This window comes from Mchenga conophoros, linkage group LG18, assembly GCF_057382185.1.
Source record: "Mchenga conophoros isolate Kocher_MC1m ecotype Shallow Benthic linkage group LG18, M_conophoros_male_GT1.1, whole genome shotgun sequence".
Classification (NCBI taxonomy): domain Eukaryota; kingdom Metazoa; phylum Chordata; class Actinopteri; order Cichliformes; family Cichlidae; genus Mchenga; species Mchenga conophoros.
Window position 1 is genome coordinate 13,481,702 of NC_140543.1, and position 64,788 is coordinate 13,546,489.

Sequence of the window (64,788 nt, forward strand, 5' to 3'; positions counted from 1 at the left end):
ACCCACAAACACTCGTGGAGTGGCGACTCTGGTAAATCAAACTGTTTAGAGTGCCTCCGTGTTTTAATATCGATATGCTGATGCAAGATATTCATATTCAGATGCAAAAGGAAGAAAAATCACATGTTGCAAAATCAATAATTTCTCCCATTTTTAGTCAACAAACCAAAATCAGCCATTTGTTAATCCATATCTCGGTGTTTTCTAACTTTCCTACCTGGAGCTCAGTCCCACGCATATGTGTTTCTAATGAAGGTGGGACTAATATTCTGCTGGGATGTACAAGGCCAAACAATGCCTTTGTTCAGGTACATTTGGGTAAAGGTTATCATATGAGGAGTAAAATAGGTATCTGTGTTGGGGACATTGGTTATAGCTGTGGTTTAAATGTGCTTTGCTAACTCGTCTTTTATACATATTTATTTTAATTACATAACATTCTGCATAAAAGAGACTGAAAGTTTCTAATTTTGGGGCTCACATTTTATAATAAAATATATATAATAAAAATATAGACATTTACTGTAAGTCCTTATTATAATGTGTGTCAGTTAAACAAACAGAATGAATAAGCTATTTGGGTAATTTATTCACTGCCTACATAACTACCTATTGCAATTCGACCTTAATCAGTTTTATAATTCACATCAGCGTTGCACTCTTTAATAAATGTTAAAATACTGAACTTTAAAGTTAAAAACAACAAGGGCTCTACTTATGATTTCTGATCCCTGCTTCAACCCCAGTCCTCACAATCCTCCGCCAAACCCTGAGATATGGTACTTCTGTAAATGATTTTTCACTATTTTACTTTACATTTTTATGTCATTGTAGCTAACAAGTTTTACATGGAGCCGTAACAAAACAGCCAGAAATCAGAATCACCTTTACATTGTTTTAAGTGTTACCCTAGCAGTTGATATTAAATGTTTGAGTACCTTGACTATATGTTCAGGGTGTTATGTTTATAAGTAAGTAAGCAAGTAGGTAGAGGTTATATAAACGATGCTTTTTGGGGCAAAAAAAGAAAAATCACAGTGCAAAGTGCTCCACCGATGTCAAAATGAAAACTAGCAGTCTTCTGTGCTTTTCCTACAATCTGCCTGTTGCAAAATGCTCATTAAAGAAGCTGCAGAGTTGTTTTCGGGGCCACTTGAAATGTAAAAAACGTGACAGCGTAAAACTCAGCAGATTGGCCTGCAGACTACTCACTCAAAAAGCCACATTTTCCCTCACTTTCACCATAACAAGGGTGACTCATCACACTAAAGCACGTATGCCAATAGTATGCGCTACCGGCGGGGTGTGTAAATTCCACACCTGTCCCATCATCCTCTCCCCCTCCCTCCCCTCGGCCCTCTCCCCTTCCCTCCCCTTCCTCTTTTGTGCCTTCTCTCTTTTCACACATGCTCCCCCCCCCCCCCCCCCCCCCCCCCCCTCATTCACTCCACACCTCACACTGAACAGCTTGAGGAGCAGATAGCAGCGCTGTCTTGCTAAGAACATGCAACAACAAAGCAGAGAAGGGTTTGAACACACAGAGGGCCTCGCTCTGTCTCATCATTCTGCTTTCCACCCCCCCTGCACACAGGTAAGTTTGGATTCACATCTTTAACAGGTGCTTTTTTGAGATCAGTTGGTGCTTTGCTTTGCATGCAAGGTGCAATGGAATGATCATCCTAAGTGCATTTTTTCTTATTCTGGGAGTATTTTAGCAGAATTTGGTGCTGCAACTATTTTCTTTTCTTTTGCCTGTGCCTCTGTATCCTTCTCTTTTGCTCATTTCTACAATAACAAGTTTTAAATGCATTGCTCGGCTAACCTTTGTTGGAGATAACATTACCCTGAGTAGAAGAAATCCAGAGAACCTGATTACGATTATGTGTGAAGTTGATAGCGGAGACTTATTTTTATCCTGCTTATTTGATTCTGAGAGGGATCATCACACTTTTTCTCCACAGGAGAGGTGGAGGAGGAGGAGGAGGAGGATGTGGTGGGATGACAAAGGCTGCAGCTGCCTTTTCTTCTCCGAAAGCTGGGTGAAAATGACATAATGGCCATCGAGCTCAGGTAACTTCACTTGGACACCGATACCCTTGAAACTAAACCATCTATTGGGATGTGTTTATGAGATTTGTGCCATTGTGAGAGAGTGAAATCCAACTCATTTCGAGAGCCGAGTCCACAAGTTATTATAGGAATAATTTATAAATTTGAAAAGCTTAGCTTGGGAGGGGTTTTGTACTTTTTCTGTGCATTTACTAGGACTGAACTCGTAAATCTGAGAGGAGTTAAGAGGCAACACATTCGGACTTTTTAACTGGCAGAAAAGAGCAAAGTGTAGAGCATCAGAGCTGATGTGTGCAGGCTCCTGAGCGAGGCCACACAAACCTGAGAGTAAGTTGTTTTCCACTGAGCGGTGATGTCATGACACCGCCGTTCGAGCGGACTAACAGTTTATTCTGAAAACTGAGCCCGTGTCCCGAGGCTCAGACAAACTATATGCGTCCACACGACGAAAACAGAGCACGCTCGCCAGGGGAAAGAATAAGGTAAGAAATAAGAGAAAGCTGATATTTGGGTTTGAAGATTCTGGGGCACAAAGGCATCGTGAATGTTCACATGTTCTTCAGTAAATCTTTTTAGTTTTTCCTGCACAAAGCTGGATCATGAATGTGAGAGGCCAGCTTTTCTTCTTTTGTGGTGATATTTGATTAGTAGTAGTATGCTCAAGTACTGAGGCAGTCTTTAGTTCAGTGCTTTGGGTTTTAACATTTTCTGTGTTTCACAGGAAAAATATGTATGTATGAAAGTGTTAGACACTATAACTCACTATATGAAGCTTTTAATCTGTGACGTTAAACTGTAGCTTATCAGAGCACAGCGATTAAATAACTTGCACTTTTCATATCATGAACACAATTTACTTTTAGTCATCTGTCCCTTACTTTAGCGAGGCCTAAATACCTTTATGTGTAGAAGAGTATTTTGTTACATCGCTTCAGGGATTGAAAGCGTTATTAAAAACGCAGGTCATGAAAAGAGCTACTCATTTATTGTATTTGAAAGTGAAAATGTGCTCTAACTCTTTGGCCACCCCCTCATCTTATGTCATGTTTGTGGCCGATTAGACTGATACAGCCTGTTTTGATGAGTGAATTATGTGTTTTTTTTATAGCAAGCCCGGAGTTCTCATTTGGAATGAATCACCGCATGAAAGCAGCTGATTGTTTTCTGCAGCAGACACTATTAATCTGTGAGCTCCATTAAAGAAAAAAAATCTCCACACTATAATAAGTTGTATAAAGGTTCTTTTTCTTGCAGAATGAGCCTCACCGAGCTCAGATTTCCTGCTGCAAGCGGCACGCACCGGGCAGAGTTTTCTGAAGATGCAGAACTTAGCTCATTAGTGAGCATTACACAAAAAAGGAAATTGTTCACAGTGGCTAAGTTCAGTGTCCAACATGAAAGAATGAACTCCTGCATACCTGAGAGTCTAAGCTTTCCTCAAACTGAGAGCCGAGTGGAGAGAACGGACGCATGGGATGAACAAAAAGCGGCTGCACCGTAAAACAAAGAGGAATGCTGTAAAAGACTTTGCATTTCCAGACAAATTGGAAGGTAGTTTAGGTTCTTCTGATTTAAGGGGGGGTTTGAAGAAGAAGAAAAGGGGCAACGATAAATAACAGCAGGTTGAATCAGTGTGAATTTGCACAGCCCTAATTCTCAGAGGATTTTCAGCACTACATCTCACTTTCTGATGGGGTTATTATTCATGATTTGAGTCACAAGAATACTGGTGTGTCAAATTTGCGCTTTTCTTTTTATTATTTTTGCAGAGCTTAAAAATAGAACCACATCTTGTCAAAGTTGGTGCTTTGGGGAGTGAAATAATGAATCATTTTCCGGGGTGTGTACTCATGTGCCTACTGAACTGGATTCAGTGTGTCTTTGCAGAACTGGCTCAGTCCAGCAGGAACAAGAGTGACACCTAATGACCATCAGCATAACCAAGGATGCCATCAATATCCCCTCGAAACGATCACAACGTGGCAAAAAATGACCACAAACATGTTTATCACCACACTCGGCAGCATGATTTCAGGAGAAATGATGACATAGAGAGATTATGTGTCCTCATTCATCCATCCAGTGTGTGTGTGTGTGTGTGTGTGTGTGTGTGTGTTCCTGTCTAGCTATCTTTGTGAGGACCGAAATCTGCATTCTACTATACTTGTGAGAACCAGCAGTCACTTGTGAGGACACACAACCCGATCCTCACATTTTTGAAGGCGTTTAAAGGCATTTTTGAGGCTCAAAATTGGGTTTTAGTGTCAGGGTTACAATTAGGTTATGGTTAGGTTTATGGTAAGGGTTAGGGTTAGGCATTCATTTGCAGAGATGGGCAGTAACGCGTTACTGCGTTACTTATGACGCGTTACTGCATAAGGGATTACTATTGCAAAAACGGTAATTAGATTACCTTTACTTTCCCGTAGGAACGCTGCGTTACTGCGTTACTAAAACCGTGATTTTTTTGCATAAGCAAGTGTGACATTCATGACAACAGCTGTGTGCAGATCAACAGTGGATCATATATCGAGTACGGGAGAGAGTATGAGCGTGCAGCGTTTAAAGTGTGGAAGTACTGACCTTACTTTGAGTTTGATTCCATAAAAAGTGACAAAAACATTAGCGTCCATTAGCATTGTGCGTGGGAAGAAAACTTCTTTTTACAGCGAAAAAAACCCCCTAAATTCCCAAGCAAGCTCTGAGTGCGCTACCACGTAATGGGAAATTCACAGAGAAACTGCCGTATCCTTCCACTGACCGCTGCGGCACACCTGCACCAGGGTAAACCTCCGCCTACCCTACTCCTGCTTTACAGGTGAAAATAGAGCAAAAGGACCGCTAGTCTTTGATTTTATTTATTTTCTGCTGTGTTTTACTTGCATCTATTTGAAAGAGTGAGTGTAAACACAAAAAAAAAAAAATTATGTGCTGGAATGTGCAGAAAATAGGTTTAAATATTAAACAAATTTCTTCCAGTCAGTGAATGTTGCATATAATTAGGTTTTTGCTTGATGCATAAAGTTAAAAGATTAAAACTAATAAAACAAGTTTTAAAAAGGGACTTTTCCATTTGATTACATTTTGTATGATGGATTATGTAGAAAAAGTAGAATTGGGCTGAGACATCTATCGCTTTATCACCTATTCAGGTTGTAAATCGTGTTTTTAAAAAGTAACTAAGTAACTAAGTAATTAATTACTTTTGAAAATAAGTAATCAGTAAAGTAACGGGATTACTTTTGGGGGGAAGTAATCAGTAATTAGTTACTGATTACTTTTTTCAAGTAACTTGACCAACACTGTTCATTTGTAATGGTTAGGGTAAAGGGCCAGGGAAGGCATTATGTCAATGAGGGTCCTCACTAAGATAGCTGAACGGGGTTGTGTGTGTGTGTGTGTGTGTGTGTGTGTGTGTGTGTGTGTGTGTGTGTGTGTGTGTGTGTGTGTGTGTGTGTGTCCTAATTTGTCTCCCTGTGTGGGTAAATCTGGCTGCCTCTGCAGGGAGTCGCTACCAACAGCAGCTGATTTGTGCTGAGTAACACTTTGCGTCGCCTCTCTTCATTCCTCACACGATAATAAGCTGTCAGGGTGTCTCCAAGCGTCTTCACCAAATTGGGATACACCGGCTCCAACACCTCTGCAGTCATTATATACCTGAATGGACAGGCCCTGCGTTAGCATAAGCAAAACTGATCATCATAAGACATGCTATCGATTCTGGACGTCCTCAGTTGTTGAGGTGCCGTGTGAACAATTGCTTTTCACCTTGGGCCATCAGCCTGTGGACTCATGCATTAAAAAAATCTGCAGAGATGTGCAAAAATGAGAAGAGCCTACTCAAAAATGCAATGGAATTTCATATAGATTTTCATTAATTCACTGTAGGTGAGCACAGTGCTACTGTGAACAACAAGAGAGCATTAAAGAGGGTGTATGGTGCATTTTTTCAATTTTTTTTTAAAAGGTGGGGGCGCGCCCTTTGCTTTCTCTTTCAATGAAACTGTGGTTATAACAGCAGGGGAGTCAAATACACTGGAGCCTGTTTGAGCAGGTGACAGAAAACGTACTCCAGTTTATTTGAAGTAGTGATTCATTAACTTCTGTTTAACTGTAAAAAGTCAGATCTTATGTTTCCCCCAAGAACTTTGTGCAGACATTATTATGCATGCATTTGGATGTCACACCCTTTATTATTACACTGTTCGTACAAAGGTACAAACCTCCACAGTGGGCTTCATGATTAAACAAAGGCTGCTTCAGGTTTGTATTGATTTGCATAATAATGCACGTGTTGCTTTTTATTGCTTGTTACACGTTGAGTCTCCATATTGAGAACTATAAGCACTGTAGGGTTATTTACAAGCACACAAACGGCTTCAGCAGACCTTAAAAAAGACATGTAATTTTAAATCATCTTATATGAAACTCCTTTTGCACCCACCAAGCATTTTTTAATGTATGGATTTCAACATCTTTGCCATCCTAAACAGCAACTTTATATACGGTATAAAAGAACAAAAAACAAAGAAGGTGATTTAAAAATATAGTCTTGCTACTTCTTAATTCATAATTTTACATTTTTGTGACATAATGCAGTGTTTTGTGGTGAGTTGATGAAAGAAAACTCGCCTGAAAGCTCTCAGACAGTACTTCTGAAATTGTTCAAATATCTTTAAGACCCACACAGATGCAATCATCAGTATTTTGTAATACGGGTTGAATAAATGGACACATTTGAGGAGAGAAAACAATTTCTGGGGTGGCCTAAACCCTGTTGGTGGCAGCTAAAGCTGTTTTTGCCTTATATACACTGTGTTTCCATGTATGTTTGCTCATGTTACAATAAATCAGCGCACCTATTTCTCATTTTCACAGGAAAATATGAAGAAATGAGAGGTCACTCAAGACTTTTTCACAGTACTATATATACAAACAATAAAACACTCCTTACTCACTGCTCAGTCAGTAAAATGAAATAAAGTATCATATAAAGTTTAGCTTTTTCTAACAGGTTACTACTTCTAATGAAATATTGTGACATTATTCCTTTGACTTTTATTGTTAGGACATGGTGTGCGTTCTTCCACTTCTGCATATGTTTTTATGTCTAACTTATGCGTAAAATAGCCTGATTCAAAAGGCTAAAAAAAAATCTTTGGTTTACTACCAAACTACGGCATTAGTTCTCAAGGGACACCTAAGACATCCTTCATTTAATCAGTGACTGAGTACCACAAAGATACTCTCTATTTAAACTAGCCTAGTCAGCTAGTTTAAATAGAGACTCAAACTTAATGTCAGACATCAGCAGCCATTTACACAATCAGTAGTTCTCTTTAGCTAGATCAGACTCCCACAAACATTAGCAGCAGCAGCTTTAATTATGTCCTTTTCATCTAATTCTAATCCTATTATTGGTGTTTTCAAACATTAAAAATGTGCTTCAGAAAGTTTTTTTAAAAGAAATTTGATTTTTAAGGGCCTGAGCAGGTAAATAAGGAGCAGTGATAGGTATGTTGATGGCATAATGTAAAAAGTTTTTTGGTTTTTTTTATTTAATGTGAAAAGAATATTAAAATTATTTTAGGACTAGACACGTACAGATGGCATTAATGAAATGTGTTAGTGATTTCCTAATCCAAGTGAAAACAGAAACATTCTGTAAAAGACAATAAGGAGTGTAAATACAGTAGATATGATTGGTTACTGGTTTTAAAAATACATTTAAAAAGTGGTGTTAGTTGGTTGTAATACTCCAATTCTCCACTAGGTGGAGCTGAAACCCCACGCTCACCTGTGCACACAAATTGGGGCAATTAAAGTTCTCATTCAGTCTGTTAACGTAACTTCTTCTGTGGTTTTCTTTCTTTCTTTATTTGGTGATGCTTTTGTTTCTTTGCTGTTATTCAAAGATAAATATTTTACAGGTCAGTGACGTACGAAAACATCGACGGGCGTGTTGCTGTTCGTGTGTGTGTGTGTGTGTGTGTAGAAATGTAGGAAGTAACGTTAACCTAACTTTCGGACCAGGACGACGCGGAGACGTAAATCCTGAGTTTCTGAACGAAGTTGTGATTTCTAGGAGGAAGGACGACGCCGACCTGCTGGGAAATTATTCTGTCTTCATTTGAAAGTCTCTCTTAACAGTTTCTTGGCTCGCTTTTACTTTAACACTCAGGTGAAGGTAGTTTTTTTGTTTGTTTATTTATTCCTCCTTAAAAGTAGTGTGTTAGGAGTCGGTTAGCGCCAAACGGAGGTGCAGAGATCTTCGTCTTCCCGCAGCTCTCAGCGCCTTTTCTGCTTTTAAAAGATGAAATGAGAGGTTTTGCTCAAAAGGTGAGGCTCGTTTTGGTATTTTAATTCTTTAGTGCTGTTTACCTGTGCGGCTGTTTACTTGGGAATTTAGATGGGAATAGTGGGAACTTAAACACTGCTGTTTGTCCTTCTTTTCCTGATTTTAAGTGTGTGTGTGTGTGTGTGTGTGTGTGTGTGTGTGTGTGTGTGTGTGTGTGCGCTTACACAGCGGACCCCTGCTGAGGTTTTGGAGCAGTGAGTTATGCTGAGGACTGTCTCTGACTGTCAGGATGAGCACTACAGATGGATCTGGGGCCCTAGAGTATGATGAAGAGGCCCGTGTTGTGCAGATTTACCCCAGGGTGTCGTATGACACAGCTGCCTACTGTCCCCTGCAGATCAGTGTTGGGGACACCGTGGCGTTGGTCATCCACAATGCTGTGGTTACTCTGGACCTGGACCCCAACCAGGCATACGACCTGCTGGAGGTGAGGAAGAGCGGGGGAAAGGAGAGGCCGCTGGAGGCAGGGGACTCCCCTTTGGAGCGAGTCCTGCTGTGGCCCAGAGAGGTGCAGAAGTGGCACCCTCAGAGCAAAGGGTACTACTTCATCCTGCAGCAGCAGCAGGTCAACAATGGAGGGTGCAGAACAGAGATCTGCACAGGGGAGTGTGATGACCTCTGCAGCCTCTCCACACTGACCGAGGAGAATGTTCTGGAGGTTTTACGCCAACGCTTCTACAAGCACAAAATCTACACCTACGCCAACAAGATCCTCATCGCCATCAATCCCAATAAGTTCCTGCCTGTTTACTACAACCCCATGTACGTCAAAATGTACGAGAACCAGCCACTGGGAAAACTGAGTCCTCACATTTTTGCCATCGCCGACGTGACCTTCCGCGCTATGCTGAACAGGCAGGCTAACCAGTGTATTGTGATAACTGGTGAGAGTGGCTCAGGGAAGACTGAAAGCAGCAGTTATCTCATTCATTGCTTGACTTCACTCAGCCAGAACATGTACTCCAGCGGCCTGGAAAGGACCATCCTCGGGTCCGGGCCGGTGTTGGAGGTAGGTCACTGTTATGTGATGCTGCTCAAACCACTGATGTAAAAAAAAAAAAAAAAAAAATTCAAAATAAAAGTTGGAGCAGTCCAGAGTTTGCCCCCCCTCAAAAGAGGCAGAGGCAACAAGATACCAGAGCTTCTCACATAGCACAACATCTGATAAAAATCACCTTCGATTGTTATCATTTAGGTGTAGAAACACTGAAGAATTCACATTGTTGCCTCCTGAGTCACCAAAACAGTTCACCAAGTCGACTGATTCCAACTGCCACAAACATTTTTCACAGCGTCTCTATTACCTGTTAAATATCACTGCAAACTGAATGAGCTAAACCCACGATTGAAAAAAATCAGTTCTTGCTTTGTGACATTTGACAAAACACTCAACCTTTTCTTTAAAAGAGAGGTGATTTCCTGGTATGAGAAATTATCACTTTAGATTTTAGATCTTGCAGATAGCAGCACACCCATCTACCTCTCTGGGGTTTTTTTTTTCTTTCTTTTACTGAAAACATATTTTCAGTATTTCTACCTGTAACCCCAATTTTCTCTCTTTCTCTCCCTCTTTTTTTTCTTCACCAGCACATACTGCAAACCCCAAATAACATTTTAAGTTTTGTTGAAACATATTAGTTTTGGTTAATTTTTCGAACAGGTGTGTCAAACTTGTTTTAGTTTATGGGTCACACATTGCTTGAGCTGACGGTACAGTGGGGCAAACCAGTAAAACCACTGTAACATACACTAAATAAAAAAGATAAAAGAAGTGCAAAAAAAAGTACATTCAAAACCTCCACCTGGGCCATGGCCAAGCCCTTAGAAAGCTGCAGCTATACACCAGACATCAGACGGATTAACAGCATGGAATGTCTTAACAAATGTGGGGAAACGGTTAAATCTATACAGCTTGACACTACTTTCATTAGACTACGTTGCACTGTGGTTTGTAAACTGTAAAGTCATAAAACCTTCAGATCAATGGCATTTTTGCCATTGATGGTGGTGTAGTGGTTAGCACTGTCACCAAAGAGAGTGGCTCAGCGTGGTTTACCTGGGGTTCCTGATTCCTCTGTGTGGAGTCCGTTTCACGTGTAACTAAATGCCCGCATTCACCAAGTGTTATTTGGCACAGATTTTCACACTGGGTGCCCTTTCTAACATGTCCACGATACAGGGATTTGTGTTTTCTCCCGGTCTCAAACCAAGATTTCTTGTATATTATCCGAATGTGTTAGCTGCTACACTGTGGAGTAGGGCTGCCACACACGATTATTTTGATAGTCGACTAGTCACCCATCATTTTTGCGATTAGTCAACTAATCAGATAATGCGTAAAACATACATCTTATTGCACCAGCATGCATCTTCTCTTATATAACTATCATTAGCTTACAGTTTAAGGTATGTGCTAACTAAAAATAAAGACAAGATGATCGTTTATTAAACTTTTAATGAAATTAGCAGATTGTCTCGGTTGAGTTTAATAAAGTCAGCCAGCTACTCCTTGCTATCCAAAATGTAACAGGACGTTGGAGTAAATTCTCGATCATCTCACACTTCTGTTAAATCAGTTGTCTGTTTGACGTTTATCCTACTGCTTTCGGATCTTACAAAGCTTCAAACGACGCGTCGACTACTAAAATAATTGGTCGTCAATGATTTTGATTGATTTTGTAACCAGTTGGGAAGTGGTTCCTGGCAGTTGCAAAGTGAAATTGGAGGACAAAGGGGTGCTTCACTGAAAACTTCTGTGATTGGTTTGGTAGCTAGCAGACTATCGCAGGCACCAATAGATGTCGACTTGTCAGTTTTTGTGCTATTTGTTCAAGTTTCACCTCAGCTTGCAGCATAATCAAGCATTTGCAGGCCTGCAAGTTTGACAATTTTGGTTTTTACAGAGTGATTATGTCATCTCACTAGCAGACTAATGTTGATCATTTGATTCTGCTGCTGTGAGTGACGTGACTAAAGCAGAAAGATTGCTTCAAGCTGAGGTCTGACTTGTGCTGATATGAGTTTTCTGATAGATGAGGGTGATTTTTGTTTTCTTATCCTTTTTTAGACATGCAAATGAAATGCAGAATGTTCCAAATAGTGAAACCACTGACTAGTAACTTCCTGCAGCAGAAACCTCAGCTTAATCAAGAAAACCACAAAAAAATTCAGCTCTAAAGGAAGCTCCTGTAATCATTTACTAGTGAAAAGCTCTGAAGAGCTATTAATACCATCACATTAGAATAGGAAAACAAATGAGCTTTGCTTTTTTTGTTTGTGATCTATTTGTTTTGCAAACATGTCTCACATCAGGACATCATGACATCTCACATCAGGATTTACATGAAGCTCAAACAATTTCCCAAAATCTGAAGGCACCAGAAAGTAAAGCAAAGTCTGCCGGCTGGGAATTCCCACTTCTTTTTTTGTTTTTGTTTTTTACCCACCGCTGTAGTTTCACTGTAGTCTGTGTTGTTTCTATCACACCATCGTCATGCTACAGTGTCCGTGTAAATGAGTAACGACACATTTCCCACTTGCTTTCTGTTTCATTTGCCTGTTGCACAATTGCACAGTGCATGACAGAGAGCAGACATGAAACTAGGCCAGATGCTTTTCCTCTTTTAAACTTATCTAAGTGTGTGTTGTATTTGCTCAAGGACTGAGAGGAGTTCGCTGACTTGGTGACAGAGATTTGCTTAAATCTCTCCCAGCTACCAAAATGTGTAAGAATGCTCTGTTTGAGTTTATGTACAGGCTTTATCTCTCTGTTGGTACAGCAACTAACCTCATACAAAGGATATCATCCCACTTTGTTTCCGATTATGCACGCACACATACATTCACACACCCACATGCAAACACAATCCCAAAGGACCAGCTTTTCACTGGACAGTTGCTAAATATGGATTCTTCTTCGCTCTAAACAAGTTGAGCGAGTTTCTCCTTCCAACAGGTTGCAGCATAAATATTTTTCCTGTTAGCTGAGCTTTACCTCCTTTTATAGTGTGTTGTGCTCTGTTCCCAAAAAGCTTATGGGGAATCGCCGATTTAGCTGCGTGGTTTATTTAGTATATCTTTATTTGTGTTTACTGTGGTTTATCTGTTGTATCTGTTTCTTTATTTTTTTTAACCAGCAAAATGTTGAACAATTTTTACTGATGTCTGAGTTGTCATGCCACAGTGTTTACCACAGAAAGTCTGGCCTTGCAGCATGAAATGGGCACTCTTGTAGCAATCAGGATCAGTTGATGTTAATCTCTTTCGGGGGGGGGGGGGGTTATTGTCGTGTAGTTAAGCCACTGGGATTTCCTTGTATGCATGAGTCACGCCTCAAGACTTGTTCCTTTTTATCTAAAATCTGAAAATATTGGGCCTTCTGTTTTTTCCCTGTAACTTTCAGTGTTATCTCAACTGTTGTTGGCACGTAGTGGAAAGTACACCTAGCTTTGATCTTTCTGATGCTAGGAAACGGCTACTGACTTCAGACTATTTGCAGTCTTTAGTCCGCAGATGACGACACCTTGCATTATCCAGAAATGGTGAATGATTGATTGGGTAGGTATTGGTGATCAGGAATGAGATTGCTGAGCTCCACTGGGAGGATTTGCAGGGTGTTGTCTTGAAGGGAATGAAACAGAGTAGAGAAAAGAAACAGGAACGTGTCAGAACGTGCTTGGGCAGGCCTGCTGCTAAACATAAAGAACAAAGTATAAATCACTTTTCTCTCTCTCTGTATCCCTCTGCTCTCTAATAAAGGCACTCTTTCAATCCATGCCCCTGGTTAGTTTAATCCGTGGATCATGGATTTTCACAAGTCGACATATCGAAGGAGATTACAGATTATTTGAAGCTGTTCTCTGTCCCATTTTCCCCTTCAGCATTCCACAGTCCATTTGGCACCAGTTCCATTACTTATTTTGATTTGCAAGTCAGCAACTGCGACATTTAGGTGTTCACTGGTAAACATGAGCTAAGCCAACCATTCCTAGTGTGGGAATTGGCCCCCAAAAAAGGAGAAGTTAAATGAGCAGGATTTCAAGAGCGTTTAGATGATGTGCTTGATGTATTTTACATGATGAACGTGTCTGTCTGTCTCAGTGTTTATTTCTTTGCCCAAGTCTTGGTCTAGGACAATCAAACGTGACAAAAATGTATCTCAGGCCCCTGATGGTTATTAACTATATCAGACATTATCATGTCATTGTGTTGCCTAGCAATCACCTAGCATTATGATTATATTAGCAGCATGATAGCATTTATGTACCTATAGCAATAAAAGCACCAAACCATTTTTTTTATTGTCATGACAGTAACCTCTCACCTGTACTGTCAAAAGCCAAATCATACAAGCTTAAAGCAACATGCTAGGTGATTTTTTTTTTTTATTCTTTTACATATAACCATCCTCTACCACACTTTTCTTTTTTCTTTTTTTCTTTCTTTTTGCTTTAGTTAGTGTGATTACGTATATTAGTTTGCTAACAGAACAAATAAGTCAAACAGTACTGTATTATGCAAATGCATTAGTCAAATAAAACAAGACAGAACATTGCTGCTGTTGATATAATATTCATATTCAAATCAGCGGTGAAAGGTGTCGCAGACTGTCTGCACACAAGCTGGAGAACCACAAAATTTAATGAAAGAACAAAATAACTACTCCAAAATCGGAGGAATTTTTTGACATTAATGCCACATTTTTTTGTGTATTAGCAGCTTTATTTTTATTGTCATCAATTATAATTTCATTTCCAATTTTTTTGTTTTTAATCAGGATCTCCATCAGCTTCAGTCTAAGCTGATCTACCTGGGATCTGTACACACACCATCCAACAGCCACGGCACATAAACATGAAAGAAGCAGGTTCCTCTTACACAAGCAGCATTGAGTTTCATAGACACAACAATAAGAAATTATTTTAAAAAAAAAACACCTGCATTAGAGTCAATGCATAATCACTCTACAGACATAACGTATTCTCCAGTATAATTTCTATTTCATTATATCACTGCATGTCCCATTTACGTATTTATACTTTGCACTCATATTCACACAGCACATATACATCCTGTCTCCATCAACTGTCTTCTGTATTCAGATAACTTTAGTTACAGTTCTTGCTGGTTTTGGTAATACTGCTTTAAATTGTGAATGGGCTGATAGTCGGTCCAACAGTGAGCCGGCCCAATTTACCATGAACTTTCTTTGAAAAGGACCAGAACAGATAACACGACATGGCATTTAAAACCTGTTTCATAATCTTAGCACTGCTTGAAAAATAATAAACTATAAAATATATTAAAATTTATCACTGAAATTTTCTTCTTCTTCTTTCATGAAGAATAGAAAACAGCTTATTTTTTACATTTGCATGTCCTCAATGTGAAAAAAAAAGTTCCCCATTATAACTTCTTTCACTTCTGGTATTTCCCACTATGGTAATTGCTTTTTCTCAAGGCTAATTCATAGAGACCAACCTCACAAGCATCTACATATCTACCTGAATTAGTACCTCCATTATCTTTGGGTCTATAAAGGACCTCCATCTTTTTTCTGCATATCATGGGTTCTCTGAGTTTTGACGAGTGAGTGCACATTTCCAGCATGTGATTGAGGATGGGAGAGGAAGAATACCTGGTCTTTGTTATGTTCACAGATTGGTGGTTTACTGTGATGACTGTGATTTTTGTTCTGGTTTTCTTTACACCATCTGCGTTTGTCAGTGTTGTGATGGTTAAGTTAAAATTGTTACCCGTGTTTGAGGGAGCTGCTCGTTACACTGAGTCTTGATCCCAGTATAAAGTCTTTTTATTTATACTTTATACTGCATACCAGCTATCTTTTTGTCTCTCCACATACCTTTTATTTTTTCCCAGCTGCATCCACCAACATTATTTAGTTGCCTTTATTCTTTATGTGAAATTGATTCATCTGAAATTTAAAAGGAAATTTGATAGTCTGTCGAAATTTACATGGGTGTAATTTTGAGAACTTTTCAGTGATTTTTAAAGTTGTTCCTCCTGGCATGTGATCAGAGCCGTGTGCGTATCTGCACCGCTGCTCTGACCTGTTAGGACATGACCGTCAGCCGAGCAGATAAAGAAGGGGTGTTAGTTTAGCACCTGGGCCTGATTAGGAAAAACTATTTAATCACTACCCAAAAAAATGCAGACAATTACCTTTCTTTGAGTGTGAAGAAGCGTAATCAATTCCCGTAAACATCGCCCATTACAACAAAACCTGAACAGCCTGAGGTTCCTAAGAAAGAGCAATTGAGTCATGACTTTTTAATCTCACAGTCATCATGCTAAAAATACAGCGACACAGACAATTTATCATCCTTACTTCAGTGGCAGGGTGGTGACTTTGTCTTTAAAACAGTCAAACTGACCTAAGTGCTCTGATTTGGCTTAAATGAGCAGCCCCCAAAACTTTGCTTTCCTTTTTAGAAAGTTTTCAAATAATCTGGGGGGACAAATTGGACCGTTTGGTAGACAGAATCCATGTGCGTCTCACTCTGTCGCACATGCATGCAAGCTTTAGATGGTTGGCATGGATGAGTCAGCAGCATCTATTAAGTGACAAACAATTATGGGCCTTTATCTGAGACTTTTAATAGCGGGACTAAGAAGAGACCTGATAACCGTGACAGTGGTCATAAAATTCCTTCAAGGAAGGGAAATAAATCTTAGTTTAATTGATAACAAATATAAAAGACAAAAAGACGGTGGTATAAGAACCAGCTGATGTTGAGAATTTTAAAAGGATGCATTAATCAGCGCTTAGCTGATAGGTTTTAGTTTTTGAATAAACATTTGTGAGGTTGAGCAACAGCAGGCAGAAAATACCAGCCAACAAAGAAGGAACTGGGCCTTAAATGACAGCAAATCTCTTTTCTTTCTCTTTTTTGTTTTAGTTTTTATGAACTCATGAGCAAAACACAATTTCAATGAGCTTCTGTTCTCAGTGCTCCTGCTTGTAATAGAGATGAACAGCTGTTAGCGACCTCTCTGAGCAAAACAGGTTAAATATCTGCAGAAAACACAAAAACAGTTTATAAAGTGAAGGTGCTTTTTTGCTTTCCTTTTTGTGTTCACTCCTGATTTATAAGATGTGCACTGAAGCACAACTCATTTACACCAACTCTATCCATGTCGTTACATAAAACCGACTAATGGTAACAGTAATCTGCCATCCACAAACCTACATTTACTGTGTTTGGGTGCCAGTGTTTGTGGAAAACATGCCGATGAATTAGTCTGTTTATTTTACTGAAAACTGATGTTCTTTATGTTTTAAACAGGCCTTTGGCAACGCCAAGACCACAAAGAATAACAACTCCAGTCGCTTTGGGAAGTTCATCCAGCTCAACTACCTGGAAAGTGGTGTCATCAGAGGGTAAAGCGCCCTTTATTGTTTTTCTCATGGACCACCTCTGATTGAGTCGTGTCTCTTCAAAGTTAACCGTTTGTTTCATAGTAGTTTTTCTTCCAGTGTCACAAAAGAACAATTGCAGCTTCATGGGTTTTGTTGACGTTCTCTTCCTTTGTCTCTCGTTCAGGGCCGTTATTGAAAAGTACCTACTGGAAAAATGCCGCGTGGTGACCAGAGATAAGAGTGAGAGGTATAAATAAGACTCAAATAGAATACAAGATTCAAACGTGCAATTTTTAGAAAATCTCTTCTGGCAATAATCATGTTCACACCACTCCCCAGTTTGTACAAGAAACCTTATGTCTACCATAGCCCAATAAAAGCGCTGAGTCATTGGGAAAGTTGAAGTGAAAATTGCTTCTCCTGCAGAAACTTCCATGTGTTCTACTATCTGCTGATGGGCGCGTCCAAAGACGAGCAGGAGGAGCTACATCTTCTAAAGCCACAGGATTATCTCTACCTCAAACAGGTACCTTTGATCCACAGGCTTTACAGCAGCAGTGAGAGAGAAAGTGGAAGACCAGCTTAAATACATGCCATATATAACGTTATCAAATGCGTGAAAACCAGCGAGATATGTTTTATGGAAACAGACCTACAGGGTCTTGAAACTTCTTGGAAGTAAAGAGAAGCCTGTGAAAGCAGCTGCAGTATAATTAATAAACAGATATTCACATGAAGCTAAAAAAAAAAACTACACTTTAATTGCACTTAACACCACACATGCTTTTCCTCCAAATAATATTACTATATGGAGGACCTAAGAACGTGTCTGACATGTTTGTTACTTTTCTCACTGACTCTTTTACCCTCGTCTCCCTGTTTATAGATGTAGATTTAACTGAAATTACAGGTTAACCACCTGATAAGAGTGTCTCCTGTTTATTGCATCAACCAGGGAAAATTGATATTCCCATTTATATTTTTTTTATTTTTTAGCAGCTTTTATATTTTAATGATGGTAAACATTTGTTTTTATATGTTTTCCTTATTATAGTCATGTGACATTCATCTGTCGTGTGTCATAGCCAGCAGCCCATAACTTGAAAGGAAGGTGACTGGATTTTGTGGCAACATTGACTCATACTATGTCACCACACAATGCAACAGTAACTGCAATGCTACAAACTGGAGTAAAAGTAATCCAATTCAGTTTCATTTCTATAGCAACAACAGCAATAGCTATCTGTAGGGGCTGAAAACATGCCTTCTATGTGAGGATGAAGAGGAACCATAACCCTAAAAAGAGCCCCTGGTACACCACCAACCTGTTCATGTCTCTAATTGTTTTTCCTCTCGTGGCGACACACCCACTGAGGAACAAACGCTGGGTAATGGCGATTCTGTTTTGAGACATGTTAAGCTAGAGACACCAGCCGTAGTGAATTGTCGTTTAAGAACCAGACAGTGAAGGGACTTGAACCTGCTGGCCAACGATAAACATAAATGTTGTGTCAGTGTAGATGTGTATGTATGCTTTACCTGAGGTTGTTCATTATGCAGCTGCTGTACAGGAAATAAACATCTGTTCACGTAAAGCTGAAAAACTGCACTTTTAACTGAAACACTGCCTGTGCTTCTCCACTAAATTACATTATTAAATGCAGGACTTAAGAACAAGTCTGGCATGTTTGTTTATTTTTCACTGACTCTTTTACCATTGTCTCCCTGTTTATAGATGTAGATTTAACTAAAATTACAGTTTAACCACCTGAAAAGAGTGCTTGTACACTCAGACATGCGCAGACTGTTTTCCTTCGTGGTGATGAAAGGAAATGCTGGGCTGGCATGTAAAAGGGCATTTATTCTTCCAGGACCTGAAGCTCAGTAAAGGACCTCTCCAACAGCCAAACCCATGACATGACATTGACCAATAAGATGAAAGGAAGAAAAATCTGGTCAAAATTTGTACTTGTAACTCTAAACTTGCACACAAGCAAAGGGACTTGAGCGCAGAGTTTTACAGGTAGTTTTTTGCTTTCTGTGTGCAACCTGTGCGACCTTAACGAAAAAATTTTAAAGTTGTGTAAATATTTTTTACAAACAAAAATCTTTTTTACACGCACACAAATTCTCATCTAAAGATGCACAAACATCAAATTTTCAGATATTTTGGTTTACAAGGTTACAAAACTCAGTTCACAAATACGCATTTGATTTAGAAGTACAAATTATTTATTACCACAATTTGAGCCCATAGTGCAGCAGCTTGTATTCTGCCAGTGTATACATCTGCCACTGCTCTCGTGTTCTTTCCTCTAATAGTTCGTTCACTGTGAAGACGCGATCACTGCTGAAGTCTTGTACGTATCAGAAAAAGCGACTTTTGCTCAGTATTTCAAGTCCAACATGATCAGCTCAGTTTCACTCATGAAGACGTGCCAGTGCACAAGTATACATGGAAACAACAGCGTTACCCACTGCAATACAGACTCTATACCTGTGCATGCGCACATAAAAATCCACACAGAAAGCATTTGATCTCAGCGTTACTGAGTTAAACCAAACATACAGGTTTGTGCATTCCTCAGTTTGCATGTTCTTGCATGATGCAGTGTGTGGATTCTTATATAACTACATCCATAAACATCTGTCTTTGCTTAACATGTATTTGTGTTCTGCATGTTCCACAGGAAGACCTGCTTTTAGACGATGAGGAGAAACTTGGGCAAGAGTACAAGAGGCTCCATCAAGCTATGGAGATGGTTGGGTTCCTGCCCTCCACTAAGAAACAGTATGTATGATAATGATAGAAAGAGCTAAAATGCTACAGACTAGAATAAAAGTTATACTATACTAGTGTCAGTAACAGGTCAGAGCTTGTCCGAAAGCACCTGGCAGCCTCGGGACAAGGCATGTGCAGAAAAGCAAAAACAACATAGTTTGTATGCTGTTCAGGTTGGTTTCCCTGACAAAAAAACACCCACAGCAATTCATAGTTTGAAAAGGTGGGAAGTTTAAAAAACAAAAGTAGTAATAAAGGGTTTTATAGATTTGGTCATGATTTTTTTTTTATATATTGAAGGAGGTGCAGACTTACACATGCAGCTTGCTTTTAAGCTTTTTTTCTTTTAAGATAATGTGAAGCACTGGATGTCCCAAAAGGCAGCACTGATATATTTAGAGCAACAAAACAATGTTAAATATGCCACCAGTTCATCAGTGATGTGTGGATGAGATTGAGGGGGGGAAAAAAGTTTAAACAGTAATGTAAAAGTAATTGTGTGTCCTTTGGCTGTCTCATTTGGTCTTGGGCACAACTAGATTAACTTTGCATGGTTCACAGTTTTAAGTAATCCGTATTTAGCTCATACGTTTGTTTTGTGGGTTTTGCTGAGATGACTACATTGAAGATGTTGCCAGTGTCATTTAGAGCAATCTGAGGTTTTAAGGAACACTGACCACCTTTAATATGAACACTTAAAGTAAAAAAACCAATGAATTTTCTTCTACTTATTTAATTAAAGGGGCGGAGGCCTGGTGCCTGCCCCAAGACAGGCCCTTGGGTTTGAATCCATCTGTGTGGACTTTGCATGTTGTCTCCAGGTGCTCCAGCCTCCTCCCACAATCCATTCAGGTCTTTGGACTGTGGGAGGAAGCAGACGAGGATGAATAGACAGATTATATTACGGATACAGATTATATTGAAATTGAAATTCTGTGATATTATATGACAAAGTGGACATTTGGTTCATACATTTGATAAGATTAACTGACTGTGTTTGTGTCCAATGTGCAGCATATTTTCCATCCTCTCCGCCATCCTCCACTTGGGTAACGTCACATTCACTCAGTCAGACGACCCTCCGCGTTTGGAGGTTGGACCTCCTGAAGTCTTGTCTATACTGTCAGACCTGTTGAAGGTATGATCAGAAACAGCCGATTTAGTGTTACTGCAGTGTACTGCGTACTGCTACATTTGTAATGGTCACTTGAAAGGGTCCAGTTAAGTTCCAGAGAAAATGAAAACTAAACTGCGTCAGTGTGGTTTGTAAATAAACATGTCTCAGTCTGTAATTTTAGTGGCATTTGCAGAAGATTGAAGAAATGCCTCAATACTTATGTATTTCTTTTTATTTCCAGGTGGAAGAGGAATCACTGGTGAATACTTTGATCAAGAGAAAAATGATAACTGCCAGCTTCACCATAGCTTTACCGTACACGCTAGATGAGGTAGTTTAAATGTTAACTTGATCTTTAATTTTACAAGTCAACTTTTATTGCCTTCTTCCTACATTAACGTCACATTTTAATCATCAGCTATATAGAAGAGAGAGATGATGTCACTCAGTAGTTGGTTAGTTTCTTTTTAGGAAGCCTCAAGCCTCAGCATGTTCAGCGTCATCATCAAGATGACTAGACTCTGTGTATGGAAAAAAAAATTCCAAAATTAGTCTCCATTCTGATTCTTACATGAACCAAGATTTACAAAACAAAACAAAACTCATGAGGAAAAGTGTTGCTAAGATTATAGATCAAGGGGCTTGAGCCCTGTTTCTCTCATAGACTTTTATAGAATTAAACCCCTAAAACAGCGGTCCCCAATATTTTCATGGACCGTCCTTTAATGTGTAGCAGATAAATACAACAATACGACCAAGACAAAAACTGTGGTGTTTTGTAACTATAATAATAAACGCGAATTCAGTGTGTAATTGTGTAACTTTATTAGCAGCGTCCATAGTACCAGTTGAAAACACGCCTCAATCACATTCCATAACAAGGTATAGACACCACAACATTAGTGATTCAGCAATTCCAAGATGAGCAATCATTTGCTGTTGGTTACTATTACTGCAATTAGGGGAGGCTTTTTCCCAAACTCTGGGAACGAGCAGGCAAGTTAAAGCCGTACAGAAGAGGCATGTAAACACATCAGGGTAGAAAGGGAACACTCCCTTTTTACACTGAAAAATGAGTTTTGACACTCGTGATGCTAATATTATGTGACTGTAATGTTATGCTCCTGTGCTTTCAGGCCGTCGCAATGCGAGACTCCATGGCCCAATCTTTATACAGCGCTCTGTTTGACTGGATCATCCTTCACATCAACCATGCGACCATGAACAGACGAGACATGGAGGAGTCCATCTCAGTGAGTCGCATGATTCAATATAATAACGATATAATTGAGATGAAAAGCCTTTCCTTACTTTTCCATGTCCAAATTCATTCCTGCCAGGCTGCTTCACTTTAGATTCATTTAGTTGGTTTTTTTTATACGATTAGATTCAAATAAATCCATTAATATATGTGTGCTTTTTTTTTTTAAATGGAACAGGTCTGTGTAATATTTAGCTCATAAATTAACACTTTTGAGTATGGTGCCTTTGAATTTGTCTGCATTGCTGTTTTGTTTTTAGTGTTTGTCCATCGGTGTCCTGGATATGTTTGGCTTTGAAAACCTCCAGTCAAACAGTTTTGAGCAGCTGTGCATCAACTACGCCAACGAGACACTGCAATGTTACATCAACCACAACATCTTCAGGCTTGAGCAAGTAGGTTTATTTATACACATTTACAACAAGAAAAAGTTCTTTTCATTATTATAACTGGACACACCATACACGTGCGCTTAACTGGCAAGTTCTGAAATACGTTCTTCTTCACAGCTTTTCACGCACATATTGGCATGTTTTACAACATACACTCAATGGCCACATTTTTTTCTGTTTTTCTCTTTTCTTTACTTTCAAATCAAAGAACATTGAGCAATCAGACAACAAATTGAATATGTGCAATAAATTGAAATTTGCGGATAGTTTCATTTTACTATCATTGCAACACTGTGTTACTAACGGCATTCTTGAGCTTGGAAGACTGATTCACAGTAACACATGACATGATTGCGTAAATATGTTGTGATAAATGCCAGGAGGAGTTTGTGGAAGAGGGCATTGTCTGGAAAAACATTGAGTTCAGCAACAACAGCGACTGCGTTCAGCTGTTCGACAAGAAGTCGATCGGACTCTTCGACCTGCTGGAGAAGGAGAGCAAGTAAGTGAACTCATACTACTGTAGACCTTATTAATTTAATTTTCATCTATATATATATATTTTTTTAATTCAGTTTCCATAGTTCATTTGCTTGTTGAAATTATTTTTTTGTTACATAAAAATGTCTAATTAGTTCAGGTGTTCGTTTTACACTCTAATTAGACTGTCAAGACACAGAAAATGTTTCAGTACTTAAAGCCACCTCAGGCTGGCTGTGTAGGGAAAATAAACTATGACATGTTTTTAAAAAAAATATTGTTTGTTAGTTTTTTTTTGTTTGTTTGTTTTTTTTTTTTTACTTTCGCTAAAATGTATTTTAAAACTAGTGTGAAATCTTAGTTTAGTTTTTGTTAATATTTTGGGGGGGGTTAAAGAAACAAATAAAATTTACATTATTGAAACTATTTAATTGTTTAATTACAAGGTAATGTAGTTAAAATAGAAATTTTGTATTAATGAATAGCCTATAATGACAATTATAACTTCGGTGAGGACATACTTTATACTTTAGTTATGTATTAGCAGACGAGTTAAACTTTTTGCCTTTTGCATCAGTTCATTTGTTACCAAAAATATACTGAAATCAAAGAAGTATCCGAGAGCACAAACCTCCAGCGAGGCAGCTCACATTCTGGGCAGTTTTAATTTTATTTTGCACATATTCAGATTGTTTTGTTTCATTTTTGTTTTTCTTCACACTTTAAGAAGTTTTTAGTTCAGTAAAAACAAGTTCAGACGGGCTTTTATTTGACCTGGTGAAAGACACATTGATATACATGACATAATTCTGTGTGTAATCATTGTTTTTTTTGTTTTTTTAATGTGGCTGTAGTTCATGTGTAGCGTTCATTTAATTGTAGTAAAATTCATTCAAGTGTTCAGTAATTAATATTAATTGAAGTTTGTTTTGGTTTAAAACAGGTTGTACACGTATTCAAATGGTTATATATTTAAATGATTGTAACCTGTTACTGTAATGAGAAAAAAAATCAAGTACACTTGCATTAGAACAGACTGTAATTAATCTTTTATGAACGCTCAAATTAAAAAGGAGTTAAATAAAAATTCAGTTTGAATTATTTTTCGGGCAAATCACAGCTAATAACAGGTAGAGATGATTCAGTTCATCACAGTATACTTTCTGTATTGTCAGTCTAGTAAATATGCCAGAGCCAACTCTTCTTTTTAAAATGTAATTATTTCTCTATGTAACGTCAGTTTAAAAAAAACAAAAACCACTATGGGATGAAATGATTTTTTTTATTTATTTTTGAGGTTGCCTTTATCTCGTCTTACCATTGTTTAGTCGTACATTTATTCCATATGTCAGCGGTCCCCAACCCCCAGGAGTCGTTTGGTGCTGGGCTGCGAGAGTTGAGGCTTTCAGGTCTTCAGGGTTTTTATTGTTTTTTATCTTTTTTTTAGTGTGTTTTTATTTTTTATTTATTTATTTAATTTTTTTTGCGTTTTTTATCGTTAACTCCGTTTTCCTGGGTCTTTTCCTGGGTGTTATCAATAAATCTTCTTTTTTGGGTTATTTTTGTTGTTGTATTTATCTGCGACACCTTAAAGGCCGGTCCGTAAAAATACTGTTGGACATAAACTGGTCCGTGGCCCAAAAAAGGCTGGTGCCTTATGTGATGTATTTTTCTTTCTCACTGTGTTTCTTCAGCCTCACCGAGGCCACAGACAAGAGTCTGCTGGTAAAGATAAAGAAGCAGCATCAGGACAACCCATACTTCAAACCATCTCCACACACAGAGCCAACTTTTGTGATTCAACACTTTGCTGGGAGGGTTAAATATCACATCAAGGTGGAGTAAAATTCTTCTTCTTTTTTTTGGCTTTGCAGTAACCTTGTTTGATAAGGAAGTGTGGGGGAAAAAAACTCTTTGCAGCCAAGTAAATCATTAATTCCCTCCACAGAGAAAACTGTGGAAGCATTGTTAGTTTTTAGTGTCAGACACATGTGTAAACACTGCGAAGGCTGTGAACCACACACGGTTGTGTACTGATCATTACTATTTCTCATTCATTAGGACTTCAGAAAGAAAAACACAGAACACATGCGTCCTGATGTCATATCACTTCTACGGAGCAGTGAGCGCTCCTTCATCCATCACTTGGTTGCTTCCAGCCCGGAAGCACAGTTCAGATGGGGTGTCCTCCGAGCAGCCATCCGCATCCTCACAGTATTCAAGAACCTGGGACGTCGACGGGAAGAATTAAGTGGGTAGTTTAGTTATGGTTGACAGTTATCTAAAAAAAAAAGAGAGAGAAAAGTGAATTTCCTTTGTAGGACAACATTGGCACCTTTGTTTGACTTTCTTTCCTTAATGAGTTTGTCAGCCTTTATCAAGACAGTCGAGTTTCTTTATGTGAAATGTTTCTCATTTTTGTTATAATGTACAACTAGCTTGCTTTACTGTCGCCACAGCTGCTGCAAGACGGAAGTCTTTTAAAGAGATACTAGATAAGCGCCGGAGTACTTTGACTCAACTATCCAGGTAAATATAACACACAAGTACATGAATGGCACATATTGGGAATTGGTCTCGATGCAGACACCAACAAGATATATGTCGTTTAGCACTGGATGATGAATAAAAAGCTTAACATCCAGTGAGTTAAGTTTCACATGGTCATATAAGCAAAAAACAAAACATAACATAAGAACGGTTCTGTGCTGATAAAGTTAAAGAGGTTCTCTCATTCTTGCAGTACCAGCACGAGTCTGGATTTCTCCTTTGATCACTCTGATGAACGACCAGTTGATGTATTTGATTTTTTGGCCATGGGTCACGACCAAACCAGCCAGCCCGTCTGCTGTACTGTGCAGAAAAGGTGAGCTTGCTTTTGGTTAAACAGTTATATTATATATAACAGTTTTTCATAATCCTCTTTCTGTCTGTTTTCTGCAGGAGAACTAAAAGCGGTCGACAGAAGCAGATTATCCCAAAGGTAAAGCCTCATAACTCATGGATGTTAACTGATTCTTTATCAATAGTCTTTGATTTTGTTTTAGAGTCAGGAAGCTCACAGTTATATTTATGTTTTATCAAACAGAACCTTGTTGATTTGCGTTCTCTCCGACACATTATTGGTCTCACGGGGCACGACCTAACCAGCAAATCCATCTTCCATCCTCACCGAAAATCAAATCCTTCTACAGTAGGCTCTCAGTTCCAGGTTTGTCTTCAGCATAACATCTAAAATATCCCTGGTGTGGAAACATTTTAATACTATGTCATTCTTAACGGTGATATCCTCAAGTGACACCCTATCAGAAAGGCTTAAAAACTCTGTTGCCGTTTAAGATGAAGTACTTTAATGAAAACTTGCTCACTGTTTGTATGCTTCTTGCAGGCATCACTCACAACTCTGATGGACAGAATTGCAAAAGCCGAGCCTTTCTTCATTTTCTGTGTGCGCGCCAATGCTGAAAAGGTAATCTGTGAATCTGTGGCATCATCATTATGAAGTTTATATGTTTCACTGAATAAGAAACTTCATCATTTTTTTTTTTTTTTTGTTTATTTAAACAGAAGGAGCTGTGCTTTGATGATAAACTTGTCCTAAACCAAATCAGGTATACAGGCTTACTGCAGATAGTTCACATCCAGAAGTCTGGCTACAGTGCCAAATACACATTTGAGGTGGGCACTCGTTTTAATGTGATTCTACTTATAAATGTATATAAATAATCATCCTCAGGAAAGGAACAACTGATTCATTCATTTTCATCTTCTGATGCTGTTTTTCTCTCAATGGCAGGAATTTGTTGAGAAGTTTAGGATTTTGTTTCCACAAGGAACTGCTGCAACTCCAGCGCACATCACGGCACTGTTTGAGTGGATGGCTTTGGATAAGAAGACCTACCAAATAGGAAAAACAAAGGTAGATCACAATATCGCTTTTCAAACCAATCAGCCCCATATTAAATTGCCTCTGGTCTCCCTTTAAAAGCGTTCGTTAATAACTACAATTTCAGAATTACAATAATACATTTTAGAATTCTGACGCAAGTAAACTAATAAACACGCATAAATGTCAGAGAAGCAGGGTGTGTGTGTGCTAAAATCTAGAGAAGAGTTAACTGCACAAATGTGTCTGCATTTATTATATGTATGGCATCTTCTTATCTACTCAGGTTTTCCTTAAGGAAAAGCAACGGCAACTGCTTCAAGACACACTCAACAAAGAAGTGATGCGCCGCATCATCTCCCTGCAGCGCTGGTTCCGCACGTGCCTCATAAGGTTCCACTTTCTGCACAAAAGAGATGCTACAATGATCATACAGGTGCAGCACTTTTGTTTATGCTCACTGCTAAACAAAAACAAAAAACTCTGAGGCTGAGCCAGTAAGATTTGGGTCACTTAGGCTCTTTTTTTTTTTCTTGCTGTGCCAGTAACTGAAAATGTTCCTCAAAGTCAAAAACATACTTGATTAGGGCTAAAATAGTATTTCTGCTCTTACAGAGGAGATGGCGTCAGTTTTCTCTGACCCAAAATCGAACCGCTACATTGATGCAGGCAGCATGGAGGACGTCCATGGAGGCATCCAAACACACGGAGTGGAAGCAGGATGATGGCGGCTCCAAAGACCGGGGCGGACAGGAAAGGTACTGATGTGGCTGAAGTGCATTACAGGAGTAACAGCTCTTGTAGTTATTATTCAGATATGCCATTACTCGGATTGTGAGCATTACACTGATTGATCTCTTTGAATTGATGATGTATCCTACACTCAGTGCATTAGGCTCATTTATCTGGCGCAGAGTGCTGCATTCAAGGGCATGCAAGCAAGCAGTAGATGATTTCAGATTAATACTATAAGGAAATATGTGTTTGCTCACAAACACATGCCCTTGACAATCCAGTTTATTTTTAAAGGCATGCATTTATCAGGGTATGTACGCTGAAATGCACCATTTGAAAAATATGCTTGTCAGTGCCCTCTGGTGGCTAAATAATAGTAGGACAAAATAGGATATGTGCTAATCTGCTGTATCTGTGATAGCTTTACGGAAGCAAAATGGTCTCTGGTTTAATAATAAATTTCAGGTAAAATGAGAATTTAGCAGTTAAAAACTGTTAGGATTCATATTCATTTCACTTTTTTCTCTTATCTTTTTCTTTTTTTTTAATAACAGCTTGAGAAAAAGGGAGTTGAAGAGGCAGGAAAAAATGGAGCAGCCTGACCCAGTCAATAGTCTTGCTGTACAGCGGGACAAAGGCAATGAGAAACGTCAAGGCAAATCCCCTCCATCACTCACCAGACCCTTCTCCGTCCCTGTAGATCTAGTTTCCATTAACAATGACTCCACCAGCCACACTAAGGGAAACACACTTCAGCGCTACAAAGATTTCGGGGGATTCAAGGAGAAGGCCGATAGGTGGAAGGACAACAGACATAGTGAAGGAGATTCAGGTTCTGAAGCACTCCGGCAAAGAAATTATAGGAGAAATAAATTTCAGTAAGTTTTTCAACTTCTACAGTCAGTGGTTCTGCTAACATGGCCTCAGAAAAATGTTTTGAATACAGTCCAAGGTCCAAATTTGGGCAACCACCACAGTGCATTTTATTATTGATGTTTTTGAAGTGAAGACTTTGAGCTCACAAAGACTCAAAAGTAAAAGTTTAATAGGATGCCTGTTTCCTCATTCTTCAGTGATCAATTAAGCAGATAAGTGTTTAACTTTTTTTTTTTTTAGATTTTCACTGAAAATCTGATCGTGAGACTCAGTGAGACGATGATGTAGGTGAAGGAGGCCATTGTTAGGCTGAAAAGAAACCCACCAAGAGATTTTTGAAACTTTAGGCGTGGCCACATTAACAAATCCAATAAATTTTTAAAGAGTAGGGAGTGCAAAGCACACCAAAAGGCCCAAAATGGGAGACACGTTTTTTCCTTAGCTAAGAAAAACCTCACCCAGCAAGTCCAAAACATTCTTTAGCAGGTAGGCGTATCATTGTCAAGGTCTGCAATCAAGAGGCGCCTTCATGAATGTGAATAGGGTGAAGATGAGACAATAGCTGGGAAAATGTCTGTTACTGCAGCTTTAAAAAAAAAAAAAAAAACTTTGCTCAGAAAGTTGAAAGTCACACTAAAGAAGGAGTTCAGTTAAACAGCGAAGAGCTCAGAGAGTCCAAATCTAAATGATTCAGCAAGAAGCTTAATCCCAAAATGAATGTAGGGCGTGCGGTATGACCAAGGTTTTCTGAGTCTGTCTTTGTGGCAGCACAGTGCAAACACGTTTGAGAAAGTGATTAGCTGCATCTCCACTATGTGGTGCAGAGGATGGTCATTATCCACAGCCACAGTTATTTGGATGACCTCCGCATCACCTGACAGAGGAATCCAAACAGTGTGTGGATTCACACTAGATCCAAACACCAGCAGCAAGGACAAATTCCCTTAGTGAGTAATACGGATGCATTTCTGCAGGAAATTATTACGCAATCAACATCCCAGTCTCCCTGAAAAGTCCTGAAGTCATGGAAGGTCACACTGTGGTCCGGGAAGTGAGAGTGTGTCTTCATGAAAAGCGCATCAAACTGCACTCTTTGTTCCCTCTGCTGTTAATCGGCTCACCACAGCTGGTCCATCTTATATTCCACAAAGATCACATGCTCCCCGATGATCGTTAGACCAGCTCCAGATTTCAAATCGCAGCTGGGATTTCAGACTTTGCTCCGGGCAGTCACATCATCATTGATGATCAGGTGTTGGAAGTTCTCTGTCGTTGAGAGTGCAAAGGAAGACAAGTAGTAGGCTTTTAGATCTTGACTTTGAAAGACTGGGGGGAAACAAAAGACAGCCACTTCATTTGCTTGAATGTGAGCCAAAAAAAACAACGTTAGATGGAGATAAAGTTAGTAAAATGAACAAAAAGCACAACAGCAGCAGGTTCTGCCACTTGCTTCCAATGAATGGCGTAATAAAAGCAGAGGGTTTACACTCAGGCAAAGAAAGGCATTAAACTTGATTGGGCTCGCACAGTTCTGGAAAAGAAGACAAAAAATTTTTTTGGACAGATGAAATCACCTGAAATTATGTCAGTTTGTCCAATTACCTTTGAGCCTCTGAAAATGGGGGACTGTCTGTGATTTTGGTTTTTTGGGTTTTTTTTAAAGGCTGTAATTCCTAAACCCTGTACAATAGTACTGGTACAACCCTCGAGTTAAAGCTGCAAGTCTGCACAGTCTGCCTCAAAACTAAAAAGACAAAACTACAAAGATGATACCATTGTCCAAATAGTTATGGGTCTAACTGTATGACATGCTTTCTGTTTAAGCATCTTGAATAAGTATTTCTGCCTTAAGATCCTAAAGTATAGATTCTCATGCTATTAATAATGATTGGAAAGTGTTTTATATTTAGTCAAACAATCACTCATTGCTTTTATTTCCCTCTACAAACAGCACCAAAAAGTCCATGTCTGCAGATGAACTTTCCAAGATCAGCTCATCAGGCTCTGACAGCTCATCTTCAGTCAACGAGGTAACATCAGCTCCTGTATCAGTGATTGACCTAAAAAGTTTAATTTAACCTGTCTTTATTATTTTTGTGCTCCTATTGAGTGATTGTTAGTGTCCTTGCTGCATGTATGATAGTGTTGTAGCTTTGTGTACTGTGAGCTAATGTTACAGTGAAAAACACATGAAAGGAGGCTTCTTGTACATCAAAGGAGGTCTCGCAGACCTCGTACCTCATCACTTTCCCTGGCCCAATTAGGTCAAGGTCCGGGTCCGCAAGCGCAAGAAACACAAGCGGCGCTTAGCCTACGCCCGCAGTGGTTTGATGTGTAACTTTGCTGGCTCCAAGGAGAGCGAGTACTGGAGCTTTCCATTGCCGCCCATAAGTCCCTGTGTGGCCAGTCTGACGAGCTTGGTCAGTAGCGCCGATGTCCAGGACCTCAAATCCAAGGTTGGATATAGGGATTTTTTTGCCAACCAGATCTCTTCTCTGCATGCAACTCTTGCATGTGTATGTACCAAATGGTTGGATAGCTTGGATTGTTCTGGGACTTCTGATTTCTGCTGTGCAGGCCAGGACAGTGAAAAATGGGCTGTTGCTTTCAAGCAGAAGGGAAATATTAAAGCCCGTTTTTAAAGCTCATTTCTGATCTTTCTTGTCTTTCCGACCAAAATGAGGAGAGGGTCAGCAAGGACAGAATATTAGAATATGAAAAGAATATTATTATGTGCTCTGATGTCAGTGTGTTTGGTCACTTCTTGTCGTTATGGTTATGCAACACAAACTAACATACAGTATTTAATAGGCGGCCATTATTAAATCAGTTTTGATTTATTAACTTATCATCAAGTCTTTTTAATTGTGGACTGAAACTTCTATTAATATTTAACTATAAGGAATTGTACATATTAAAGTAACATATGTTCCCCTTGACCCTGATAATGCATATATGCAAATATGACTTGTTGATTTCCTCTTTACAGAGCCATCCTGGTCTATTAACGACTGCTTAACATTAGGGCTGCCACAAAAAGATTATTTTGTTAGTAACCGATTATTTTTGCAATTAGTCGACTAATCAGATCATCATCCATTGGACGTAAAACGTACAGCTTATTGCACCAGCATGCATGTGCTCTTATATAACTATCATTAGCTTACAGCTTGAAGTGTTTAAGGTATGTGCTAACTAAAAATAAAGACAAGATGATAGTTTATTAAACTTTTAATTTTTAAATTTGGAGTAAACTCTCTACCATCTCACACTTCTGTTTAATCGGTTTTCTGTTTGACGTTTATTCAGCTGTGTGAACAATATAACAGTAGTTATAGTATAGATTTGAATGCTCGAGGTGTAAGTGCAGCCACTCAGCCTGTACTGCATGTGTCACAAGTTAAAAGACAAAGGCAGACTATGCTTACAGGATGTGATGTTACAACACTAGTGAAATATTAATGTGTCATATTTCAAACGTATTTCTTTGTTCTAACAAAGAAAATTAAAATCATGATGAACAACAGGAGTAGTGATTACTGTAACTATATCACCAAGTAAACATCGCAACATTTTTAAACATTTTGTTGTTCAGCAGCAACAAGACTGACGGACTGTGTTTGAGGTAATATCACAAATGTCACAGATTTAATATTTGGTGTTTATTTGCTGGCTTGTCGGTAGCGGCCCTTTAAAAGCAAGTCTACCACACATCTATTCGACCAACGCCAGCTGATCTGCGATGCCAGTTAATCTGGAACACCGGCTCTAGTGAGCCTTAACCACCCGGCTAGCTATCGAGCTGGTGGGTAACAGACGTCTCCGAAAAGGTCAGGGCACTTTTGCAAATATTTGATGTCTTGATAAATTGGGCAAATATTTGAAGTTTACACAGCTACATTCTCGCCTAAAAATATCTTAAAAGTTTATTTTGTGACCCAAAAAGACACCCGACACAAATCTGGTAAAAGGGAGGACGCATTTGTCGCAGCATTTGGAGGAGTCTTTGAGTTTGGACATCCTTTGTCGCATCGCTGTTACGTAATCGACCTGCAAATGCGACTTCCGAAAGATGCAAAAGACACCTCTGAACTTGGACACAGCTAAGATACCGAAGACTGCTTCTTCTTCTTTGGCGTTTAACGGAAGCTGGTGATGGACTGTCACTATTGTGCTGCAGTTATATCATGTGCATTGGGTGTGGTTTGGTGGAGGCACTTGTAAATTTAAATGTAAGCCTTTAAGATGATATTGGCGCTTGCGCAGCAGGGGAGCACGGTTGGGGGGAAAGGAGTGACTGTCACTTTGGATCAGAACGTGATTTGTTTTGTTGTTGTTGGCTTCTTTACACAATTTGTGCTCCAGTTTTTAAAATCTTTGTGTTTCAGATAACTGATGGCTCAACGTTCTCCCTTCCAATCCACAACACCAATGAGGACAGCATAGGACATCACGACACCAGCACCCCTGATAGGTGAAGCCCTCACTCAGTTAATTTATAAAAATTCAAAATCCAACATTAACGTTCTGTGGTAATTTGATATTCTGCTACATGGAATTTATGCAGGTTGTCTTTTTTGCAGGACTTGGTCTCTCGGTAAATTCCTGAGGAAAATGGCACCCAGAATATCCCCCAGCAGTGAATCTCCAACAGATAAAGCAGGTAACCACAAGTCTGGAAATGCAGATTCAGTGTATTTATATAATGCAACACTGATGACACTTTAATGACTGACATGTAGTAAACTTTAAATGGGCTGCAGGAGATATTTAAGTCAAAAGATGTTGGATTTAGAACTGTATTTGATACGTTTTATAGCTTTAACTGTTGGATAAAGACCTCCTCCATGGCCATTCCTGCTACACCAACATAGTTTTAAAAAATGAGCATTTCATTAAAATTACAGGATTTAACCTTCAGTTAAGTCAAATCTTATTGTAATGTTATTACTAATATTGCTATCTGTCCTTTTGCTGCCAACAGTCACCTTCTCCAAGCACACTTCACATTCTAACCAAACGACAAACCAAAACAGTGCGAAATCAAATCGTAACCCCACCATTCGAATCAGCCGTGCCACACGGGGGTTGCAGTGGGACTCCTCTCTGGACCAAGAGGTTACTGACAGCAAGGAGCTACGAAACCTGGATGAGTTCCTTGGGAATCAGGTGAGATCACAACTTAAGAGGGAGAAGGAGCAGGTTTCTAACTTGAGTTTAAACCCACACGACTCTCTCATTTATACCATAAATGTGCTATTTTCAGGACTTACTTCTTAGGTAGATTATCATTGTACACATAGATGGGCAACATGAAATGGGTCCCAGTTATAGCCAGCCCAGTTATTTTACACAACTTTAAAACCAGATTTACAAGTTATTTAAAAAATGCCTTTTTTGGCACTAAATATTGTCCATATTTAGCACATTATTTCCTGTCTTCAGCTTCAATATCAGCTATCCACGTTTAGAAAAACGTCTAGTTGTTCACACTTTCCTCACCTTTGTCATCAGGTGAATGAGCTGCAAACTAGAAAGGATCTGTCGCCAGCTGAGACGATTTTTCTCACAGCCACGATGCAGTTCAGAGAGAACATCAAAGACATGTACTCTGTCCAGGTCAGTCAGTGTTTTAACTTGTTGGCTCAAATGACAGAGGAATATGGAAGGCAGCTTTTTCATGTTTTCCTTGTGAAAATCTTCATTTTTTTTTACACTTTTACTGACCAAATAGCTTGAAAATAATAATTCTGTTGGCACCCTCAGAAGCCCCAGATTCACTACAAAGATCTGATGAAAGGCTTCCATAACAAGGTGAACACGCTAGCAGGAGCCACTGAAAAGGGAGAAGTTCCAATGGTGGTAAACCTCTTCCAGTCTGTGCTGGACGGCTTCATCAGGGCCACAAAGAAACGAGCAGCGTCTGAACCTGCAAAGGTAAATTTTATTGCATTCGGTCGATCCTCAGTTGCTAAAATACTTTAAGAGTACAGCTCATTTATATGTATATTTCCCTTCTGGGTTCTAGACGTTGAAGAAGAGAAGGAAAAAGGATAAAAGTGTAAGTGAAATATCATAATTGAATTTACTTCTCGTGAATCTTGCTGAGTCTCATGAGGGATCTTGCTTTATTTCTTGTGTCTACAGCTTGACAGTCCTCTGGATCACCTGTTCAGCACATACCAGGTGAACATTATGCAGTCATGTGACTTGTGTGGCTCCTACATCTGGGGAATGGAGAAAGCCTATATGTGCAGTGGTGAGTTAAGAAAACAATTTGTATGAGCATTTCAAGAAACAATAGACAGTTCAATTTGACTGTGTTTTCCTCCTGTTTTTATTTTAGCGTGTAAGTTGATATGTCACAAGAAATGCCTGAGCAAAATCATCACGGACTGCTCGACACGGTGTGCCAGGCAGGTAGGTATTTTTCAATCAAATATCGTAGTATGAAAGAATAAGTATAAAAACGTTCCCTTTTATTGCTTGAGACTCATGTCTACTCTTCTTATCTTGTGATAGGATGGCAGTTTACCAGCCTCAGCTCACTTTGGCGTGCAGGTGTGCGCCCTCACCAGTAAAGCCAACCCCGTGCCCATAGTGATGGAGACGTTGCTGATGCACGTGGAGCTAAACGGCCTCTACACCGAAGGGATTTACCGCAAGTCGGGCTCGGCCTGCCGAGCGAAGGAGCTTCACCAGGTTCTGCAGAAAAGTAAGAAATTAATGAAAGTTGAAATGCACGAAGTTTCCAGAAAAACTATTTTACAAGAGTATAAATTCTAAAAAAAAGTCATCAAATCTCCATAACCTAATGGCAAAAAAAGCCATTTAAAATAACCTCTTTTTGAGTATAATTTTTTGTGTGTGTGTGACCTGTTTTTTACCTTCAGATCCTGAGACAGTATGTTTGGATAACTACCCGATCCACACCATCACAGGCCTGATTAAACGCTGGCTCAGAGAGCTGCCTGACCCCCTCATGACATTTTCCCTCTACCACGACTTTCTGCATGCTGTGGGTGAGGAACTGTTTAAACTTTGAGCACTTTTTTTTTTTTTCAGAAATGCCTTAATTCTCTGCAAACATCCTCTTAGACTTTGGTTCCATGTTTACATGTTAGTGTCACACAGCTTCTCCACATTTTTAATTACCTGCTCAGCCACGTCCCAAAGGTCCTCCACTTTATTGAGATCTGGAGACTGTGGAGGTCATTTAAGTACAGTGAACTAACTGTTCAAGAAACCAGATTGAGCTGATTTGAGCTTTTTGACACAAGAGCAATGACACAATGTGATCTTCGTTTGGCACAGTTGGTAACAATATGCAGGTAGGTGTGGCATTCTGAGATGCTTATCAGGGCATTTTCAGCCAGAGAACTCCTGTTCATTCGGTTTCTGATCATTCTCTGTAAACGTTGTGTAAGAAATCCCAGTAGATAAAACACTTTCTGAAATAATCAGACCAGCCTGTCTGGTACAAACTACCACACCACAAAGTCTACTTTCTTCCGCATTCTGATGCTCAGTTTGAATTTAAGCTTGTTACTTTTACCATGTCTATATGTTTAAATGCATTGACTTGCTGTCGTGCATTTGGTTAATTAGATATTTGTGTTAATAAACAGTTGAACATGTGTAACTAATAATGTGGCGTGTTATGTGTATATGTTATTGCTTAAAAAGAAACATAGCAGTTATAACTGTGTGACTATTCTGCATAATATTGACAGACACTATGTACATGTTGACTCTGTGTTTCAATGGTGACTTTAAAATTTTCAGTATTTTCAAATATAAACAAATGTGAGTGCAGATATTTAAAATTTCCCCTGTTAATTCATCCCCAGAATTACCCGAGGAAGAAGAGAGAATAAAGGCCGTGTACCAAAAGCTCGAAGAACTTCCTCCTGCTAATTTCAGCACGTTAGAGCGGCTGATCTTTCACCTTGTCAGGTAGGCAGAGTCGACTTTTCTTCAGTCATGTGGTGAAAGTCCAGTGAGATTTTGACCCGTTTGTTTCTCTCAGAGTTGCAAAGGACGAAGAGCACAATAAGATGTCACCAAGTGCACTTGCTATTGTGTTTGCCCCCTGCATCCTGCGTTCACCTGATTCTGATGACCCCCTCCTCTGTATGAAGGACGTGCCTAGGACTACACTGTGAGTGATCATATTGTGCACTACTGCAACTTTACACAGTCCTTGTTAGACACTGTATTTCTAAAATAATAATAATATTAATTGACTGTTTTGCACAGTTGTGTGGAGATCCTGATCACTGAGCAGTTCAGGCGCTACAACGAAAAGATGCAAAATATCCAGGAGCTGGAACACGCGGAGGCCATGGCTGTCAATCAACTCAGACTCAGAAGACAAGCCACGGTGAGAGGACGCTACAAAGGAAGAGCAGAACAAATGCGACACCAAACAGCGTTTGTTTAACTGCATCAGTCCGGGTGATGTTTTGCATTAAGACAGACCCTGCTAAAGAGAAAAGTAAACTATCCCAGAAACACATATTGGAACTGTCCTTTCTGGGGTTCAGTGACTGCTCCAAGCTCGAGATGCATTGTTTGTGGTCTTCCACCGCTTCCCACACAGCTTGAAATTTGGTCTCATACTTCTTGTAGGTGTCTCTTATTTCTGCCAAAGGTTCAGCTTTGTGCTCTGCTAGCTTCTCGGTTAGCGGAGCTGTGATTGTGCTAGCAAGGCTCGCCGACTCATCACGTTCTTGTTCCTCTTTCTTCCTATTTTTCGACATTTTCCAAAATAGCGGGCGCAAATGGTCCTTAGCAAACAGTTCTGAGCACAAAAAAAGTAAAGTAGGTAAATGATTAAGTAGAAGTTATAAAAGTTCGGGAGCACTAACAAATACGAGAGAGAGAGAGATAAACCCACAGATAGCTCACAATAATGCTGCTCTGGCCTCTGTGCAGGTTGTTGAACAGTCTGAGCTCAAGGTTCCACAGGAAACACAGCCTGATGAAGCGGTGAAGACCCTCCTTGAAAGGATCGAGTCCCTCAAGCAAGAAAAGTGAGCTAGTAATGTTTACTTCTAGTTGTACTCCTTTTATTCCTCTTATTTCTCTCATTTGAATGTTAATATCTTTTTTTGTTTACAGGTTGGACTTGGTCTCCAGGTTGCCTGAGCTGGATCAGGAAGAATCTGACATTGAAAACTTAGACTCCTCATCATGGTTGAGCACCGACAGCCTGGACCTACTAGGGACACTGGACTTGGAAGGTCAGTAAAGAGGTATGGTATTTTCGCCTTCCTCTGGGTGTAACAATGAGAGTTTGTCACTTGGTTAAACATTGTAAAGTTGTTTTTCACAAACCACCATTCACTTAACCTGTGTTCTGTGTTTTTTGATGTCACTGAGCTGGTCCGGGGTCTGTTTTGGCCACTTTAAAGTTTTTGCTCTCTCTCTCTCCCTCCCTCCCTCCCTCACTCTGAGAGTGTGTTTACTTTTGTTTTTTTGGGAGGGGGGGAGGGGTTGTTTTTTGTTTGTTTGTTTTGATATGATAGTATCTTTCACTTGCACTGATCTCTCATTATAGTGCAAAGCTTTAAAGTACATATTCAACACTGAACCAACTTCAGGTGTTATATCTGCCGCATTTCTAATGAAATTACAAAAGAACAGGCCTCGCCTGGCCATGAAACACATGTAAATGAGGAATTATGTATAAATCGCAGTAATTCCCTAACAATAAATCTTTTTTTTTTTTTTATAACACAAAAATTATGTCTTAGGTCAACAAATTATGACCTAAACGGGAGCTTCTCTTGTGTACTACATCTGCCATACCAAGTGTGTTTAGTAATGTTTGTGTTCTCAGGAAAACCAATCACGCATGTGAAAACCCAGGAACCTGACCTCCCTCCCAAACCTGCTGACCTGACACAGAGAATTAGACATCTAATGGTTCAACGCGATCATGAACAGAAAGAGTTCACATCTGGAGAAAAAGCAGATGTTATCCAGCCTCGAAAAGACACTCCCTCCCCAGCCAGCACGCCCCAGATAGCCAGTAAGACGTTTAACGGGAGCTCTGACGACCTGGACATCCCTTACATTGACGAGGATGAAGATTTAAACGGAGAATAACACCATAAATTGTTATAATTTGAAAAATTCCCAAATGTGTATTAATGGAAACAAAAAAGTGTGTGCTTTGTTTTGTAGACGTTTCGATTTGTCCATGCTGGTATGGAAATGAACTGCTTTGAAAATGTATATGTATTTAATGGGAGATGATGCTGACTGTTCTTTCGGGGGAGGTTTTATTATTATTATTATTATTATTATTATGGCAGATCTGGATTAGTACTTCTCTTTGTATCAGTATACTGCGTGTAATTTTTTTAACCTATTTCAGAATTGTACAGCTCTGATTTTAATAAAAGGCAGATATTTTTGACGTGTTCTTTGTGACGAGCTCCGTCAAGAAATATAGAACGTGATAAAGAGCACTCAAGTACACAAGAGTGTCTTTTACTAATTAACTCTGAGCTCAATCACTGTGTTACTAATGAATGCCTTGTGTGTTGTTGGGGAATAAATAGCTTGTGCTTGTACCAGAAAACTTCTGACCTTGTACATAAAGTGATTCTGTCTCCTAAAGACTTCAGTGCTGCATTTTGTGTTCTCATCCTGCTCACAAAGACATCCCTTTAGTTGTATTTCTAGTTATATTGATTTAATTCTACACTACTGTGACTGATTAAGTTTACCTGACTGACTTTATTTGCTATTGCAAAGCTGTGCAACTTCACCAAGTCAGCATCTGTTTATAATTTCGTTTTCTTTTTTATTTTAGGACATCATACAAGTTTTGCCAATATCACCGACTGAAATAAACCAAATGTTATCAAGGCTCAGCGTGCTGCCACATCCTCTAGTCACTAATGTACTTATTTTCTGTCATGTGTTAAAGGTTAATAGGAAAAATTTATTTTGATTATTTTATTACTCAAGTCGAGAATAAAAAATAAAAAAATGAAGCTGGAAATCGGGTCAAATCATAACAAGCTGAATTTAAATGTAATGCTGTTAACATTCAAACTCATATTTGCGGCAAATTTAATAAGTGAGTATTTAATTGGAATAAGTGTTAGAGTATTTTTTATTTATTCCAATAGCTGGGAAATTACAGTGTTACAGCAGTCAACAGTGAAACACAACTCAGTAAAACAAACACAACATCGGAGAATGAAGTAAAGGTATGAAATGACACTAGAATAGAAAGAAGTGAAGCCCTGACCACATCAAAATTGAAATGTCAGACAATTGGAGCTTAAATCTAAAATGTATGCAGATATTGTCATATGAGGTGGTTTTGAAAAACTGTTTGTGACACTGGGAAAAAAAATCACATCACGTGAAAATATCAAGTTATCTCAAAATCTTTACTTAAAAACTTTACATTTCTAGTTATTTACTGGGAGGCTTGAGTTGGTAAGTTCAAATTGTGAGATTCTTATGTTATGCCTGTTGGAGAGATACAGTTCTAAATTTCAATGTTCTTGTATAACAGCCATAAAGTTTTTACTGTTTAATTCTAAATGAGATTTCAGTCACAAAAATGTGAGTTCAATAATGATATTAATTGAATTTCATCTTCATTGATTACGCTCTTCAGAGGGCCAAACTTGGAGGTACATGGTTTGTTTTGCTTTATTTGTGGCTCACTGTGAATGTTACATCTGCACACATCCTGTGGTGGTTTTGCGTTTCCATTACCCAGAAGTCTAAAACTTTCATTTGTTTTAATTTCTTTTTTCTTTTTCTGCTACACAAGCAAAAAGAGGCACCAGCCCCTATTTGCTTTACATAGTAAATTTTATGTTTATATATAACTAGACCGTTTTTGCTGATATTTTAAATCATAATTTTCGTATAACTATTTCACATTTCTTATTTGTTTTTATCAATTGGTGTTTACATATTTTCTCTCCCACTGTATTGATTTTTTAATGCCATGCAAACTTTTATTTTAAGGCTACATGTAACCAAACTTTCACCTACATCTATACTACACACACGCACAATCGCTAACTTAGTATGCATACTACACAATCTTAATCCTAGGTTTAATAAAATAGCCATCTTTAGAGTATGATGTTCATTAAATATTTTGAGTTTGAATACGTATTTCCTCCAAAGGAATTTTCTTCACTGGGTTCGAAGAAGTAGTCAGACACGGTTTACGTTTCTTCGTAAACACAGTCACTCTCCAAATAAAGCATTTCCTCTTTGTTACCCGCGATGTGATGCTCACAAATCACCGTGTGAGGATCGATAGCGTTGACATCATCTGAGCCAATCCAACGCCCTGTTCTGCTTCGCCCTTGTATTAGACAGCCAATCGCTGGACGTCATTGCGCCAGAAGGGGTGGGTTGACATCTAGTACAGGAAGCCAGGCTGAGGTGAGGTGGGGAGGAGAGATCACAAAATAGCTAGCTCGCTGCTAGCTGCCTCCTGGAGCCGATTTGCCCGAAGTGCGATGAGCCCAGGAGGCGAAATTAGTGGGTTTTTTTGGTTTTGATTGGCGCAACGATGACCCTCTGACCCCAAGAATGGACATAAGTTAATGATGACGGGGGAGAAGAAGAAGAAGAAGCGGCTGAACCGCAGCATTCTTCTTGCAAAGAAAATTATAATAAAAGATGGAGGAAGGGTGAGTTAAATATTTATTTATCTCCCGTAAGTTAGCCTGCCATTGAGTTAAACGGGCTCTCGGCCGCCTGTGCTGGTGTGTTTATTTCGTGAAAATACGCGAGGTAATGCAGCTTTTGTTGCGGCTGTCGGTGGTAGCGGGCAACGTTGACCGTTAACGGAGGCTGGGTGTTGGGAGGGCTAACACTGCTAGCTGTGGGCTAGCATTTCCAGTATTAGCGGCCTGCGTTAGCTGCTTGTTAACACGTCAGCTCAGGTAACGGTAGGTCGTTGATACCGTTGTTAGCTCTGTTTCTTTTATTGATAAAGCAGACATTCAGTTACCTTTACTTTTAGCTTTTTCACTCTACATTAATGCTAATAGGAACTCACGTTTCTTTAAATTATGTGGCACTAAAAGTACCAGCTGGGACTAGCTCAACGTTAGCTTACAAGCATATGTGTTTAATTGGGCTTATTTTTTATTTGCCCTTACTAGCTGAATAGTTACATCTGGGTAGTTTTAAGGTGCTGTATGCGGTACAAAGCTAATGTGCAGTTACTTGGTTAATCTTATAAGTAGGTGAGGGCAGCATATTTAAACATGGGGTTTGTCATGTTGGTTAAAAACAAGCAGAACACAACATCGGACAACTAAAAACATTGGTATTAGCTTCCGGATTTAGAGCCAATCCCGATCTGATGTAAGGTAGGATAAGTGTACGTTAGCTGTCCAGAGTTTGGTGAGTCAGGCCCTATTGCCATATTTTTCTCCTGTCTCTGGTTTATTGACACCTGTAAAGCTGTAATGTTGTGACATTTTTTTATTTTGGATATTTGTATAAAGTTGCCTTGACTAAAGGGCAACTCCCATACAAGGGATTATATAGGTGATTCATTTAAATTTGTTTTGACTGTTGACTGTAGATGGTGGTGATTCTCCTAAATTAGGCTGCTGGCAGTGTGAGTATGGTGGAGCTGTTATAAACTCAGTGAGGCATCTGTACCGGTTACGTAATCAGTGGGACAGTAATGCCAAACATACTGAAAATCCATATGAAGACTAACAATTGTGATCATAATGAGGAGAACCACTTCAGATGATCACCTTACTTGATGGGGCTCTTTTCCACTCAGGCTCCATGTTTGTAATCAGTCTTTACTGTGGCTGTGACTGGTTCTGACCACTCAGCTATTAAGATTTCATTTATGAACATTGAGCAGGAGTGAATGATAGCATTAGACTCCCTAGTCAATGGCAGTGCATTAAGCTCTGAATGCGAGGCAGGGTGTCATTTAAATGGAGAAGTTGCTGCATCCATTCAGTGACACAGTTAGATGTTGTTCTTCATTTTCTCGGAGAAGCAGGCATCCCAGGGATACAGTTGTGATGGAGCAAAAAGGGTGGGAGCTTATTTGATTTACGCCCCTGTCAGGCCTGCAGGCTAGTGTGGTATGCTGGGAAATTACAAACCGCACAAGAGTCTTTCGGTTTAGGCTGGCGTATTTTATAGTTTCTACAATTATCACACAAAGTCATTTCCTGCCATAATTTGTTCTCAGTGTCCATGTACACGGCATCATGCGACATCTTCACCTTTGCAAAGATTAAATTGAGCTGGAATATAGTGACTTCCTCCCCACGATGTGGTTTTTATAAAAGGCAAAGGGGATTTCTATTTGCGTGTTACTCATTACAGATCTAGGCCTTTATTTTAAGAGTGACCCAGTAAGCTAAAATACTAACTGTTGTACTATGTCATCTGTTAAATCAAACTGTATAATTTAAATTTTTATGAATTTAGTAAATTATGATTGAGTAAACTTGGGTTTTCCCCTGGTTTACAATGGAATTTTGGGTGGTTAACATGATTGGTTTGAATATTGCTAAGAGTTGCCTTAATTGTTCATTTCTTGTTATTTCTGTCTGTTTGATAATGAAAAATCAATTTTAAGCTTCAGGAAATGAAACTCCACTTCAAAGAAAACGATTCTGGAGATTTTTACTTTGCGAGAATGTCAAAACCCATTTAGTAGGCTCCAGACAAACCTCGCATCTCTTGGTAAAAACGAATCCTCTTGATTTACATTCTGGTCATTGTCTTGGACTTAGTGCAATTCATAATGAGGGCAAAGCAGTATAGATGTGTCTTAATGTTGTAAGTATGTAATGCATTAATGTAACCACTGTGCTTCTTTTGCTCATGTCAGCTTGTGCAATTTAGATTTGAACGCTGCATCATTTACTGCAACTTCCTGTTGTAAAGTGCATTCAGAGAAGTGTGTTGGTAACAAAATATTGCTCATAACTTGGCTATTGCTAGTGAAAACAAATGCTAGTTTAAGTAGAAGCAATCTGAGGTTATCTGTAAGGTCATTTACTTATCTGCAGGCTAAAATACAAAAGAAACATTTCTTACTCAGTAAGTGTCCTTTAGTCTATTTTATTTATAGTTTTCACATAATTTATGTGCATGTTAATCTCCTAATCATTGTCAGGTTGAGTAAATGTAGTCATTTTATGCAGAAAAAGCATATGAAATACAATTATTTAGCAGTGTATCTGTCAAGTCAAAAAGAAAAAATCCCGTAATTTGGACACTTATTCAAATACAGGGTATGAAGTGAATTTCACTCTTGTACCCATCTGTGGGTTGTTCCACAGAATCAGGCGATGTGGAGTCTGTATCATTTAGCAGATTCCAGCTCTAGGTTTGATTTGTTAATGTCTTCCCACAAACAGGCACTTAAATGCATGTTACGGTCTCTGTTGCTTGTCATCTAACCGCCTTTCTACCTGTATGTCTGTGTTTGTCTCCATTCAGCCTCAGGGAATTGGGGAACCCAGTGTTTACCATGCCGTGGTGGTCATCTTCCTGGAGTTTTTTGCATGGGGTCTACTCACTGCCCCGATGCTCACGGTAAGCCTAGAGTGTACGCATGCACATACACACTCTGTTATGTATACTGACATAACTGTTTATAGTCTAACACACCCACCTTTCCTCCTTTAAAACCCCAGCCAGCGAGTGGCATTTCTCAGACCATTGGTGTCTATGAATAATTGAATCTCCAATCGATTGAGCAAGACCAGGGTGGCGTGGTTTTGGTTTTTGTGAATGTGCATTGGCAGATGTTTTGCCAGCAGCTAACGAACTGAAAAATATGAAAAGGCCACCAAAGTGTTGTATTGTCTGAGCACTAGTTCTTTGTCTAAAAGGCTTATCAGGGGGTCGCTGGTTGGTGCCGTCAGCCCGGAAAACCACACCATACAATCACCTCGCTGCACCACACAGCAGCGTGGGGTGGTTCCAAGTATTTGACTCACAGTTTGAACAGCGTCATGTAGAGGAACTTCTCTCTAAAATGTCTCAATCAAGAAGTATTTTGCACAATTTCATATTTTTTTTAAATAAATAAAGGGCTAAGATGACTGAGACCAATGAAGTACTTTAGTTTATACCAGCAGGGATTGTGTGTTCATCAAGCCTGTAGACTCCTGGTGAAACAAAGGACTGCAACAACACCACGCCAACGGGGGATTGTATGTTAATAGTTTTCATTCTTCTCACCCTGCCTTTTCACATTTCAGCCAAACTCGGCATTTACTGAATTCTTTCCTTTCTAGTTTCTCCTTGGGTTTTTTTTTGTGCACATTCCTTTTCCTTCTCGTGTAAATGTCTGTGAGGAGAAACTGGTGTCTCAACAAATAATGAGTAAACATCTGTGAGCCACATGATGTAAAGCAGACAGGCTTACGCAACACATGCTTCACAGCAGTCTCCTGTTTAAGGAGCTTGTTGTATGTGTAACTGTTTAGCATTAATTACTGGTTGGATGGGTGGGGTGGATTGGGAGGGCTGTTGCCTTCACAATCCCTGGACAGAGGCAGGATTTGCATTTTAGACTAATCAGAGGACGCCTGAAGATGAGAGCCACTGCTTCACTGCTCCCAGTGAGTGCACTGCTTCATTAGTATCCAGCAGCAACAGTCTTCACAGAGCATTCAGAGTGTGTGTGTTGGGTAACTGACTCCCAGAGGAAAACAGGGGATTCTTAGCTTTGCCATCAGCTTTCCCTCAGTACCCCCAAACAATAATCAGATCCTGTTGTTGTCCCAGTTGTGCTCATCGTGTCCTAAACTGCTTGTTCCTGCGCCAGTGTCAATGAACCATATCTGCCGTGGACTTTAAACCTGTGAACTTCATCTATCTGAACGCCTGTTTCCGTTCTGCACCCACTAATAATGAGCTGCTTGACTATGGCAAAAATCAGAATTGCATTTAATTTGGTTAATACTGAGATCATGTTTATTTAACAGGGTTACTCTTGGACTTGCAGAAAAAAAATAGTGGATTTTTCCTGCCATCAAAAGACACACTAGGTACAGTCCTTAACAAATTTGTTAGATCACCTGTCGTAAATTAAATGCCAGAGAGAAATAAGTCAGAAACTTGTTTAAAACTGAAAATGACTAAATTAACTGAACTGAAGTCGTGTCTTTACACTCAGATTTGAGCTAGAAAACCAGATTTCTCTGAGAATTTAGAAATGAATCAAACAGATTTCAGGAATGCAAGTCAATGACTGTAATTTGCCATTTCTCTTTTTGTTGTTGTTGTTTAAAAAATTCATGGATAACAAGAATTATTATATTCGACCATTACACTGGGTGGAGTCTACTAATTTTGTTAAGCCCTTTAAGTCCCTACAAAAGAATTTCTTAATCTCAAGAGTGAGACAGAGACTGACAGTTCCCACTTTTTTTCAGCTTTATTTGCAGATTCTTGATTTTTAGCAAATTGGTAAACATTTACTCTTAACAGAGCAGAGTGAAACAAATATGCTATAAAACAGAAATAATCATTTTGTTGATCAGTCTCTAACCACTCCACTCTGGAGATGATAACACCGAGGACAAAGGTTATTTATAGTTAACTAAAATTAAACCAAACAAGTAGTTGATGTCATTTTAGTTAGCTGGAATATAAATGAACACTAGACTTTAAAAAATGTAAAAACTAAGAAAATATTGTGTTTAGGTTAACCAAAATAAATTAAAAGTTTAGTTTAGATTCAACTGACAAATTCTTTTTAATATATCAGCACCTTCAACCTGAGATGCCTTTGAATTTATTGAGATGGCAGTGTTTTATGACATTCGGCCATTTGGTTTGTAGTATACTGTTATTATAACAAACAGTGATTGTGAAACCAACAAAAACTGATGTGAAACTAAACATTTCAGACCAATAAAAACTAAACTGAAGGAGTCTAACCCATCGTGGTTACTAAAAGTGAAACTTGAAACACACATTTGAAATAAATTTGAAACAAAAACTAAAGAAAAACACAAAACTGTAGTCAGCATAGCGCTGAGCAACCCTGGAAGCTTTATTAGTTTAGTAAACTTTGCAGGTCATTTGACTGCTCAAACAAATGAGGCTGTGAGTTTATCTTCCCAACATAAGCAGAACAAAAGCAACTTCATCGTGTTTCCTTCCCGAATAAAATGTGGGCACTCCAACATGTTCGGGTCAGTTGTTGTGGAAAGGAAAACTCAGATTTACTAGGGACCACCGGGAGCATGTTGTCTGGAGCCTTTATGATCTTTGCGCATTTGCAGTTCGATTGTGTTTAGTGCTCACAGGTGGATGGGAAGACAAGTTTGTCTATTGTGTGATTCAACGTGAGCATTGAATCATGTTGTAATAAGCCATTAAAAAATAAAAAAGGAGGGGGAAAAGCCAGGTGCCAAATTCTTTAGTCTTTTTTTTTCCCCCTCCTTTTTTGTGCAAGTTTTAACCTTTTTCAGTGACAGTGAAGTCTCTGGGATCTTTTTTCTGTTTGTTTTAAACATGCAAAGCAGCTACATTGTTCATCCAATCAACCAAGTGTGCCCTTATCCAAGCATTTTCCAAGGGCGACTGCCCAGATGGTTCTTTCATTCTGCCCGGGTTAACCTTTCAAACAAGATTGCACTGTTGACAGGAAAGGACGTCGTAGTGCAGACGTTCTTGCGGTGGCTGGGTTTTTGTTTGGTTTTCCTCCCCCTATCAGCAGCTCTTGACCTTTTGTGGAGGATTTTTTCCAGCACAATAACAAAACATGAAATTAGGACCTTTCAAAATGATCCCTTTTCTAAATGGACATTTACAGCATTCATAGTAAAAATAAATAAAATATTTCAAATGGCCCTTCTTGAAGATCTGCATCAAAACTTTTTATTGAATGAAATGGCAAGCAGAAAAAATAATGTTACAGAATTATATGTGACAGCAATTTGTAAAACTACATCTGCTGTAACCAGTGTAGCAGGGAGACAACGGTTTGTGGTATCATGGAAAAATACGTTTTGTTTTTTTGTTTGTTTTAAATCTGTGCCTTGGTTGGTTGTTGGGGTTTTGTTTTTAAATATCCATCTGTGTGTTAATGAGTAATCTTATTAAATAATAAAATTTGCAGTGTTCCCCCTAAATAATTGTGATCATGTTTCTTGCCATAATTCTGCAGGCTTAATTCAGTGTTAATAAAGTGGTTTAATTTACTTTTATGTGTGTTTGCTCTGCAGGTATTACACCAGACATTCCCCCAGCACACATTCCTGATGAATGGGCTCATTCATGGTGTGAAGGTAAGAGACAGCACAACAAGACAATACAATAACTGGTCCGATTCATGTGTCTCACTATAAGACAGCTGGTTCTTGTCCTTCCTTCTGATTGGTTGTGTGATGTTCAAAGCTGTTGGAAAATGCTCAGACGTCTATGACTGTGTTACATCAGAATTATTGCACCAGAGTTTTTTGTTTTGAAATAAATAAATAAGGAGATGGGAGAAACACCCTTTAACCATCTTATCAGTGTTGAAGTTGCATAGGACTCATAAATAACTACATATAACAAATGTTATAGATATCTGGTTATGTTTCTTGTTATTGAAAGAAAAAGTACTAGTGGATTTATTGGATTTCTAAATCTGCAAATATAGAAGGCACTTGAGGAATGATAACAATCGCACAGTTAATGCCACTAATCAGATAAAGAGTATCCTCAATCTTTAAGCGTGCTTTGGTTTTTGTGTGTGTTTGCTGATAAGTTTCCCCTTCATATGTCATTGCTTAGCCAAAGGTGAAGAATTTTTGTTTTTGCTCATGTGTACATTACGCAAGTTTAGTGAGATTTGTGCAGTAACCATTTTACAAAGACCTTGTAGTTCACAATGATTTTACAACCATTACAAGGGTCATCTGTCCTTCACATTATATCTCACAAAATTAAATTGAGTGTAATCAATTAGGGTTCTTTTTTTTTCTTTTTTTAAAGCAGGCTATAATCTCACTTTAATTTCATCACTGTCAATATATCTCAAGGCTTCTGCAGCAGCCGTGCGAAACAAAGTGATATATGAATGGAAATAAAAACCAAAGCCAATTTAAAAGTACCAAAAGAGGAAAAACAAACAGGGTTTTTAAATGACCCCATTAAAATCTTTCATTATTGTTACTGCACCAAGTGGCCAGTTCCCATAAAAACCCAATCAGTGTCCATCATCATGTTTGCCATCAGTGTATTTCCATGTTGAAATATGACTGCAAGCTGTCCAGTAACTGTAGCAGGTTCCCAAGCTGGACTAAGAATAAATGAAGCTCCTTCAAAGGTGATGTAGCGTAAGATAATCTACAGATTGGTTAAGGACATGCTTGTAATCATTTCAAGTTTTTGGTTACTAGGATTTAAGAATTGTGGCCCAATAATTTTTCCTTGCAAAACTGCAAAGCTTGTTAAATTCAATCCTAAGCAAGGTTCCTCTATGACAGGTCACAGCATTTTAAAGATGGTCTCGGTTCTCAGCGTGTGTTGGCCTGTAAGTCTTTATTTATTCTAGATTTAGCATGCCAGCCAGCTAGCTATAAGCGCTCTGTTATTATTTTGTTTGCTCTGGTTTAAAGTTTCCATTAGGAGTAAGTAGGGACTGAGGATGACTCACAGACAGCTGGAAAAAGTTTTATATAATTTTATTTTCAGTCACAGCAGCATGTTAATAGCAAAACTTTGAACATACAGTACTTTGCTGTTCAGTATTTACAATACCCCAAGAGATAACAGAAAGAGAAGGAAAACAAACCAAAGAAATCCTTACAAAACTAAAAACAAACAACAACAAACACAAAAATAAAATGTATAAGGGACATTCAGTGTACAGTTAAATATGATAGTGATATAGAGATATGGTATCCGGTCATGATAAGGTGGTCATTTTAAATGTTTCCATGTACATTAGAAATGGCTGCCATGCCTTAAGAAATTTGGTGGTTGAACCTGCCAGTGTACATCTCATCTTTTCCAAGTGCAAAAACCTCATGAGCTCTGCAAGCCACTGTTCATGTGTGGGAGGAGCTTCCTGCTTCCATCTTAAAAGTATAACGCGCCTTGCAATGAGTGAAGCAAAGGCAATAGAATTCGAATAGTATTTTGGCAGAGTGATGTTTTGAGGTATCACCCCAAAGATAGCCGTTAGAACAGAAGGATCATATTTAACGTTATATATCTCTGAAAAGGTGTTAAATATAGACACCCAATAGTTATGAAGATTGGGGCATGTCCAAAAGGTATGAAGGAGTGAACCTGTTTCTGCTTTACATCTGTTACACAGGGGGTCAGCTCCTGGATAGAACTTGGCTAACTTTTCCTTGGAGGTATGTAATCAGTGTAGGACCTTGAATTGGAGGAGCCCATGCCTGGCACATATCGAAGAAGATTGTACCGCATGGAGAAAAGATTGCCAGAGTTCATCTGTTATATTCATCCCAAGGTCTTTCTCCCACTGTACTTTAAGGATGGAGAAAGAAGGAGATTGAAGACCTAACAATATAGCATCGATTTCTTTAATCGCCCCTCTCTTATCACTGTTTATCTTAATAATAATCCAAAGAAGTCTTCAAGTAATTCCGGAAATGAAGAAAAATAGACTCTTTACAAAGTGGCGAATTTGTAAATAGCGGAAAAAATGTTGCTGGGGAACATTAAAGTGCTTCAGGAGCTGCTTCACTGCTTCAACTCAACAAAGCTGATAGGCACGTTTTGACACAATTGGATGACTCAATTTGGAGCCAAGCTGGAGTCTCTGTAGTAAAATTTCTCATCCAGTACAGCATATTTTGAATATTTGCTGCCAAATATGGAAAAAGTTTTTTCAGTCATCGAGACTTATTTTACAGTTTTGAAACTCTGAGTTCTTGTTTACAGTGTGTGCATGTTCTTGAAAGTGAAGGTTACCCATTAGTAACATTACTGACACATCCAGCAGTATCTTATTCCTCTGTTCCCCTCTATCTTTTCAGGGCCTGTTATCATTTCTGAGTGCTCCACTAATTGGAGCGTTGTCAGACGTATGGGGACGCAAGTCCTTCCTGCTGCTAACAGTCTTCTTCACTTGCGCGCCCATTCCGCTGATGAAGATCAGTCCATGGTGAGTGCAGTATACCGACGGCTCAGTGCTGAAGCTTTGAAACGCCAGCATGTCACTGATCAACATTAACCAAAACAATCTGTAGTTTTAGCCGTTGTGTATGCTCACAGGTGAAGCTTTTGTCTTTTATTCAGGTGGTACTTTGCAGTCATCTCGATGTCCGGTGTCTTTGCCGTCACCTTCTCTGTGATCTTTGCCTATGTGGCAGACATCACACAAGAGCATGAGAGGAGCACTGCTTATGGTTTGGTAAGGAGGCACATTTCAAAAGCTTTTCAAAGGTGTCAGTTAAGAATCTGTCAATTATTTCATCCCTCTTTCCCTCTTTCCTTCAGGTATCAGCTACCTTTGCAGCAAGCCTGGTTACCAGCCCAGCCATTGGAGCCTACCTGTCTGAGGCTTACAGTGACACCTTAGTTGTGATCCTGGCCACAGTCATCGCTCTGCTCGACATCTGCTTCATCCTGATGGCTGTACCAGAGTCGCTGCCGGAGAAGATGAGGCCAGCATCATGGGGAGCGCCCATCTCCTGGGAACAGGCAGACCCCTTCGCTGTGAGTAACACAGTAATCTTTACTGATAAATTTCAGTGTACAGGCTGGGCCAACACAACAGCAGTGTGATTTATCATCTGTTAGTCTCTGGCTTAAAGAAAAACACAAAACATTGTGTGAACACTTACTTCACGCATAATTGAATGTTTCTAATTTTAGCCAAGAGCCTTAAACTGAAAGAACACTTAACACTGTGATTCACAACCAGTGATAAATTAATTGAAATAAGTGAGAAATAATGAGAAAAGTAACTACCCTTTACGTTCAAAGCACAACACAAAAAGTACAGTTTTTTTTTAAATGAGTCATTAATAATAATCTTTAAAAATCCAAATTATGCATTTAATCATTTAGCTGCTGGTTGCGCACTTCTCAGATCTTGGTGCTGCTGACAAGAAAACAAATGATTTACCTAAAGTTGTTAAACTATTTAAAGCATAACTTCACAGTGTAGTTATGAAAGCTTAAATCCACTGTTGTGTGGCGATATGTATTCCTTGAGACTTTCGAAGTCTGGATTATTGGAATCGTGTCTCTTCCAAACGTAATCTTTTCAGTAGCAAATTTACTCTGTAAGTACTTTGCTGAGCTGCTGTGAACACATAACACTGGGAGGAATTTGTAGTAAACAAGAGCAGTCTGAGGTTTCATACCAAGGCTGATAATTCCAGCATTGACAACATGCATGAGCTGCATCCCTGGATCCAAGAGGATTATCTGGATCTCGATTAGCTTGTGATATTTTCTTGAACATCTAGGTGATGTCTCCCAGTTTTACTTTTCTCAGTTCAATATGTATTTGTGAAAATACAATGTGGATGTCCAATTTTGAGCTTTTTCATAATGCTAAAAAGACACTCTGACTTTAGTCAGTACAGTCCAATAACCGCGCCAGAGGGAGTGTTCGCCCAGGGCGCCAAACAGGCTAGGACCGCCAATGTCTGTTAGCATTTTAATGCAAATCTGTCCAATTATTCCTAGAACCTCATTCCCACCAGCAAAAACTTGCAAAGTGTCAAACTGAATGCAAACTTTGTTTTTGCTCTAAGGCACTGCGCTGTGGCGTTTTTCCTCCCATCTCTTGAGTTTTCCAGTGAAAACATGTTCAGATGAAATATTTCGATGTCCATTAAGAACAGAAGGAATACATTTCCTCTGTTTAACAGAACAATCTGTTTAAATGTGCAGATTATGGACTTCTCTCATTTTCACACAGCGTCTTCAAAAAGTCCTTTTATTACAGAGTCGTTATCATTGTTGCTGATGGTTTGCAGATTAAGATAAAGTTATGTTAGCGTATATATGTAGCACATGTGAAAGTAAAGCTTTAATTTGAACACTTCACCCTTATCGCCCTCACAGCCTTTGCAGCTTATGGCTTAATAAATAAGTATATTTGATTAAGCGAGCATGTCAGAAACCACTCCTGTTTTGAATTCTTGCTCATGTTAACTCTTCTTGTTGCTCTCTTGGTCAGTCTCTGCGTAAAGTGGGCCAGGACTCTACGGTGCTCCTCATCTGTATCACAGTGTTCCTCTCCTACCTCCCTGAGGCCGGCCAGTACTCCAGCTTCTTCCTCTATCTCAGACAGGTGAACGCCAAACTTTCTTCCTCACACATTTCCAGAAAGACCACAAATGCCTGAAATATACACCAAAGCAAAATTTAGACACATCACAACCACTTGGTGGGACTGAGCTGCTAAATAAAAATGGCATTACTGGAGCATAAAGGAGATGCTATAAAAGTGTAAAATATAGTATACTGGAGGGGGGTGTTTTGTTTGTTTGTTTTTTATTGAGGACAATAAAATTTATTATTTTACATTTTGGGTAATTAAAGGCTGAAAAGCTCAGGGACATGAGAAACCTGCTGACCACACACTTTCACTTCCACTGCTCCAAGACTGGCCGAACAGGTTTGCTGAGCCGCACGTTTCTTTAAAACTAGAGCAGATTCATTAGGTTTCTCCACAAAATGCTATCACAGGAAAATCATTGCTTTACACCCTAGCAGAAATAAGTGGACGGCTTCATTCATTATGCTGCAGGAGCATACGGGAGCAGCTGTGGGATTGTTTCTGTTTAACTGAAAGTTTCGAGTGGGGGTTTGTTTAGTTTGTGTAAACGGTGTCAGGTGAACCAGTTAGGCAGGTCCTTCACACGCAGGCTCATTTTGTGGGGGGAAGAAGCGACGCTGTCGTTTTGGGGCACCAGGGCTAACACACCCCTTGTCCCCTCTCTGCTGTCTGCATTGATGGAAATAAAAGGGAGCACTCCTGGTGTACTTAGCATAAATACACCAGGAATGTAAAGAACGCATTTTCTCTGAGGAAAAAGTAGTGTTACTGAAGACTCCAACCAAACCCTGTTCTTCCAATGTGCACACAATTGAAGGTTTTATGGTAAGATCTGTGCTCTATTGTTCATGTCCTAACCTGCGATAGCTCAACGCTCTCTCTCACCCTCAGGTCATAGGCTTCTCCTCAGAGACAGTGGCTGCCTTCATCGCTGTTTTGGGAATCCTCTCAATATTAGCTCAGGTACTGCTGTTTATTTACATTTACATCTGATATCAATCATTCTACTTTACTTCCATTAAGCATGACGGTGTTTTGTTTTTTGGTTGTTTTTTTTTTTTTTTACTGGCTGATTTATTTTCTCAGTCAAAATGCTGTCTTTGTAAACTTTATAGACTGGCTTTTGGATCATGTTGCCCCACTTTGATTGGTCTATTTTGATCGGATTTCTTTTTCTCTCATTTATGCTTTTATTTTAATGCAGCACTGTCTTACTATTCTTACTATCTCTTATAGTCTCTATTTTGTTGATTTGTGTTCCCGAACACAAGTTTTCCAGCATTATTTTCATGTTCCTGAACACAATCCGTCTGCGGTCTCATTTTGCTGTCGATGTCCACCAAATTATTCTTTTCCACACAAAAAAATACCTCATTTGGGGGTTGGAGGCATTTGTTGTGGCAATGATGATTTTACTCCTGAGACCCAAGTTGAAATCATAGATGGGTTAGGCATTAAAAGCCATTTGGTTAGAGTTGTTAAAACATCATTTTTGGGGTCTCTGACACTTTTTTTTTTTTTTAGTTTGTTGGTTGACATGGTGACTCTGTGGACCCACATTGTCTGTACAATTTGCTCCCTACATTACTTTTAAAGCCGTGCCGTCAAGAAAAACATGGGGGAGTGTTATGTAAAAGAAGACGAAAACAAAATTTCTCTCATTTGAATTCATGCATAATTATTTCAGCTGCGTTTCAGGACTTGGATGAGAAGCTGTTTAAGTTTAATGTGGGTTTTGATTGTTGTTGATCAGTGCCTGGTATAATTTGGGTCTTTATGTTTTGTGTTCCCTTAGACGGTTGTGTTGGGGATCCTGATGCGCTCTATAGGAAATAAGAACACAATCCTGCTTGGCCTCGGCTTTCAGATCCTCCAGCTGGCCTGGTATGGCTTTGGATCTCAGCCCTGGTTAGTATTTCCTAATGCAAACACTCACATTTCTTCATTTATTCGCATCAGCAGAACTTGAGGTCACCAAGATCCTACTGGTTGAAAATTGGAACGTGTAGTTGTATTTCATATTTGTTTTCACTTCCTCCATGTGTAATGTGTGTGTTCATGGAGCCCGGGTTGAGAGTGTAGCATGGTTTCTCTGGTGACTGCGGTTAAATGTTGTAACACCATCCAGCCGCTGTAATGCTGATTGTGTGCAGAACAGCAGGGCTACAAATGCGACGGAGGAGAGTTAAAGAAATGAAGCCAACGCCTGAGTGCAAAAGCACTGCGGCTCCTCTAGTGGCCATGCTAGCTACAATGCTAGCTACAAACGCCAGTTGGTTCCCGTAGACTCCAGTGCTAAAATGTCCAACTTCATAGTGTTAAAAGCATACTTATAGCCCCTTTGTAATGAATCCATGTGGGTTGAATTTCTTTATACCTCGTAAACACGGTTGCCTCAGTTGGGCGTGGTCTTTTTTGGCAGGTGTCCTAACACAGACAGTTGGACTATAAAACAGCCACAATCTGAAAACATGCAAATACCTGGCGTACCCCTTCAACACAAAATGAAATACAATAACTGTTGTGCCTATGATTTCAAAGAATTGGGGAAGGAAGTTTATCTTGACAAATCATTTCCTGCCCCTTTTGTGACAGTGGTTCTAATCCTTCAGGATTAAAAAAAAAAAAAAAAAAACAAGTAAGTATTAAATGTCTGAGAAAACTTAAAACATTTATTTGTCTTTATTTAACTTTAAAATAATAAGAAATCATCAGAAACACTTAATTTACTCATCAATCAGCACAATTACATTTACTATCGTTAAAACCAGCATCTGCATATCAGGACTGTTTCTCCATTAACACTAAAAGCTTTTCTTATTTTTGCAGATAAATTAGAAAAAACAACAACTTTGTACTACAGCTAGTTATCTATTGGCACTCCTATTTCACTACCCTGAGAGACCACTAGAGGGAAGCAGAGGCTTACCTAATGCTACTATTGTAACTTAAACATAAGATGTAATATTTTTTTATGTGACTCTTTGAACACATAAATGATTGATTGTGAGACGTTAAAACAAAAGTGTAGATATTTAACCCTATCAAACTTGCACTTGACTCTCAGTCAAACAATTAATCGATTTATTTTAAGTCAGATGAATGAAAAATAATATTTCAAGCTTTTCTTGCTTTAAACCTGCTGATATGAAGAACTCGATAAACGACCACCCCGACACATTGATCACGCTCTGTTTCATTTCTCTTCAAGTGTGGTCATAGCAGCTTCAGTTTCTCATGTTGTTTTGGCCTGAAGGAGAAGACGGGCGACTATAATATCTATTGATTCTGAAAGAAAACATTCAGCATGTCTCTCTGCTGCTCCTCTGAGCTTTGGTCAATACTCTTTAAATCGGGTTAAATAAAGGTTAGACTGGCTGTGTCATATATTAAGGGGAGAATCCTCATGTTGCTCACAGAAGGGTAAAAAAATCTGCCTTTAAAATCAGAATAGAAATCACATTCTGATGAAATGCACGTTGACACACTGTTGAAGTTTAGATTTTCAAATAAAACAGGAAGTGCAGCTTCATCTAAAACTAGCTTTGTCATCAGAAAAGTGCATATTTCACAATTTATTCCTTAAAGTATTAGGCAAGTAAAATCTTTGTGTTGTGTTTGGTGACTGTAGGATGATGTGGGCAGCTGGAGCCGTTGCTGCCATGTCCAGCATTACGTTCCCCGCCATCAGCGCCATTGTGTCCCGTAATGCGGACCCTGACCAGCAAGGTGAGAGTGTCATCGGAACAGAGGTCAAAGATGCACAAAAACATGCCTGTTGCCAAATGTTGGCCAACTGTGGTCTTTCCTGAAGTCTGCATGTTCTCCCCGTGTCTGTGTGGGTTCTCTGTGGGCACTCAGCGTCCTCCCACAGTACAAACACATCTATTTTAGGTTAATTGGTGATTCTTTATTGGTCGTAGATGTGAATATGAGCACATATGATCGAAGGTTACAGGAAAAGACCAGTTTTAGATCTCTGTGGGAATCCTGTTCTGACCACTTGCACTTAAGTTAATGTGTGTACTGTCAAAAGTGGTGACCTTTCAACTCGCTTCTCATTTTTGAGAAGGTGTGGGGATCAAGGCAAGTGTTGAGCAAAGCAACGTATTATTATGGCCTGAAACTGCTGCCTCAGCCCACCAGAGTCCGGGTTGTTTCCACAGGATGTTCTGCCACATGGCGATACAGTAGAGCTCACCCTGTGACTGTTGTGGGGGGGGGGGAAAAAAAAACAAAAAAACAATCATGACCCTGATCTTCTTCCTCACCTGAGGTCCTGGACACTGTAAACTGCTCAGATGCAGCTGGAGGCCCAGTTTATCACCATCACTATCATCATATTTATTGATCCTCCAGTACAATCCCAGGAGGAGATACAAATCCTGTTGGAGTTGTATCAGGAAGGGCATCCGGTGTGGAAAGTCGGCCAAATCAAACTTGCAGCCCTCTGTGGCAACCCCTTGTGAATAAGGGAGCAGCTGTGTACTTGTGTTATTAGAGGGGTAGCTATGCTCCACATAGTGGCTCGTCTACAGTATATAGGTCGGTGGTTGATATTTTTCAAGGGCCAGGAGAGAACATATCATTGTAATAAATGATCAACATAATTCCCTTCATCTGTCAGTGGTTTTAATGCATTAGCTAACCCGTTCAGAACCAGAAACTTGTGTCCATTTAAATGTTATTGATTGAATGTTGTGTGTTTCGCGTTCCAATTTTTTTGTGGGGGGATCTACTGAAGGTTTTTCCATATGCGTCTTGTTCAGGTGTTGTTCAGGGCATGATCACTGGAATTCGAGGCCTCTGTAACGGTTTGGGTCCTGCTCTTTACGGCTTCATCTTCTACTTATTCCACGTGGAGCTGACCGACACGGACGGCTCTGAGAAAGGTGCCAAACCGAACATGGCCAACCCCACTGATGAGGTGAGCTTGAATCAGAGATAACATTAAAGCCATCTGCAAGGATGTGTATACAGAATTTCCTTATTCATGTGCTCCATAATGACCAAAGTGTTGTCTTCTCCTTCTTAGAGTGCCATCATCCCAGGTCCTCCCTTCCTCTTTGGTGCATGCTCAGTGCTGCTGTCTCTGCTGGTGGCGCTGTTCATCCCGGAGCACACGGGTCCCGGTATGAGGCCTGGCTCCTACAAGAAGCACAGCAACGGGGCACAGAGTCACTCCCACAGCCCGCAAGGCAGCGGGGCAGAGGGCAAGGAGCCGCTGCTGGAGGACAGCAGCGTATAACCTCAGCTCAGGGGGGGCAGACTCCCTCGCTCCACCTCAAAATGCCCTGCACACATGGACAGATACACATAATTTATCACAAGGACACACACACACCTCAGGCACACGTCACACTCGAGTGCCGCAAAGAGATGTTTGTCTGTTTTGCTGTCCACAGCACAAAGTTGGGCGCTCCTTCCTTAGCAGCCCTTTTCTTTCTAATAGCTGGGTTATTGTGAGGACTTTCTAAAGACCCTGTGTGAAGAAAGTGTGTCGAGCATTATCAGGGCTGCAGTGGAAGACCGTGTGTGTGTGTGTGTGTGTGTGTGTGTGTGTGTGTGTGTGTGTGTGTGTGAGACTGAGCTGGACTCCAATCTTTGGTTTGTCTGAAGTTGTAACAGTGGAGCACACAACAGCTTGTCCCCCCTCCTGGCGCGAAACAGAACTGAAGTGACTTGGGTTTAAAGTGCAAGTGGGGATATATCTCTGATACGTTACTAAATACCTGTGTGACTCTTGATTATTCCTCTTTAGTTAGCCAAGTGGCACCTTCGTTTGTCTGAGAAGAGCGTAACGAACGCCCTTTCACAAGCTAACTTCTGTTCTGATGCTTGTCTTTATGACTACAGCTCTGTTTAGGCATCCAAGAAGGAAACATAGTTCTTCTTCTAGTTGTTCTTCTGTGGGAGCGCAGCAGCTGTTAAACCTGTGAAAGGAGCCTGCAAACCAGTATTGGAGAGGCGCTGCCTAATTGCAGTCAGGGTTTGCAACCAGTTCAGATACAAAAAGCTTTGTTAGGACCAGGTTTTGTTCAAATATCAAATTTCTTACAGAGAGATGACTAGAAGAGACCACTTTATTAGCTCAAAATGGTTTTTCAATGTTTACTTGCCATTCTCTAGATTAGTAGTACAGTTTGGGTTGTATATTTTTCTCTGTTCAAACTGAAGGCTAGTTGTGCTTCAAGTTTTTATTCAAGAAACAAATGTTGCCTTGAAGTCACTTAAGATATATATGGAGACATTACGTAACCTGTATGAAGACCGAGGTCTGAGAAGGCTCTGTAATCTTGTGCTATTGCTCCCATCGGAGCCGTTACACACTTTTTATTCCTTTGTATTCATGCCCTTCCTGTTACTTTGATTCCTGACGTTTATCACCATCAAGTTGAGGCTTACAGAGACACGGTTTTATTTTTAAAAAGCCTCTGGACCATTTGGAGCTGGAGCATTGCTATCAGGATGTCGGTGTCGGCACTGACTGTTTGAATTGATATCATTAGGTTCAGCAGAATATCAGCCATGCTGCTGCAGTAGTAAATACAAAGGGTAATCAGTGTGGCGTAAAGTGGTGGATAAGAATCATAACTGTGTCATATAGTCCCTGACGTTTAACCTGACATGTGTACACTCAGAGGCAGGCCACGCTTCTCCAAATGCCTGACATGAAGCACCTCACAGACGTGTCTGGCAACTTATGTAGAAGCTCTGCAGATGCCAGCCTGCGCCACCTAAGAGGCAGAAACGAATAGCAGTAGTGGATTAGATGGCTGAAAATGTTGATGTCATCCTCAAACAGTGAGGCAAAGTAAAATCTGGAGGTTGTGTCGATGTGGAGAGTATTGAGAAATCTGCAGTCATCCCAGATTTCATTAGTTTGAAAAAAGAGAAAAGAAGAAAAAAATCCACTTAAAAGTGTAAGCCCTGAATTTTTATTATCGTCAATGCCTGCAGATGTCTCTGGGTTGGTCTGTAGGTCTGAACCACTGCTGCCATGTTTTTGGTTTTGTTTTTTTATTTTTTATTTTCCCCTGTCAACAGGTGGCGCTGTCTGTACCTGGCATGCCTGTGAGGTGCTTGTGTGTTTTGTTTTTTTTTTTCTTTTTTCGGTCATTTGGATCAGCAATACTGCGTTCCCTTCGTTCACATAATACATCGCCACCTTTCCACATTGTAACTTTGATTTGTGAATGCCTCTCGTAGCTAACAACTGGTTTCATGCTGTTTAACATCTGTATGAACACGTATTTAGTGCCATATCTTCTTGATTTGCTTTTTTCTTTTGTACTGTGTGTGTGTGAATGTACACTTGTGTGATTTGAGTGTTATTGTTGTTCTTTTTATTTTCTCGTCTTCATTTCTTTGACTGAAGATTTAAGTTTTAATGCTTTTTTTTTTTTTTTTTTTTTTTTTTTTTTTTTTTTTAATAGCTTTTTAAAACTTCAGTCATTTTTTAGGATTAATTGTCAAAATTGGATGGGAAATTATCAAATGTCCATGTGTCCCCTTTGTTATGTTTGTTTTGGATTTTTTTTTTCCAGCCTCTGTCTTCATTTAATAACAAGCATTTCACCATGGTTTGTTAAGCTCATATTTTTTCCCAGATTTCTCTGAATGTTTCGAATGAAACTGAACATGTTGACCACACATACCCTCAATACCCTCAAGGGGTTTTTGTCATTTAAGAGGGGATGTTTTTTGTTTGTTTTTTTAAATCATGTAATTGGAAAAACAGAAAATCAGATCCTGCATAAATTGGTAAGATTCTGCACCAGCCCCCCACCACCACCCACGTGCACACCTACAGCCTCCAAGCAGACGACTGTAAATGTACAAAGATCACCTGTACCTAGAGAAAAATGTATATATTTATTCCTCAAGGAGATGGCCACCTCTTGGTCAATTTGGTTGTATGGTGCAATTATTATAATTACTATATATTTCTCCAGAATTACCTGCTAGCCACTCCTGTTTTTAGTACAATGTGGTTTGTGGCCTGAACCCCCCCTCTTTGTGTGCCTAAAATTAGCCAAGAAATGAGTATGGCAACCTAAGTAAGTAAAATGGTGGTTATTAATGTAAATATGGGAAACTAATGATAAACTATTTATTAAAGGTTTATTGTACAATGAAACGTTTCAGGTTGCCTCTGTTTTCTGGGTGGGTAACACAGGTGAAATCGTGTTAATGTGGCAGTGAGTGAGAGTCTGAGCAGCGATAATCACTCGGTCGTTTCGTTTAAGGCGATGATCCAATAGTTAACGGCTGCTAAATCCCAGTGAATCTCACTATAAACTGGTAGCATTCCTGTTGGGCTTTATTTGCTGTTATATTACTTCCCCCCCCTTTGTTTTGTAATGTAATGCTCTGAGTTTGCTGGCTGTTGGTTTAGTAAACCTGCCCTTTGAAGCTTAATGGTACCACTAATGCCTCCTCCACCTACATTGTGTATATAGTCGTGCATTGACCTGAGCTCATTTATGGGTGGTGGATTTGTAATTAAATCCACATGGAGGCGGTAGTTACATCTGGCAGAAACTTTAGAGTCTTCTCCCTGAGTAACAGTGAATGCAAAGCGGGATATGTAAAAAAAAAAACAAAAAAACCTAAAATGTGATATTAATCCAAAATAAAAGAATGTGATAAAGTGGCCAGAATAATTTATTTTTGTTATCAATGTAATGTAGGGGAATTTAATTTCTTACAATTAGCAGCTAATAACTTGCCCATCATTTTGTTGAATTACTGTGTGAATGATGAAGTTTTACTGGGTCAATGCTCAAATCTTAATGTGATTAATGAGTATTTGCATAATATAAAGCAATGTTTCCTGTTTGAAGCCTTACTTGTAATTACTGTTTTCTTTTGAAAAGCTCTTGTGGATAAAATTGTTCGAAAGGAGAATTATTAGATTCATTAATTCTTCCATAAAGCCAGCCTAACTACCCCAGCTTTCTTCTGATTGGCTCTAGATTTAAACAGTAGGTTTGAACAACAGGTGGTTAGAGTTGATGGAAGTACAGCCAGCGCTGCCTGCCGTATCTCACGATGTGTACTCCCGTTAACCTGTCTGAAATTGACCTTTTTGGTCACAGCCATTACTTAGACATACATTCTATTAGGCACACCTGTTTAATTGCTTGTTGATGCAAACATTTAGTTGGCCAATCAATGATAGCAAGTTGACGTAGACTGCTGAAGTTCAAACAGGCCATCAGAACAGGGAAACACAGGTAATTTTAAGAGACTTTGAATGTGGTTGTTGGTATCAGATGGGCTGATCTGCTGGGATTTTCCCATCCAACTGTCTCTCGGGTTTACATTGAAGGGTATGAAAAAGAGCTACTATCTAGTGGATAAATCCCTTGGTCTGATGGGAAGGAAACACAAACACTGGTTACACTCAAAGTATATAGAAGTGCATCTTGGAGGAAGAAAGGGCTACAGCAGCAGAAGACCACACCCAGTGCCATGAGCGCACCAAAGTTGGACAATAAATCATTGGAAAAACATTTCCTGGTCTGATAAGTCTCAATTTACGCTTTGACATTCGGATGGTAGAATCAGAATTTGGAATAAACAATATGAAAGTGTGGATCAATGTAATGATTTCACCGCACTTTGGGGGCATCATTTAAACACACCGCGATAACAGAGTATTGTGCTGGCCGTGTCCAGACCTTTATGACCTTAGTGTGCCCATTTCCTGATGGAGATATGACATGAACGACCGTACGTGACAGAAAACTTTTGTCCTGCAAAATAATAAGTCTGTGGGATTGTTAAGAGAGTGTTGACACGTGACAGCTTCCTGTCATCACACTCTTCACACATGCTGACATGTTGCTGTTTCATTAAGGCTGTTTTTTCATCACTTTTTTTCTTGCATTGGAAAGATGACAAACTGGGGGAACTTCCAGCCACTCTATGCGTAAACATTTGCACTTAAAGAGAAATCTTTGCATGTCTGTGCAGAGTTCCTCTCCAGTGTTTCCTTGTGTCAGCAGGAATATGATGATGTCCGCAAAAGTGCCCAAGTGGAGCAGCAGGTGTTACGTGGTCTTAACCTGGGATAAAAGAGATAATAATAAGGCTCTTAACCATAATCCATGCCCATTGTTTCCCGACGAGCACTCTAACAGCACTGGAAGCTTCACTTGATTTAGTTACGACAGCTTTATCAGGACAGTGTGGACTCTATCAGTCCTCAGTAAATCACAGACACGCATACTTCAGTAAACAAATGTGCAGCGTGGGAAACAAGCACTGTGCTGCTGTGGTTACATGGCACAATGATTTTGGCTTCCTTTACATATCCCATGAACACATTTGGTTTTAAAAAAGAAACGAGAGGAGATGCTTTAACTTTGCAGCCTCCACTGCTTGTAGCGCCTCAGCAAGTCAACAAATAGCAGGTTCCAGCTTTCCGAGAATTAGGGCCACACAGTCTTGTCGGGATTAACAGCTCTCTGGCAGGGAAAGGATTGGGCATGTTTTAACAAGCAACTTTACTGAGCGCTTTGGAAAAGCTACTCAGGTGACTTCCAAGATGTAAGTGTGAGTGCAGGAGCCCATCTAGTGTTTCCCCTGTCGTTTATTTGTGCTCATGTTTTTGGATGAAACGAGGCCGTGTGACTGTTTGGAGGAGCTGCTGGAATGCATTGTGATGCAGAGTAGCTGTCATGTCGCATTTACTTTCCAGGCCTTTGTAAGGTGCACAAGAGTGAAAGAGCGCTTACATGTTTGAAAACGGGCCTCCTGCACTTGGCTGGAGGCCAGTCCACAGCACCACTGCTAAAAATGTGAGTGTCCATTAACCTCAGAGAGGCACCCATCAAAGTATTATCTTTGCAAGCAACGGAAGGAAGAAATCCTTCTCTGGAGTCGTACATCTCGTATGCCCCGAGGATGCCCTGGAAAGGGGAAACGGACCGAGTTGGTGGATGTCCTACTACGTCCTCACATACGGGAGCAGCTTTCCTGCAGTGAAAAAGTGTAGCACACTGGCGTCTAGGAAGAGCACTGAGATGAATCATATGTGAACCTTATTGTTCCCTCCAGTCAAGCAGGTGGGGTTTTCGCTAACCTCTCCCTCGCTGACTCCTTTCCCATGTTCTATAAGCAGACCACCGATGCGTTCTCACATGACTTCCTGGCACTTGTGGTTGACGATTAACTTGGGGATAGGCGTGGGCCTAAACAAGGTTTAACATCACAGCTCTGACTTTTTCCTCTAAGTCTATACTTTAAAAATATACTTTACTAACTTTAAACTGGATTTTCCTCACCGGTACTGCATCTCCAGCACCTCTCACAGATCGCACGGACTGAAAAAAGGAACCCAAGTACGTGATATTCAGAGAGAGAGTCGGCCTTATCGCTCTGAACCCTGACCCTGTTGTTTTTGCTGTCACATTCAAACAGGGTGTTACCTACATATAACCATATGTTGGAATAAGGTAAAGTGGCAGAAAGTGCAGCTTCAGCTTTTATGTAAGAGCACTTTAATCCCTCTCAGCAGTGAGCTGATCATTTCAGACAGATTTATGTCATTACTGAGAGGGAGACGGCACACACCAACGCACCTGTGCTATGAGTGGCAGCTCAAAGTACCACAGCGGTGGCTTTCGCATCTGTGAGGCTTTTAACCACATGCCTGTTGCGCTGCATCCTGCTGTTTTCCACAGCACAACAAACGATTAGACCAAGTGCCTTCATCTTTAGCTGAACATCTCCACCCGTTTTCAACCCCCAACTAAAAGTGATTAAAATGGGCCTGTTACAGTTAGCTTCATAATTTGTTGGACAAAAACGTAATTTTTCTAGTTTTGCCTCTTTACGCCCCTGCAGTTGATTTTAAGCCAAAGAATCAAGATGTGATTGAAATGCAGATTATGAGCTTTAATTTGAGAGGTTTATAAATACACGCGTTATTTTCATTCTTCTGTTGTTCTGTGACCGCCCCTCCTGTTAAACACCTGCTGTTTAAATTTTTGAGAGGGAGCCAGAAGGAGAAAGGCAGCCTTAAAGTCAGAGGACCTAAAACAGTTTGTTACAAACAGTGTATGAACTGAGGGCTCCTCCAAGGCTCTGGGGATGAATATAAGATAAATAAAGATTATTTTGAACTGCGATCCATGCAAAGTCACTCAAGCAGAGTCCAAGAATATGAATATA

The 64,788-nt window shown here is 39.6% G+C and overlaps 2 protein-coding genes across 4 annotated transcripts; both read left to right on the top strand.

Moving 5' to 3' along the window:
- Window positions 1-7,970: 7,970 nt before the first annotated feature.
- On the top strand, window positions 7,971-39,346 carry myo9b (myosin IXb). 3 transcript variants are annotated; one of them, XM_085253858.1, is made up of 41 exons: window positions 7,971-8,409; window positions 8,597-9,437; window positions 16,735-16,829; window positions 16,993-17,055; window positions 17,235-17,334; window positions 19,499-19,599; window positions 20,605-20,728; window positions 20,949-21,038; window positions 21,844-21,960; window positions 22,229-22,363; window positions 22,741-22,862; window positions 24,535-24,676; window positions 24,902-25,091; window positions 25,300-25,369; window positions 25,584-25,706; window positions 25,784-25,823; window positions 25,929-26,051; window positions 26,229-26,309; window positions 26,408-26,518; window positions 26,637-26,759; window positions 27,013-27,162; window positions 27,342-27,484; window positions 28,016-28,339; window positions 30,289-30,367; window positions 30,602-30,793; window positions 32,726-32,811; window positions 32,921-33,000; window positions 33,322-33,506; window positions 33,852-33,956; window positions 34,104-34,274; window positions 34,366-34,398; window positions 34,485-34,596; window positions 34,684-34,757; window positions 34,860-35,052; window positions 35,231-35,359; window positions 36,188-36,293; window positions 36,367-36,498; window positions 36,597-36,720; window positions 37,275-37,372; window positions 37,461-37,594; window positions 38,182-38,318. In XM_085253858.1, exons 2-40 carry the CDS (start codon window positions 8,658-8,660, stop codon window positions 37,588-37,590), a joined length of 5,376 nt encoding a protein of 1,791 aa, XP_085109984.1. In that variant the 5' UTR covers window positions 7,971-8,409; window positions 8,597-8,657; the 3' UTR covers window positions 37,591-37,594; window positions 38,182-38,318. The 3 variants fall into 3 exon arrangements, with proteins under 3 accessions (XP_085109984.1, XP_085109982.1, XP_085109983.1); XM_085253856.1 differs by having other exon boundaries at window positions 7,972-8,409; window positions 37,461-37,582; window positions 38,182-39,346; XM_085253857.1 differs by lacking the exon at window positions 30,602-30,793 and having other exon boundaries at window positions 7,972-8,409; window positions 37,461-37,582; window positions 38,182-39,346.
- A 1,408-nt stretch (window positions 39,347-40,754) lies between these two features.
- slc71a1-2 (solute carrier family 71 member 1-2) lies at window positions 40,755-60,745 on the top strand. Its single transcript, XM_085253782.1, has 12 exons — window positions 40,755-41,023; window positions 43,827-43,922; window positions 47,573-47,635; window positions 50,345-50,472; window positions 50,607-50,721; window positions 50,808-51,026; window positions 52,504-52,617; window positions 53,497-53,568; window positions 54,401-54,513; window positions 56,237-56,334; window positions 57,375-57,532; window positions 57,641-60,745. Exons 1-12 carry the CDS (start codon window positions 40,937-40,939, stop codon window positions 57,851-57,853), a joined length of 1,476 nt encoding a protein of 491 aa, XP_085109908.1. The 5' UTR covers window positions 40,755-40,936; the 3' UTR covers window positions 57,854-60,745.
- The last annotated feature ends 4,043 nt before the right edge of the window (window positions 60,746-64,788 follow it).

Bases quoted from the DNA above. Each gene is read 5' to 3' on its own strand.
- myo9b (XM_085253856.1), top strand. From the start codon at position 8,658: ATGAGCACTACAGATGGATCTGGGGCCCTAGAGTATGATGAAGAGGCC. The intron at 19,600-20,604 runs GTATGTATGATA...TCCAATGTGCAG, and splicing joins CTGCCCTCCACTAAGAAACA to CATATTTTCCATCCTCTCCG. The intron at 27,485-28,015 runs GTACTGATGTGG...TTTTAATAACAG, and splicing joins GACCGGGGCGGACAGGAAAG to CTTGAGAAAAAGGGAGTTGA.
- slc71a1-2 (XM_085253782.1), top strand. From the start codon at position 40,937: ATGATGACGGGGGAGAAGAAGAAGAAGAAGCGGCTGAACCGCAGCATT. The intron at 41,024-43,826 runs GTGAGTTAAATA...GTCTCCATTCAG, and splicing joins TAATAAAAGATGGAGGAAGG to CCTCAGGGAATTGGGGAACC. The intron at 53,569-54,400 runs GTACTGCTGTTT...GTGTTCCCTTAG, and splicing joins TCCTCTCAATATTAGCTCAG to ACGGTTGTGTTGGGGATCCT.